Below are 72089 nucleotides of genomic sequence, written 5' to 3' on the forward strand. Positions count from 1 at the left end.
GGCCAGTAAGCTTAACATGCATCACAGGAAAATTAATGGAAGGAATTATTAAGAATAAGATTGAGCAACACATGGCAAGGACAGGAGTTATTCTGAACAGTCAGCATGGGTTCAGAAGAGGGAGGTCATGTTTTACTAACATGTTGGAATTCTATGAGGTTGCAACAACATCATACGATCAAAGTGGAGCTTATGATATTATTTATCTGGACTTTCAGAAAGCATTTGATAAAGTGCCACATGAGAGGTTGGGCATCAAGTTAAAAGAAGTGGGAGTTCAGGGTGATGTTTTTAGATGGGTGCAGAATTGGCTCAGACACAGGAAGCAGAGGGTGATGGTGCGAGGAACCGCTTCAGAACTGGCCGCTGTTAAGAGTGGTGTTCCACAGGGGTCAGTGCTAGGGCCGTTGCTATTTTTAATATATATAAATGATTTAGATAGGAATATAAGTAACAAGCTGGTTAAGTTTGCACATGATACCAAGATAGGTGGATTAGCAGATAATTTGGAATCCGTTATATCATTACAGAAGGACTTGGATAGCATACAGGCTTGGGCAGATTTGTGGCAGATGAAATTTAATGTCAGTAAAAGTATTACACATAGGAAGTAAAAATATTAGGTTTGAATACACAATGGGCGTTTGGAAAATCAAGAGCACACCTTATGAGGAGGATTTAGGAGTCATAGTGGACTCAAAGCTATCAACTTTGCAACAGTGTTCAGAAGCCATTAAGAAGGCTAACAGAATGTTAGGTTATACACTCACCTAAAGGATTATTAGGAACACCATACTAATACGGTTTGACCCGCTTTCGCCTTCATAACTGCCTTAATTATACGTGGCATTGATTCAACAAGGTGCTGAAAGCATTCTTTAGAAATGTTGGCCCATATTGATAGGATAGCATCTTGCAGTTGATGGAGATTTGTGGGATGCACATCCAGGGCATGAAGCTCCCATTCCACCACATCCCAAAGATGCTCTATTGGGTTGAGATCTGGTGACTGTGGGGGCCATTTTAGTACAGTGAACTCATTGTCATGTTCAAGAAACCAATTTGAAATGATTCGAGCTTTGTGACATGGTGCATTATCCTGCTGGAAGTAGCCATCAGAGGATGGGTACATGGTGGTCATGAAGGGATGGACATGGTCAGAAACAATGCTCAGGTAGCCCGTGGCATTTAAACGATGCCCAATTGGCACTAAGGGGCCTAAAGTGTGCCAAGAAAACATCCCCCACACCACCACCACCAGCCTGCACAGTGGTAACAAGGCATGATGGATCCATGTTCTCATTCTGTTTACGCCAAATTCTGACTCTACCATTTGAATGTCTCAACAGAAATCGAGACTCATCAGACCAGGCAACATTTTTCCAGTCTTCAACTGTCCAATTTTGGTGAGCTCGTGCAAATTGTAGCCTCTTTTTCCTATTTGTAGTGGAGATGAGAGGTACCCGGTGGGGTCTTCTGCTGTTGTAGCCCATCCGCCTCAAGGTTGTGTGTGTTGTGGCTTCACAAATGCTTTGCTGCATACCTCGGTTGTAACGAGTGGTTATTTCAGTCAAAGTTGCTCTTCTATCAGCTTGAATCAGTCGGCCCATTCTCCTCTGACCTCTAGCATCAACAAGGCATTTTCGCCCACAGGACTGCCGCATACTGGATGTTTTTCCCTTTTCACACCATTCTTTGTAAACCCTAGAAATGGTTGTGCGTGAAAATCCCAGTAACTGAGCAGATTGTGAAATACTCAGACCGGCCCGTCTGGCACCAACAACCATGGCACGCTCAAAATTGCTTAAATCACCTTTCTTTCCCATTCTGACATTCAGTTTGGAGTTCAGGAGATTGCCTTGACCAGGACCACACCCCTAAATGCATTGAAGCAACTGCCATGTGATTGGTTGATTAGATAATTGCATTCATGAAAAATTGAACAGGTGTTCCTAATAATCCTTTAGGTGAGTGTATAGCACGACCTCTGGAGTACAAGTCCAAGGAGGTTATGCTCAACCTTTATAATGCACTGGTGAGGCCTCATCTTGAGTACTGTGTGCAGTTTTGGTCTCCAAGCTACAAAAAGGACATAGCAGCATTAGAAAAGGTCCAGAGAAAAGCGACTAGGCTGATTCCAGGTCTACAGGGGTTGAATTATGAGGAAAGATTAAAAGACCTGAGCCTTTACAGTTTAAGCAAAAGAAGATTAAAAGGTGACATGATTGAAGCTTTTAAAATTAGGAAGGGAATTAGTACAGTGAATCGAGACTTGTATTTTAAAATGAGTTCATCAAGAACATGGGGACACAGTTGGAAACTTGTTAAGGGTAAATTTCGCAAAAACATTAGGAAGTTTTTCTTTACACAAAGAACGATAGACACTTGGAATAAGCTACCAAGTAGTGTGGTAGACAGTAAGACGTTAGGGACTTTCAAAACTCAACTTGATGTTTTCTTGGAGGAAACAAGTGGATAGGACTGGCGAGCTTTGTTGGGCTGAATGGTCTGTTCTCGTCTAGATTGTTCTAATGTTCTTTATTTGAAAACAAACAGAGTCAGATCGGGCGCATATTCACAACCGATCTGACGCTGTTCGTTTTTAAATAATATTGCATTAGTGCGATGATGTTTTCACATATATTGTGTCTTTCATTCATCTTGCGGTTTGTACTCAGTGACCGCGTGTTTTTTTCCCCGATCTTGCCAGTTCGCACATGTTGCTGTATGGTGGTGTTTCTTTTGTACTCCAGGACATGTAGAGAACGGAATAGTACAGAGCAGTAAGTTCAGCGCTATATGCAATCAGTCAGAAAGACAGGCAGATAAGGCACTAGATATATAAATAAACAGGGAAGGCACTGTATAATAGATATATAAAAAAACAGCTAAGGGGATAGATATATAGATAGATAGAAAGGAAAGGCACTATATGATAGGCAGAAAGGGAATATCCTATATAATAATAAAATTACTGTTATTACTATATAGATAGACAGGGAGTTCAGGCAGGCAGAACAGCGAAGGTTAAAAAAAAAAAAAATCTCTCCAGCGTGGAAATGAACTCAGGTCTCTTGAGAAACAGCAAGTTTGCTGCGCTCAAAGTGACAAAAGCTTACCAGTACACCATGGAAGCTGTTGTAACATTCTGGAATCTTTTATGAAAGTGTTTATTTGATCTTTGGCCTTCAGGCTTCACACATTTTATAGTTTATGCCTACATTTTGTAACATTTATTACTAAAATATGAAAAAGTTTCTGTTTTAACATTGTGTTTATACAGATTACTGTAGAAATGGAACACACATGAAATGCGTGTGTTCTAAATAACAATCTATTATTTCCACTGTAAAACTCCACTTCACTCCCAGATAATCGAGGCATGAACTGGGAGAATTTTGTGCACGTTCTAAGTCAGTGAGGGGATGGAATAGCCGGCTGCTTGCAGTTTGTTTTTATCGGCACATTTACAGGACAAAGGAGGCTGTCGGAGAGGTGAGAACGGTTTTAAGAAGCGATTTAAGGTGGGACGGATCTTCGAGTTTTTTCGTAGACTCTGGTAATTCTAGTGTTAAAAGGAAGACACAGTCATTCATACAGAAAGTTGTCCCTAACACTTCCACGTGTATTTTCCCTGAAGCCATGTATGTGATGTTAACTAATGATTTGAAAATAATAATACCATTTCTGTAAGATGCACAAGTAAACATTAATAATATTAAATATATTGTAGAATGACTGAAACATTTCTGAAACTATTATCTATTAGTTCTACATTTAATGATGTGATAGTTAATAACAATGATTAGATAGCAACAGAGAAGGAAATTAAAAAAAAAGAAAACTACAGGAAGCATGATCCTGAAAAAAAAATATCTGAAGAGGTATTACAGGAATACAAATTTTGTCAACCTAGACAAACCAGCTTCCTCCTGGGTATTCTACATTTACACTATCCAAGTCATTATTAATTATGAAACCAATGAGCTCTGAAATTGTTGAAGTTGATGCAGCAGCTACTGTGAAGCCAAAGGCAAATTCCATAACATTGTTGGGAAATTTCAACAATGGTGCACTTAGCAAACCTGTGATTACAAGATAGAAAAATAATAATAATAATAATAATAATAATAATAGATTTTATTTATAACGCACTTTTCATTGATAAGATCTCAAAGTGCTACAACAAAAGCAATAACCACAAAATTTAAAAGTTTAAAAGACTAGATTAAATCAACAATCACAGCAATTATATGCTTTCCTAAATAAAAAGTCTTCAAATTTGCTTTAAAATGTCCAGGTTTTGTGTATTTCTCAGTTCAACAGGGAGCTGATTCCAGAGCTGTGGGGCAGCAGAGCAAAAAGCTCGACCCCCCATAGTACGGAGCTTAGTAAGGGGAGTATGAAGCTGCATGCTGCCAGATGATCTGAGGATCCGATTGGAAGTTTTTAAGTGAATCAAATCCTGAAGGTAAGAAGGTGCCTGGCCGTAGATACATCTGTGGGTCAGTAGAAGAATTTTGTATTCAATCCGAAGGAAACAGGGAGCCAATGAAGTGATTTGAGGATGGGAGTAATATGTTCAATTTCCTTACTCTTAGTAGGATTCTTGCAGCACTATTTTGGATATATTGAAGCTTTTGTATGTCCTTGGTATGAATTCCCGCAAAAAGTCCATTGCAGTAGTCCAGCCTTGAGGAGATAAAGGCATGGACAAGTTTCTCTGCATCTGGGATGGTTAATAGGGGCGAAGTTTGGAAATTTTTCGTAGATGGTAAAATGATGCCTTACACACATGTTTTATGTGGTCACTGAAGGTCAACTGTGGATCAAACCGAACCCCAGATTAGTGACTGCAGAAGAAAGAGTAATGACCTGGCTGTCAAAAGTGAACTGGAGTATTGGAAAAGAACGAATCTGGTGGGGGGTGCCAACAAGGAGTCCCTCAGTTTTATTGCTATTCAGCTGTAGAAAATTGCTGTTCATCCAAGCCTTTATCTCCTCCAGGCATGTAGTAAGGCGTAATGTGGCCTCTGAAGGGTTTGGGGCAGTTTTAATGTAAAGCTGCGTGTCGTCGGCATAACAATGAAAAGACAGTCCGTGTTTGGCAATGACATGCCCAAGAGGTAACATATAAATAGTGAAAAGAATAGGACCAAGAACTGACTTCGGGACCCACATAAAACAGTTGACAATCTGGAGGAGCAATCTCCCAACGAGACCTGTTCAGTCCTGCCAGACAGGTAAGACTGGAACCACCGTAATGCAGTTCCCGAGAGTCCAGCTGTGTGATGAAGACGATCCAGGAGGATGGAATGATCAACTGTATCGAAGGCCGCTGACAAGTCCAGAAGAATAAGCAGGGATGGTGAGCCTGCATCAGCTGCCATCAGTAAATCATTTGTCACCCTGAGCAGTGCTGTTTCCGTGCTGTGGGTTGAACGAAAGCCTGACTGGAACTTTTCAAACAGGTTATTACATGTAAGATGACTCTGGAGTTGAAGGGCAACTGTCTTTTCTATAATCTTTGACAAAAACGTCAGGTTTGAGATGGGCCTGTAGTTTGCAAGAACCTCAGGATCTAATGAGGACTTCTTCAGCAGTGGGCGAATGACAGCTGCTTTGAGAGATGGTGGCATATGGCCTGTTTGTAGCGAGAGATTGACTAACTTTGTAATAGTTGGACTGACAATGGGGATAAATGACTTAAGCAGAACTGTCGGAATAGGATCCAATGTGCAGGATGATGGTTTCATTCCTTGCACAATTCCACCAATGTAGCTGCTGGAAACCTCCGTGAAATGTGTGAAAGATGACACATTCCCAGCTGATGGATTTGAAGCAGGCATAGGCGAACATGTGGTCCAGGCATTAAGGAGCGAATGTTATAGATTTTGATCTAAAGAAGTCAATAAAGCTGTTACAATGCTCCTTAGTAACTGGCGTTGAGAAAGATGGCTGCTGTGGTTCCATAAGTTGATTTATAGTAGCAAACAACTGCTTTGAGTTTCCTGTATTTTTATTTATCTGATTTGAATAAAATTGGCCTTGCGCATCTTTTAGGGACTTGGAATAGGCCTTTGATGGTCACGAAATGCAAGCTTATGGACAGTGAGTCCAGTCTTCCTATAGTTGCGCTCCAAAGCACGCCCTGCCCTCTTGATTTGGCGTAGCTCTGGTGTATACCAGGGAGCAGAGCGTACAAACATAACTTCACGTGTCCTGATAGGGGCATGGAGGTCAAACACACTGCTCAATGTTGTATTATAATGATCAACTAGCTCATCCACCGTTGTAACCGCTGGACAGGGAATTTGTTTGAGGTCTGCAGCCATAGAGGTTAAGTCAATTTGTTTCCAATTCCGGAAAGATATTTGGCGTTTAGGTCTTGTGACAGGCAGTAAAAATGTGAAGGCCATAGAGACCACCTTGTGGTCAGACACACCCAGATCATAGACTTCTAAGCTTTTCAAAAGAGCTGAGTCAGTGATGACAAGATCTAGCGTGTGCCCCCTGGTGTGTGTTGGGGCCTTTACATGCTGCTGGAGACCTAGACAATCGAGCACATTCAGAAATTCTGTTGAAAGATGGCAAGAAGGATTGTCCACATGAATATTAACATCACCAACAATGACAATGTTAGCTGACAATGAACAGAGTGATGTAAGTAAATCTTGAATTTCCGAAGAAATGAGGAGTGTGATTTGGGAGGGCGATATATAAGCAGCACTGTCATTGAAAGGGGGGGTTTGCATTTAAAGGCTAAGCATTCCATGGAGGAAAAATCAGGTAGTGGAAGAGGAGAAAGTTGCAGATCAGCCCGATGGATAACAGCCAAACCTCCTCCCCGCCCAGAGCCACGGGCTTTCTCCAGGTAACAATATCCCTGGGGACAGGCTTCATTAAGCACTGAATAATCATCAGGTTTGTGCCAAGTTTCAACCAGGCACATAAAATCCAGCTTTTTGTCCAGAATATGATCACAAATAAGGAGGGATTTATTAGTGAGAGATTGAGTATTAAATAGTTCCATTGTAGCGGAGGGCAGTTCTTTAGATGCGAGTCTCTTTAAACTCCTCAAGACACTGTGATCCACTCCGTGATTTCCATTTCGCCCAGCACTAGAGGCTCTCAGAGGAAGGAGGGGCGGGTAGCTGCTACATAGTCCAGATGCGCCAGTGCTCAGATGACGTCCCGCTGGTGCGCGATGTACAGCCGACGACCAGACGGAGGGAATCGAAGCGGCATCACGCTGGCGGTAGAAAAACTTTCTGCGGGAACTTCTATGGATGTAGCGAGGCCGACGTAGAAGTCCGAGCTTTTCAATGGTTCGAAGACAAGGCGGAGGTAGCCACCGATTGAAGCTCAGCAACTGAGAGATAGAGTATTTTAAAATGCTCCCAGACGTCATTTCACAGCTCCAGCAATGGCTATCCAGCTGATATTTGCCGTCTTGGCCCAAACCGTTTGTGTGGCAAGGTAGTAAGGTTAACCAGCCTTCAACACCAAACACAGCCGCGATTTAAAGCAATTTTAAGACAAACACTAACTCAGCAATACCAACAAACACCACTAAATCAGAGGCAGAGAAGCGGCGAACAAACAACGCCTGCGTCCTCTCTGTTTCTCTGTTTAGTTCTTAAGGCCCAGCAGATAACGAGATAACGAGAAGAGGTTAATGTCTATAGCTGCAGGTGAAAGCTACTGTTGCACTTTACATAACTGATCTTTTCCTAAATAAGGAGTGGCATTGCACATGCACTTTGCCAGCATGCCTATGTCAATCAAACACAGGAAGCTCTGCTTTACTTTACGCTGTAGAAAGATAAGTAAATAAATATAGGTAAACAACATTCAATGTGACATTTATATAAGTAACATACAAATGTTTTTCATATTAAGACCATCAAGAAACATAATTCGCAAACAGAACTTTGCACGATACCTTGGCGAGCACTGTAGGCCCTGCTGTTTTATTGAAGGCCATGTGTGGGGCAGATTCAATGGCAGGATGACGCCCAACCTGTTGTTCCATCCAAACAGTGCCATCTTCGCCTTTACGCCGGGTGCAGCTTCATTGTTCTTATGTGTGACTGCATGTTTCTTGCAGGGAGAGCTTCTGTTCTCTTTCTCCAATGTAGAACCGTCATCCTCATCTGAGTTTACCTCTGGTTTGGGACGTCTTTATTTGAAAGGAGCAGTGTCAGATCAGAGGAATGTGAACGTGACTGAGAGAATAAAACTGAATACAAAAAAAAAAAACACTAACCTTTATAAGTACCATAAATTTACACTGGCTGTTACAGACTCAAATCAAATCTATATTTTATACTATAATAGTAACAAAAAGAGCATCTCACTACTCAAAACATAAATGTAGAAAGGACCCAAAATTGAACCTGTAACCTCTTGATTATGAATCGGCAGTTCTTACTGCTGCACCAGCCAAGCGGTCATGTCAGTGTCGCACCCTAACCTGATTTCTTTTTCTTCAGTTATATTCTTGAATAAAAGTGCACTTGTTTTGTTACACTTCTACCTTGTGTTTATTTGATATTTGAACTTCTGTCTTCACACATTGTATACTTCATGTCAAACTTTTGTCATTAGTTCTATAACATGAAAAATGTTTCTGTTTTAGCTATGTGTTCAACATTTCTTGCCTAACATTTCCTGTCATCCTACATTTACCCAGGTTGTTGTAGACACGGAACACACATGAAATGCATGTTTCAAATAACGATATATTATTTACCCTATACAACTCCAGGCACTTCACATCAGATAAACAGACTTGATCTGGGAGAACTTTTTGCCCAAGGTGAAAGGCTAAGTACTTTCAAATCTAGACTTGATGTTTTTTTAGAAGAATTAAGTGGATAGGACTGGCAAGCTTTGTTGAGCTAAATGCCTGTTCTCATCTAGATTGTTTTAATGAAAACAGGGTGAACATAAACAGTGTTGGCCCCATAACATCACAATGGCTGATCCACTTTGTCAGGCAGGGTAAAAGGGCACAGAACATCACTCAGAGGCAATGGCCCATATTAACACCTGAAAACGAGTGGAACCTGAGAGCCGACCTGGACCGGAAGTAGGGTGCACCAGGTCCACCCAGTACAAGTCAGTTGCATCAGTTTCGCTGGAATATCCACTAAATGATTTCAAAAGCTTGCTGCAACTACTGGTTCCAGGAAAAAAGTGATCTAAAGAATTGGCAGAGGAGGCCCAGCAAAGGAATGTCTTGCTTTAGCTTTTAGCAAATGATGCAAAATGGGGAGAGCAAAGATCCTTGGGCCAGCTGTAGGAAATGGTAGGGAGACACTTCAGGGTCAAATAGTTGAAACATCAAGAAAGGGCCACACAGAGCTGATGTCCCTGTATCCAGCCCATCAACAAAGGTGAAAGTGTCCGGCGGCAGCATCATGCAGGCAATGAATACCTGTACTTCTGTCTAGTTGATTTCCTACATAATGTTTATTATTATGTGAATTTCCCCTTGGGATTAATATAGTATCTATCTATCTATCTATCTATCTATCTATCTATCTACCTAAACTTATGTTTTTTTATTTTTAATTAATTATCAGTGTTAAGACAAGTAAAGCTTTCTGCTATCTGAGCAGAAAATGTTAACAATTAAATAAAATAAAACCATATACAGTCCTGAATAACCAGCATTTCCTACACTGGCAAGAATGGGTGTTTTCCTTATATTCAGTATGAAGAACTACTAAAATTTCCCCTACGATTTCCAAAACATTGTGTTGACAGTTAAATAAATGGTGTAAAACTATATAGTAAGCATTTTCACAAATATAACTTTTCAATTCAATGCAAATAAAATTCAAAAATGTCTTCTACTATTTCTAAAAAATTAAGCCATAGTTACACTGGATATGTTATCTTAAACACTTTATATTATAGTCTAGAGGTATGTAGACAGAATTTAACAATGTATATCCTTTCATAATATCCTTTCACCATTCTCATCCCCTTTCCCCCACAGTGTAGATGAAGACAACACACAGAGATAAATACAAATACAGACTTGTTAGCTGTCAACACTGATAGGGAATATCTGCCATTTGCTGTACTGGACTGCCAAACAAGTTGGGGGCACTGTTTGCTCTACTGATCTGGCAAATAGCTGAGATCATCCTGGCTTCGTTGTTATGAATGTAAATTAGCCTGTCCAAAAACAGCGTAATGTAATTTAATCTGTGCCAATTTTCTTGGGAGTAAGGAGACCTTAAATTTAAATACAAATTATCTGTTTAAAAAGTGCCTGAATTCTATTAAATAAAAAAGACAAACATACCTTGCATTTACCAAAGTGCTGTCAATTATTTATTATGGATTTCTATGTAGCTAGCTCACCTAGAGCTACCCATTTTCATTTGATCTTTCTTAACCTCAGAAAAAGTTAAGAAGAAACATGAACACCTACAGTATGTAACATTAGTTAACTTGTCTACAAATTTGGTTTAAAAAATTCTGTTTTAAAGCTGTGTAGTAATCATGTTTAAATTCTTATTAGGTATGGCACAATGTTAGTGAAAAATAACGGTTTGTCCAACTATTTTTCTCAATTGTTATTAATTTTAGGATTAAAAGTAGTTTAATTCACTTTAGAATACTAAAACTCACTGAAACTATGCTGCTAACCTGAGGTGGCCCAAAGACTTTTTATGACAATTTCAGTATGTGATTCCTTTTTATGTCATTTGCCTATAATTTAATATACTAAGGAAAATTCAGTCACCTTTGCATCCATTCTCTTAAGTCAATTTTCCAGTCTAGCCAAAAATCTCAGTACTGTCAAAAAACAAACTCTAGATGGGACATCAGCACATCATAAAACACACTCATACTCATTTGTGCTCCTTAAATTTAGACTCGCCAGTTAAGTTCATTGGAATGAGGTAGACACCCAGGTAACACATGACAGCCGGATATCGAACCCATATCCCTCAAGCTATGAGCAAGTATGAATTAAAATATTAAGATTTTTCCATGAACAGTCACTCAGAGCAGATAACCTTGAGAGATGTTATTTGTGTATGTCCATAGATGACTGTGGAGTCCAATCTTTGAGCCTCAAATCAGTATGCATTCCTTGTTGAACAAGTTATTATGTGGCAACTAGAAAAGTACAAATAAAAACAATTTGGTGTGCTGCATATTAAATCTATTTCTAGTGTTTACTAAATGTAATGTCTATAGGATCTAAAATTTCAGTTTTTTTGTATATATGTATGTCTTTTTTTGCAGCAAACAACATTCTATTGTAACTCTTGCTTGAAAAAAAACCTTGATACAGTCAATGTAAGTTGTGCCTTAACATTTTAAGTAACTCTGCCCTGAGTCAATTCCTGCTATCTAGACTCACACTTACAAAAATAATGTTTCTTGTCTGAAAAAGATTGACACTGTATTTTTTCCTGTAAGAGAACCAATTGCAAGTGCAGGTAAAGAGGGCTAAGGGATTACTTTTGGGCTTTAGCTAAACACACGCATGGATGCTTTTGATTTATTTTCAAAGTAAAAAAAATCAAAAGTGTTATGTACCAATCATTTTTTGTAGAGGTGGGTTCAGCAGTCATTGAATGCATTTCTGAGTCCTCAACAAGAGAGTAAATTGTTCTGGTGTTAGGGAGGGATGAGTAGATGTTGCTATGGCATTATGTAGAAAGCATATGTAGTATATTGAGGATACTCTATTGCAAAATGTTTTGGGATGAAGCACTATTGTTAAAATGCTCTTGTGAAACCCTCTTTAATACTAAAGCTTGTCTGAAAGATCAGACTGAATTGTATACCAAACTTGCATAACATTTGATAATAGACATATTTAGACTAGTGTTGCATTCTTATTTCCTCATGTGAAGGTTGGACCTTTAAATAACTGTTAATAAGAGCAGAGGGTGGCAAGAGTTAGTGCTGCCGCCTTGTGATAAAGTGTCCTGGGTTTGATTCCCAGAGGACTTTGAAAATTAAGTCGTTAAAACTGAAGCCAGAAAGCATTTCCTTACACAAAAAAACTCCATAACAAACTACAAAGACATACTTTGACAACCTTTAAGAAGAATCTGGATGAAATATTGGGACAGCTTAGCTCTTAGCTAAAGAAACAGGCTTGATGGAACAAAATGGTCTCCCCTTGTTGGTCAAATTTCTTATGTTCTTATGCTAACTTGGCTAAGATAAATTAAAAATCACTTCACTTTAACCAGAAAGTCACAAAATAAGAAGGTTTCACCTTAAATAAACATCAATTATGGTGTTTATATCAATACTAGCTGTGTAAGCCTGTGCTGTAAAAAGCGGAGTCTCCTAGAAATAACTGAATTTGTCAGAAAAAAAACTGAGATGCAGAGTTTTGTTTTACAGACAGGCTCATCCCCCCTTCTCTGTCAGCGACTAAGCGAGTTTCTCTCTTTGGATGTTTTGTTTTGCCGATGTGCTCCCCCCATTCCCCGCTTTCTTTCAGGTTCATGCTGTAGCCTTGTCCTTTTTTCATCTCCTCACTCGTTAACTTGGGGCCACCTTGCTGGCTCTTTGAGTTTCATGCTGTAGCCTTGTGCTTCCGGGCCACATCGCACTTCCGGGCCAGACAGACAGACACACACTTCCATGCGTAGACATTTATATATAAGATATATTTTTGATAACAAACTAAGGAAGGGTGCTTGAATCGATAACAATGAATATGATCTGCCATAGGCACAGATCAGTCTATGCACTTTGAGTAATAAGAAAAGCACTATATAAATGTAAAGAATTATTATTAACTAATGCTAGATTCAAATAGACACTCAGGTTATAGTGTTAACTAGCAAAATACCCGCACTTCGCAGCGGAGAAGTAGTGTGTTAAAGAAGCAATGAAAAAGAAAAGGAAACATTTTGAAAATAATGTAACATGATTGTCAATGTAATTGTTTTGTCACTGTTGTGAGTGATGAGTGTTGTTATATATATATATATATATATATATTTACACACACATACATATACATACACACATACATACATACACACACATATATACACACAAATACATATATATATATACATACACACACACATATATAAACATATATATACATATACATACATATCTACATATATACACACACAGCTATTTCAGTATCAGTGTAATACGCTGCTTGTTAAAATGGATAACTCCGCCTTACGTGCAAGTCTGCGTGGATATTATGAACTATCGATTTGTTCAAGTTCTATTTAAATTTTAAATAGAAGGAATTTTTATTTAGTCGACAGAAATATCTTTGGTAGGAATGGTAAAAACAGACAGGAATATTATTCCTGAATAAATCAACTCAAACCTTAAACAACTTATAATATTTTGCTCTCCATAAAAATATATCCTGTCTAAATTATACAAGTTAGAAATAAAGTAAACATTAAAAGAACAAACATTCAAATTTCTTTACTCTTATGTAATTTTATATAAAAATAAACTTAGATTTTAAATATCCCAAAAGATTTTGCTCTCCATAAAAATATATCCTGTCAAAATTATACAAATTCAAATATGAACATGCTGCATAACAAAACCTGGAAATATAAATAAAATGTGTTCCTTTCAGCAATAACAAATCAAATCATTCAGTTGTCTTTGCTCATATGTCATTTTAGAGCTGGACGCCTGGCATCTTTTTTTGGCAACAAGTTCGTTTCTGTTTGGTGTGAGGTTCTGTGTTGTGGAGATTCTCAGGATGGATTGCAGGTGCTCATCAGTGAGGCGACTCCTGTGTGCTGTTTTGTTAGTCTTTATCACTGAGAAGAGCTTCTCACACAGATATGTGCTACCAAACATGCACAAGGTTCGAGCCGCATGTAGACGGACTTTTTTTGTTCTTCAAAGTCACCAAAGCGCCGTGCAAACTCAGTGCGCCAGTTTATCAGCAAAGTGCGATTTGGGAACACCGTAGTGACGACTTGGTTTAACATTACTTGGCAACAGGGAAAGTGGGGCAAATTGCACTGGTGCATTTGTGTCTCCCATAAAAGCAGCTTCACTTGAAATCACTTTGTGATTGTGCACGGGTTAAACGTCCGCTGAAGTGTCAGATTCTTATTTAATTATTCTGCTTTCTGTATCTTCTGCATTGCATTCAGGTTACCCTGATGTTTTGTCTCATAGTGCCGGCTTAGCTTAAATTCTGTAATTACAGCCACATTAGCTCCACAAATGAGACACACGGGTTCAGTAAACATATACTCAGCCTCCCATCGGTTTTAAAGGCTCTATTTTCAGAATCAACTTTTCTCTCAGCATCGTGTGAGCTAGCTTCGCAATAACTTGCAGCATCATAAGCTAGACTTGATTAACGCGTAAGCGCAAGGCAGCTGAAGCGCTGCATTATGGGATCTGTAGTTTATTGTGTTACCAGCGCTTCATATACCCGGGCCATTAATAACAATAATACAGTATATAAAATGATCTCGCGGGCCGGATATAATTACACGCCGGGCGGATGTGGCCCGTGGCCCTTGAGTTTGACAAATATGGACTAAATAGAACTTGAAAAGATATATTTTTTGAAATGTGATCGCAAATTCAGATAGAGTTGACGCACTACAGCCTGCATCCTCCCTCGCTCTTACTTTTTACCGCTCATCTAATGAATACACTGAGTATGGCTTTACCAAAACAATCATTGATGGCTAATAAAGTATCCATTATTCGAGTATGTAGATCGGGATATATATATATACATATATATATATACCCGCGTATCGCAGCGGAGAAGTAGTGTGTTAAAAAAGCTAGAAAAGAAAAGGGAACATTTTAAAAATAACGTAACATGACTGTCAATATACAGTATTTGTTTTGTGAGTGTTACTGAGTGTTGCTGTCATCAAGGATTTGATTATCATTATTTCTTTCAATCAGGTTCGTATTTGTAGGATGTGTTGTGTTCAAGTTACATTCCGTGTTTGTCAATCGCTGTAAAGATGACAGGTTTCTTTCATCGATTCGCTTTCTTACTGCATCAATAAACAGCTCGTCTTCTTCTTTATCTGAGACCTGACACACTGCATGCACGGGTTTTTTTACACTGTCTTCCTTTAGCGGGACATTGACTTTTTCCACCGTGTGCTTTGTTTCCGCAGTAGCTGGATTTATGAATATGCTTATCAGACGCTTCATATTTTTGCTGCCTTTTCAATTGTGTAATTCGGTTTTGTTCAGCCTTTGGAACTGTTGCCTTTTATCTGTGCACTGCGTCAGTTCACGTGTACATGCATCGAAGGTTCCCAGCTGTGCTGGTGCCATCTCGTGCTATGTCCGTGGCTGTATTTAATGTTACCTTAGTCCTGGCACTTAAAACTTTCTCTCGCAGTTTCGCTGACCATCTCATCTTCCTCTCCATAAACACAGTCCTTCACCCGTGAATATTTAGTGGGAGTTTGCTATTGGATTGCCGCTGACGGACGGCATTATATGGGCAGGCACTAAATTACAAACGCCAGCGGCAGCCTGTCTATGAACTTAATTTAAAGTGTAGGTTTACATCGTGCTTTGTTTCCGAAGTAGCAGAACTCATGAACATGGTTGTATATGTCACTCGCTCGCTTCTTATTGTTTCGCTGCCTTCTTAATTATATAATGCATGTTTTCTTCAGCGCTTTTTGGAGGTCTTCCTGGTTTTCTATGTACTGCGTGATTACGGGGAGGCGTGATGATGTCACACGAAACTCCGCCCCACGGCGTTCAAGCTCATCTCCATTACAGTAAATGGAGAAAACAGCTTCCAGTTATGACCATTATGCGTAGAATTTCGATATAAAACCTGCCCAACTTTTGTAAGGAAGCTGTAAGGAATGAACCTGCCAAATTTCAGCCTTCCACCCACACGGGAAGTTGGAGAATTAGTGATGAGTGAGTGAGTGAGTGAGTGAGTGAGTGAGGGCTTTGCCTTTTATTAGTATAGATAAGTTTACGTCTACTGTTATGTTGTAGTAATAAAATGCTGTCACACGCGTGCACATGGGGGACAGTTAGATAATTGTAATTTCCCACTGGAATGCCAGAGGACGCTGTTGACTGATGACCTTTCTCTTCCACTCTCTTCAGACTAGAAGACTGATGACTATGACATCTCTGACGTCACTTCAGTGTCCTTCTGCCTGGATCTGCCTCTTGCTGCCAGGAGCCAATAATACTGGAAGTTCCACCATCTTGAGCAGTCTATTTTGAGACTCGTGTCTTTGACGTTTTTCTTTAGCTTTTTAACCTGCATTTTCAATACAATATATGGAGTTGGCCTTTGGGTGCCCCAAAGAATTATAATCAATTATAAATGTATGTTTCTTTATTTTAGTGCCGTCTAATTTGCCACTTACTGGAGCTCTATAAAATATAAACTGACATACAATGCAGTAGAAGTCACACGATTTCATAATTATTATTCAGTTATTTAAGTTTTTATATATGATTTTTGCATCTAAATTAATGGCCAGTTTTTGAATTACTAGCACAGCAAAATACCTGTTTATTAAAATGGGCATAATGGTGCATTGCTATGTCCGTCTGTTTCGATTGCATCATGGATTTACGATCCTCTTTTCAGCAGATACGCTAGCCCTTATGTCCTTCTTTCTTTGTGTGCATTGTTGCCTTTGTTCATTGGACATGCTGCCCTTCCATCTAATTTCTTTGTGCTTCTTGTTTCCTTTATTCACTGGACATTGCTGCCTTCTTGTGGACTTTTTATTGTTTTATAAATATAGAGACGTGGCTAATTATTTATCCATTATTAAAAATAACACTTTATAGATTTATGCTGTAGGAAAAAGAATACAGTTTTTGGGAAATAATGTCCTTGATTGTTGATTTACATGTAAATTAATTTATAGACCATTCCCTAGTGTAAAGCTTTCTCAAATTTACATATGAGATTTTCAAATATTCTTTTTATTCTTATGGAAAAAACAATTGTGCATTGTTTTTGTCTTTCAAGCATCATCTTTCTGGACCTTATTTATCATAAGATGGTTGCCTTAGTTCTGTGGTATATGTACCCTTTCTTTTTGTTTTGGGGCATTGGAATTCTGCTGTAATTTTTATTAGATTTTGTGTGTCACTGCTGTTGGACTGAGTTACAAAGGCTGCACTACACCATTGTGTTTCCACCCAATATTTTTGCCTGTGCCTCCGTGGCTATATGTCTCCTATCCTCTCTGATCTACAAGAATGCCTAGTATGTAGTTTGGTGCCCAAATTCCCACTACATGTGGTGTTACACAGATACCTGTTGTATGCTTTCTGTACCACATAATGTTATTGGATTAAATTATGACTCTCCCAAAAAGAAGATGAAGATGTGCTCTGTACAAAAGAAGTTTGTCACAAAGTCTGGTATGTCAGAATAGAATTGAATTATACTTCGTGAATAGTAAATCTAAGATCAAACCTGTGATTCTGACAAGCAGGCATTTATTAGTACACAGTGAATCATTAAAAACATAAATGTTGAGAAAATTCTTCATGAAATTTCAATTTAATAATTTTATTAAAAATCTTCTTCATGCAAGTTGTTGTCTACAATATATAGTTTGTGTAAGAATTACTGAGTGGATTGTGTTTCACAGTTTCCATCAAATGTAATCCATGTTTTGCTTTTAATAAATATGATTAAGGTATATCCTGAAGTGGGCTTGTGCTCTCAGGCTATTTACTACTATAACCTAAAACTAATTGAAATTGTTTCAGTCTATCTTGGAGAAAAAGAGTATTTATTGCAAAATACATGCGATTTTACTGCTACTGCTTCAGTTCGATTTTTGCAATAGCCTGAAAGTGATACTTTGAATATATGTATTAAATATACCATTATTTGTTATTATAATGGTTTTTACCAAGTGTAAGATAACAGTTTATTTATCATTGCACAGACACTGACCTTTTGAAATCTTAATCAGCAGAAAATGATATATATTACCATATAACATAAAATATTTATTTTCGCTTGTACAAAAATTGCCCTTTTGAAATTGTCGGGCCAGTCTTTGACAATTGTCTACTCTATCTGACAAAGATGAAGCGCAGATCAAAAAATCTGACTAAAAATGGTACTTGTGCATGATTTCTTTATATATTTATTCACAAAAGCTAAACCATAATGTAAAAAAAAATTAAAGTTAAGAATCCCTTCTTCACTCAAGAATTTATATTTATACATGTTCTGGTAATGAGAATTTCTATCCAGTCACCTAGATAACCTGAATTGCTTACAGATTGTCTGTTCTGAGAGTACTGGATACACCTCTAATGACTGACTGAAGTTTGACTGGTGAATAAAGGTCAAGGTATACTTAGTTTGAGCTGTGTTATTTCAATATAATTGTGAGCATTTGCATTACTCCAAGTAAATATTGTTTGGGTAAGATACAGTTATACATTGAAATGCAGTTATATTATCAAAATGATTAATTAGGGTTTTCATAATTAGAATGACAGTTTTACATATGTTGTGTGACTGTTTTTTAAGTATGGTACATCAGACTTCACAATGTAATTGTCTGCTAAATCGTTCACAGTATCACAAATGTAGTCAGTTCTGTTTATGTAGTTTGATAGGTGCAAGTATGTGTGCTTCTGCATGCAATTATTTATTTTGTACAGTGGGCAAACCTAAGGATTTAACTGGTTTTGAAAGCATTGTGATAGTGTGAACCAGATGGGCTGGCATGAATGTATCAGCAGCAACCACAATGCTGGCGTTGTCAAGCCACAGGTGTTTAGAAAATGGAGTGCCACCTAATAAGCATCCAGTCAACAATGGCCTTAAGACCAGAAACAGACAACAGAGGGAGAGAAATGGATAGGCTGCAATGAGTTAGTTAAAAGAAGAGTAAACCAGTGGTGCCAATTAAAGGAATATCAGAGTGCACAGTTCATACCTAGTAAAAGATAGGATATGACAGCCAAAATTAGATTTTTTGTATGAAAAATCAAGGCATTGTTGAAAAAGTTTGAATGGCACAAGACATTGCAAAATCAATGAAGTTTTGTTTTTTGGCAGCAGTGTACCCATCTGTAAATTGCCTTTTCCAGCAACTTTGGGTTAAGATTAAACAAGAAATTCAGAGGACACATCCATCAGAAGCTTACTTGGAGCAATTATGTGAAATATTTGAGTTGAGTAATAAATTCAGGCTATTTCAAGAGTAAGTGGGACACCAACTATAGAAAATAAGTAATCAGTCTAGATCAGGGGTCTCCAGTCTTTTTTCCCCTGAGAGCTACTTTTACAAAATGAAAATGGCCAAGAGCTGCTGATGTTTTCTAACGTTTATTCTCATAGCTTATTTTAACCCAAACAAACAGAATAAGCTTGTTTTGCCTGAACATTTACAAAATGTTGGTGTCCACAACTCACATTTTGCATTAAAACATCACAAACAATATTTAGTTCAAGTGCATTTTGTATGTCTGTATGCATTTTCAAGTGTATCTCACACTATTGATTTAAAACATTAATGCTGTCAAAACAAAAAAATGCAATTACAAATACACAGATACAGCATTACTTATTCATTTGTCATTTTGTTACATGTCACTGTTTCACTTCTCAAGAGTATTCACATGTCCAATTGCACATGTGATGTGTTTTTTAGTTAGTGAGATGACTGGCGCTGCATGGAGTCAACAAGAGAGGTGTATAGTGGAGTGTAGCCACTTAGGTTCACTCTTATGGAATTATTTAAATGTTCATCTGTCAGTCTTGATCTGATCTTTGATTTCATGACATTCATGTCAGAAAATGCAGACTCACAGAGGTATGTAGACCCGAACAAAGCAGACATTTTCAGAGCTGCTTGGTGAAGATTCTTATAGTTATCTGGCTCTACTAAGCTCCAGAAATGCTGAGAACACTGTTTAACTGCACATTATTTTGAAGGTTTACTAATATATAATATACAGTGGAACCTCGGTTTACCAGTAACTTGGTTTACGAGTGTTTTGCAAGACGAGCAAAAATTTTTCATAAATTTTGACTTGATAAACGAGCGATGTCTTGCAATACGAGTAGTATGGATACACTTTGTCTGCTGAGCATCATGTGATCACAACTGAGCTGATGGTTCTTCTCTCTCTCTCTCCTTATCTCGCTCGCTCGCCCAGCGTGTCTCTCTCTCTCTCCTTATCTCGCTTGCTCGCCCAGCGCGTCTCTCTCTCTCTTCTTATCTCGCTCGCTCGCCCAGCGCGTCTCTCTCTCTCTCTCCTTATGTCGCTCGCCCAGCGCGTCTCTCTCTCTCTCTCTCCTTATCTCGCACGCTCGCTCGCCCGTCTCTCTCTCTCTGGCAATCGTCTCCTATTCTCCGTCTGAGTCTGTGTGCCTCACTCATATAGTCAACATCCGTACGAGCGTATACTGTTTATTACAGCATTGTGACTGTGTGTGTGCGCTGTGAAGTGCGAGTCCCCATCTTGCTCCCCAAAACACGAAGCTGAGTCTCAGTACTTTAACACCAGCTTTATTCAGCTTGAAACAGCAACAGCACTGTTATTTATTGTAGTGGGATCTTTATAATGTTCCTTGCATGACCCATTGATGACAGGCGCTTATAGCATGTCTGCGATCTTTTTGGATGCGCTTATACGGCAAACTGCTACAGCGCTGGGAGACTGCGATTGCTTTGGGACGCTCTTCTGCGTTGGGTGGAATCCAACATGAGTTTAGAAACTCACACCAGCCATGATTCTTTTTAAAGGTAAAGTGCAGGTTAATTTGTATTATGTATTTTACTTTATATTTTGTATCAATCATTTTTATATGAATACTTTTGGGTTGTGGAACGAATCATCTGAGTTTCCATTAATTCTTATGGGGAAATTCGCTTTGATATACGAGTGCTTTGGATTGCGAGCACGTTTCCGGAACGAATTATGCTCGCAAACTGAGGTTCCACTCTATAAAAATCCAATGTCTGTCTACCTCTATGTCTGTCCGGTTTTCATGAGAGAACTGCTCAACGAATTTAGATCGGGTTTATTTCTATAATTTGCTTGAAGATTATGGTTGATTTTGCGACTTCTCTCATTTCGCTATGTATCATAGTTCGCTTGCAGTACCAAATCCGAGAAACATGTGGTGGGCCGAGGGGAGGGGCCTTCCTCACTCACTCACCAGCTTTTGGGGCGTGTTCCTTAACTCCACTTAGCTAGCGAACAAGAGCATAATTGAATCCAACTTTGTTTGATGTTTAAAATAAAGTGTTACTTGAATTTGAGTCCAGATATTCTCTTAAGTGTATGCCACATTGAAATGATAGATTGCAATTCAGATTGTGGATCGTAATTTTGTGTTTAAAGGATTGTGACATGATTTTTTGGAAAGATCACCCACCCCTTATTTGACTAATCAAGTTTTCAAATTTATGTAGGATGCATTAACTTTTTGGCAAGCTACTTGGAAAGAGGTTGAGAGCTACTGGTAGCTCGCGAGCGACATGTTGGAGACCCCTGGTCTAGATAGTGTCTATTAAAATATCTTGCAGAAATAAAAATGAATAAATAAGTAAATTAGCTGTGGGATAAACGTATACATACTGCATATTAATGAATAATGATAAAATGAGGCCCTATTATTTTTAAAACGGGCGATAGAAATGAATGATAGGTTCACTCAAAAAAATGTATTCAGGTGTGATTTCTTCTGCTGACAAAACATCTCCAGATTCCTGGAATGTGGATAACAGTGTGGGGCTCAATTCCTTGCCTTGTCATTGAGTGTGTGTACTTTACGCATTCACACTTTTTATTAAAAAGGTTTTTTCTGGCTTCTCTAATTCTACTGACACATCTCAAAAATGTGCAGAGTAGATTGATTGATATCTCTAAATTGGACCTGTGTGCTCCAGGCAGGTTTGGTTCCTACCTTGTGTCCAGTGCTACTGTGATAGTCCCCAGCACCTCACAACACTAATTTGATTAAATTGGCTTTTAACTGACAAGTTTTGTGTTAGCTGCCTAGTGCTGCATGGCGGTCTATATCAACGTATTTTCAAAGCTTGCTGGCTAAATCTACGTGGAAGCAGGTAATACAATACTTAATACTGAATAGTGCACTTGGAAGTATTCTGTTCCAGCAGTTGTTCCATTTAGTCTTCTTGTTTGTACTATAGGTGTATCAGCTGCTCTGAATTGCTCCACTTATTTATTAAAAGAATTAACAACAATGTGCACAATATAATTTTCAAAATGTCATTACTGAATTGGGAAAAGTATTAATTACTTTTTTAATGGAAAGTGATCTTAGAAACATCATAGAAGCAATTTTAGAATAACTACAAGTTTAAAATTATGGTAAAAGTACAAAATAGGGTGACTAATTAGGAAAAAAGTTAGATATACTCTAAAATAAGATCACAAGATTATAACAAAATAATGTCAAAAATGTAAAGGAATGATTCTTCACCCATCTTATTAAACTATGCAAACTGAGAAGATTTATGAATATTCCTCAAGTTTATTAATTTACTAGCAGAATACCCGCGCTTCGCAGCGGAGAAGTAGTGTGTTAAAGAAGTTATGAAAAAGAAAAGCAAACATTTTAAAAATAACGTAAGATGATTGTTAATATAATTGTTTTGTCATTGATATGAGTGTTGTTGTCATATCTATCTATTTATGTATATATATATATATATATTTATATATATCTGTATATATATATATATATATAGCAAAATACCTGCGATTGGCAGCGGAGAAGTAAAAAGAAAAGGAAACATTTTAATAATAACGTAACATGATTGACAATGTAATTGTTTTGTCATTGTCATGAGTGTTGCTGGCATATATATATATATATACACACAGACACATATATAAACATATATATATACATCTATACACATATATATATACACAGTTATATATATATATATATATACATATACACACATACATATATATATACACATACTGTATATATACACACACACATATATACATACTGTATATACACATATACATATCTACATATATACTGTATATACACATATATATACAAATCTACATATATATATCCACATATATATATATTAGGGGTGGGACTCGATTAAAAAAATTAATCCAATTAATTAGAGGCTGTGTAAGAATTAATCTTGATTAATCGTATGTAATCACACACGTAAATTTGCCCCAAATCGCAAATGTTTTTTTTAATTTAAAAGGGTTTTAGTGGGCGACAGAATCAAATAATAGACATGGACATGAATATTGTAAACTGAAGCTGTTTTAATTTCTGAAAAAAAGCCTTTAAACTGCATTTGAATTCAAAACAGAAACAAAAATATCATCCCTGGTTAAAATTGGGCAGACTTAAAAATAAAGTGGTAGTTTAAGTACTTTAAGTACATTTTCAGAATAGTATTGTCTTTAAATAATAATAACCAAAATTTCAACATAAAGTGCAGTTTTCTTCTTAAAAAATAAGTCAGAAACATAAAAGGTAATTTGACCAACTTAATCTTTAAACTCTGAGTAACATTAGCCAAAATTATTTTGTACATTAGGCTAAAACAGTGTGATCATTGAACATTTTGTAATTAGATGTATTTAGAATTACTAACGGTCACGAAGTCCAATGATCCCCAGTAAGAGCCACAAAGTCCGCTTTCTGTAATGCATCTAATTTTGCTTGCTTTTCAGTGTGCACAAAACCATGCTTTTATCAAGGCTTCGCTCGGGTAGTCGAAATGATCAGTCGTAGGAACGCGCTTTATTCCGACTCTAACATTTTTGTAGCTGTGATGTGTGCATCAGTGTAATGGATGTACCAGGAAATCATGCATTGACAAAAGTTCCCGTTTGCTTGGAATTGAAAGTGTGATTAAATCGTTATTTTTAACGCAGCTATGGAGTACATGCATCGAAGCTTCTCAGCTGTGCTTGTGCTAATAAAGGGAAAATTTTAAAAATAGCGTAACATGATTCTGCGTTAACCTAATATTTTTCATACGTCCCAAACCAAGGAGATCTGAAGGTAAAATGAATCGGTAGCAGTACATACTCAGTGCATCCCCTCTCGGGAATCGAACCTCGAATGTCGGCGTTAGAGGCTTAAGACTCTACAATTAGCCACAGCGTGTGGCTTGTCTATGCTAGAGTATGTATGTAGATCGGGTATATATATACATTTATATATATACCCGTATCGCAGTGGAGAAGTAGAAGTTATGAAAAGAAAAGGGAACATTTTAAAAATAACGTAACATGATTGTCAATATACAGTAATTGTTTTGTGAGTGTTATTGAATGTTGCTGTCATCAAGGATTTGATTATCATTATTTCTTTCAATCAGGCTTGTATTTGTATGTGTTGTGTTCAAGTTACATTCCGTGTTTGTCAATCGTTGTAAAGATAAGAGGTTTCATTCATCGATTAGTTTCTTACTGCATCAATAAACAGCTCGTCTTCCTCTTTATCTGAGATGTGACAAACTGCATGCACGGGTTTTTTACACTGTCTTCCTTTAGCGGGACATTCACTTTTTCCACCGTGTGCTTTGTTTCCGCAGTAGCTGCACTTATGAATATGATTGTATGTATCAGACGCTTCATATTTTTTTGCTGCCTTCTCAATTGTGTAATTCGGTTTTGTTCAGCACTCTTTGGAACTGTTGCTTTTTGTCTGTGCACTGCGTCAGTTCACGTGAGCCGCTTGGTGTTCTTGCATCGAAGGTTCCCAGCTGTGCTGGTGCCATCTCGTGTAATGTCAGCTAAGACCCGGCACTTAAAAGTTTCTCTCGCAGTTTCAATGAGTTTGTGCCAAACACCACCCTGACCATCTCATCTTCCTCTGCATAAGCACAGTCCTTCACACGTGAATATTTACCGGCAGTGTTTGTATTGGATTGCCGCTGATGGACGGCCTTATATGGGCAGTCACTAAATTACAAGCGCTAGTGGCAGCCTGTCTATGAACTTAATTTAATATAAACTTACGGTTCACGCCGTGCTTTGTTTCCGCAGTAGCTGTACTTATGAATATGCTTGTATGCATCATTTGCTTCATAATGTTTTTCTGCCTTCTCAATTGTGAAATGGCGTTTTGTGCTCATCGCTGTTTGGAGTTCTTCCTTGTTCTCTACGTACTTACGTAGGAGGCGTGATGATGTCACACTAAACTCCCCCCCACGGCCATCTCCAACTCAACTCCATTACATTATATGTAGAAAAATAGGTTCCAGTTATGACCCTTACGCATAGAATTTCGAAATGAAACCTGCCCAACTTTTGTAAGTAAGCTGTATGGAACAAGCCTGCCAAATTTCAGCCTTCTACCTACACGGGAAGTTGGAGAATTAGTGATGAGTCAGTCAGTCAGTGAGGGCTTTGCCTTTTATTAGTATAGATCTATATCTATATATATATATATATATATATATATATATATATATATATATATAGCAAAATACCCGGAATATATAAAGTCAAAACCTGAATATATAAAGTCAGCGTCAAAATTTATAAAGTCATTCCTGAATATATAAAGTGAAAGTCAAAATCTATTGATTGAAAAGACCCTGAACTGAACTAAGTTAACAAAAACGTATTCAGAAAAATAAATTAAAAAAACACTGTTCGGTTAATGTTTTGAAAATGATGCATGTGCCGTGCCCAGGATTGGTTCCTGCCTTGCGCCCAATGTTGGCTGGGATTGGCTCCAGCAGACCCCCGTGACCCTGTGGTCGGATTCAACGGGTTGGGAAATGGATGGATATTCCAGTGCTGACTTTATATATTCCAATGCTGAGTTTACATATTCAGGTTTTGACTTTATATATTCCAGCACTGACTTTATATATTCAAGTTTTGACTTTATATATTCAGAAACAAGTTTTGACTTTATATATACCGACGCTGACTTTATATATTCAAGTTTTGACTTTATTTATCCCGACAGCGACTTTATATAATCAAGTTTTGACTTTATATATTCGGGAATGACTTTATATATACAAGTTTTGACTTTAAATAGTTAAATTTAGTCATCATTGCATAACTTTTTCTTTACCATAGAAATTTAAAGACTAAATTCAACTTCCATTCCTAACAAAGATATTTCTGGCGACTAAATAAAACCTACTCATATCCAAATTCGAGCTATTGAGCTGTCGCCTACCTGCCTGAATAAGTCACCCTCGCTTTGCTCTTACTTTTTTACCGTTCATTTAATCATGGCTAGTGGCGGAAAAATTATAAAATGGAAGGAGGATTACACTGAGTATGGCTTTACCAAAACAATTATTGATGGCGAATCGATTATTCATAAAGCTTCAATTGGTGATTTGTTTTTTTGTGTTAACCTCATATTTTTTCATACTTCTTCTCAAACCCGGGGGTGCGAGGGTAAAATGAATCGGGAAGCGCTGATCAATGTAATCGGTGTACCAGGAAATCATGCATTGACAGAAATTCCCCTTTGTTTGTAATGCAAAGTGTGATTAAATGCGTGATTTTTTAACGTGTTATGGATTACATGCATCGAAGCTTCTCAGCTGTGCCTGTGCTAAGAAAAGGAAACATTTTAAAAATAACGTAACACGATTCTCAATGTAACCTTTTGTAAGTAGTGCCTGGAGGATTCAGTGTGGAGAAACAGTAGAGACAGCGTGTGTATTAACTTGTGGATTTTTCTGTGAGTATTTGGTGGCAGTGTCACAAAGTCGCTTCCGTAACACTGTGTTAGCTGCGGAGCTCAGCTCAAAGCGAAATGAGGTGAATGGGAGGGGAGATGAAGACGTGACTCCCCACCCGCCTTAACTGTCAATCCCCACAAACACAGTCTCGGAATTTGCATAAGCACAGCCCTTCACGTGCAATTTTAACTTAGTTACAAAGTGATCAAAACTCTCGTTTATATCCTGCATCCTCTCATTAAACTTGTATCCCGCATTACCCGTGGGCATGACAAACGCCAGCGGCAGCCTGTCTATGAACTTAATTTAAACTTTAGGTTTACACCATGCTTTGTTTCCGAAGTAGCAGCACTCATGAATATGGTTGTATATGTCACTCGCTCGCTTCTTATTGTTTCGCTGCCTTCTCAATTATATAATGCATGTTTTCTTCAGCGCTTTTTGGAGCTCTTCCTGGTTTTCTACGTACTGCGTTGACAGTCAGTTCACGTGATTACGTGGGAGGCGTGATGATGTCACACGAAACTCCATCCCCCACGGCTTTCGAGCTCAACTCCATTACAGTATATGGAGAAAAATAGCTTCCAGTTATGACCATTACGCATAGATTTTCGAAATGAAACCTGCCCAACTTTTGTAAGGAAGCTGTAAGGAATGAGCCTGCCAAATTTCAGCCTTCTACCTACACGGGAACTTGGAGAATTAGTGATGAGTGAGTGAGTGAGTCAGTCAGTCAGTCAGTCAGTCAGTCAGTCAGTCAGTCAGTCAGTCAGTGAGGGCTTTGCCTTTTATTAGTATAGATGTACAGGGTGGGCCATTTATATGGATACACCTTAATAAATTGGGAATGGTTGGTGATATTAACTTCCTGTTTGTGGCACATTAGTATATGTGAGGGGGGAAACTTTTCAAGATGGGTGGTGACCATGGTGGCCATTTTGAAGTCGGCCATTTTGGATCCAACTTTTGTTTTTTCATAGGAAGAGGGTCATGTGACACATCAAACTTATTGGGAATTACACAAGAAAAACAATGGTGTGCTTGGTTTTAACGTAACTTTATTCTTTCATGAGTTATTTACAAGTTTCTCTTTGTTTACAGCCATTGACATGTCGCAGAGGTTAACACGTGAGGAGCGGATAGAAATTGTGTTGATGTCTGGTGAACGCAGTAACCGGGTCATTGCAGCAGATTTCAATACAAGACACCCTACGAGACCACCCATCTCCCATGCTACAGTTAGCAAACTGCTTGCTAAGTTTCAGTGGTTCAGTGTTGGATTTGCCAAAATGTGGACGAATGAAAACTGTCACTAATGAAGAAACATCAGTGGCTGTCCTAGCTTCATTTAGCAAGAGCCCACAGCGTAGCACTTGCCGCATGTCACTGGAGAGTGGCATTAGTCGACATCCCTTCGGCGGATATTAGCTACTCACAAATGGCACCCTTACAAACTCCAGCTACTGCAGCATCTCAATGAGGATGACCCAGATCGGCGCACTGAATTTGCAGAATGGGCAAAACAAAAACTGGAACAGGACCCTCAGTTTACGCAGATTTTGTTCAGTGATGAGGCAAACTTTTATGTAAATGGTGAAGTTAACAAACAAAACCACCGCTATTGGTCTGACACAAACCACATTGGATAGATCCCTCCAAGACTGTTGGAACAAAAAAATTGATGGTATGGTGTGGTATATGGGGTACAAAGATAGTGGAGCCATTCTTCATCAATGGAAACCTCAAGGCCACTGGATATGCGACATTGCTACATGATGATGTGTTTCCCTCTTTATGCACTGAAGCTGGCACGTTCCATGAGTTTTTCCAGCAAGATGGTGCACCACCACATTATTGGTGTCAGGTCCGAGCATTCCTAGATGAACAGTTTCCTGGAAAGTGGGTTGGTCATCGTGGGCCAGTTGAATGGCCCCCAAGGTCTCCCGATCTGACCCCCTTAGACTTTTATCTTTGGGGTCATCTGAAGGCAATTGTCTATGCTGTGAAGATACGAGATGTGCAGCACCTGAAACTACGGATACTGGAAGCCTGTGCTAGCATTTCTCCTGCGGTGTTGCTATCAGTGTGTGAAGAGTGGGAGAAGTGGGTTGCATTGACAATCCAACACAATGGGCAGCACATTGAACACATTTTATAAGTGGTCAGAAACTTGTAAATAACTCATGAAAGAATAAAGTTACGTTAAAACCAAGCACACCATTGTTTTTCTTGTGAAATTCCCAATAAGTTTGATGTATCACATGACCCTCTTCCTATTGAAAAAACAAAAGTTGGATCCAAAATGGCCGACTTCAAAATGGTCACTATGGTCACCACCCATCTTGAAAAGTTTCCCCCCTCACATATACTAATGTGCCACAAGCAGGAAGTTAATATGACCAACCATTCCCATTTTATTAAGGTGTATCCATATAAATGGCCCACCCTGTATATTTATATATATATATACATATCTACATATGTATATATATTAGGGGTGGGACTCGATTAAAAAAATTAATCTAATTAATTAGAGGCGTTGTAATTAATTAATCTTGATTAATCGTATGTAATCGCACAAGAAAATTTGCCCCAAAGCGCAAATGTTTTTTTTAATTTAAAAGGGTTTTAGAGGGCGACAGAATCAAATAATAGACATGGACATGAATATTGTAAGCTCAAGTTCTTTTAATTTCTGAAAAAAAAATGCATTTAAACTGCATTTCAATTCAAAACAGAAACAAAAATATCATCCCTGGCTAAAATTAGGCAGACTTACTTAAAATACCACTTTATTGTTATTTATTACTTTAAGTACATTTTCAGAATGGTATTGTGTTTAAATAATAATAACAAAAATTTCAACATAAAGTGCAGGTTTTCTTCTTAAAAAAAATAAGGCAGAAACATAAAAGGTAATTTGATCAGCTTCACCTTTAAACTCTGAGTAACCTTAGCCAAAATTACTTTGTACATTAGGCTAAAACAGTGTGATCATTGAACATTTTGTAATTAGATGTAATTAAAATTACTGACGGTTACGGAAGTCCAATGATCCCCAGTAAGAGCCACATAGTCCGCTTTCTGTAATGCATCTAATTTTGCTTGCTTTTCAGTGTCATAAAGCTGTTGAATTTTACTTGAAATAGTCTTTCGGCACGGCAGTTGCAAAGTTGGATCACCTGACGCTAACTGTAGCACATTTTCTAACCCCCTATCTTCCACCACTGTTAGTGGTCTACAGTCCAAAGCAATCCATTTTGCGAGAGAATTTGTAAGTTTGACAGATGTTGACTTACTAATGTTGGTCCTGAAGCCAGTCATTTCATCAGGTTTGGGCTGCCGACACCTTTTATTGGTACTCAAACTCGTACTGCTAGTGCAAACAGCATACAAAGTTTCTGTGCTCGCTGTAACATGTTTTGCATTTAGATGGTACCGTAAGGTTGAAGTGCGTCGGTGGTATGCAGACTCCCTTTTGCACAGTTTGCACAAAACCACGCTTTTTTCAAGGCTTCCGTCGGGTAGTCTTTTGAAATGAAATTTGCCTCCGATCAGTCCTAGCAACGCGCTTTCTTCCGAGTCTTACATTTTTGTAGCTCTGATGTGTGCATCAATGTAATCGATGTACCAGGAAACATGCATTGACAAAAGTTCCCCTTTGCTTGGAATGCAAAGTGTGATTAAATGCGTTATTTTTTTAACGCGTTATGGAGTACATGCATCGAAGCTTCTCAGCTGTGCTTGTGCTAAGAAAAGGAAACATTTTAAAAATAACGTAACATGATTGTCAATGTAATAGTTTTGTGACCGTAATGAGTGTTGCTGTCATCAAGGATTTGATTATCATTATTTCTTTCAATCAGGTTCGTATTTGAAGGATGTGTTGTGTTCAAGTTATATTCCGTGTTTGTCAACCATTGTAAAGATAACAGGTTTCATTCATCGAAGTGTTCACCACCCAAATCAGAACTCGTGAATGTAAGATGTTCAACAGGCATTCCTGGTATTAAGTTGTGGATTTGCCTGCGAATATTTAGCGGTAGCGTGTGTATGAACTTAATTTAATCTTTTCCAGTCCTGCAAAGTCAGTTGATGTGAGCCTCTCGGAGTACATGCATCGAAGCTTCTCAGCTAAGCTCGTGCTATCTCGTGATGTCCACGGCTTTATTTAATGTTAGCTAAGACCCGGAACTTAAAAGTTTCTTGCTACAGCAATTTTAACTCCGTTACAAAGTGATCCAAAGTCTTGTTTATACCTCGTGTCTTCTCATTAAACTTGTATCTCGCGAATACCGTATTCGTCGTAGGCATGACAAATGGCAGCGGGAGCATGTCTATAAACTTCATTTAAACTTACGGTTCACACCAAGCTTTGTTTCCGCAGTAGCTGCACTTATGAATATGCTTGTATGCATCACTCACTTCATAATGTTTTGCTGCCTTCTCAATTGTGAAATGCATTTTTTGTTCAGCGCTCTTTGGAGCTCTTCCTTGTTCTCTACGTACTTACGTAGGAGGCGTGATGATGTGACACGCAAATCCGCCTCCCACGGCCATCGACCTGCAGTCTATTACAGTATATGGATGAAAATAGGTTCCAGTTATGACCATTACGCATAGAATTTCGAAATGAAATCTGCCCAACTTTAGTAAGTAAGCTGTAAGGAATGAGCCTGCCAAATTTAAGCCTTCTACCTACACAGGAAGTTGGAGAATTAGTGATGAGTGAGTGAGTGAGTGAGTGAGTGAATGAGTGAGTGAGTCAGTAAGGGCTTTGCCTTTTATTAGTATAGATTCCATATTTTAAGAAATGAAATACTTTATTTTATTAAAATTCTATTTGTAATTACATAATATAAAAATGCTCATCTCATTTTGAAATGCACAAGTAGATTCTTTTGTCATTGGCAAAAATGGATGTAATGCTTGATAACACAACCATGGAAGATGTAATGAAATGCGTAGCTCTGCGAACACTTGATGAAAAAAAAGGTTAACTTCTTTATTTATATAGCACCTTATCATACATTTACATGCAACTCAAGGTGCTTTCCACATAATCCTCAACAAAAACAATAAAGTTATTCCACAGTTACTTGGATATTATCATTAATTACTATTATGACAATTTCTAATAAATGTAGGTATGGTAAATGGAAAATCATACCTAGCATTGTTAAACTTTAAATACTAAAGTATGAAACAAACTTTCACTCATATCAGAAACAGGGTCGTATTGTTTTCTAATTAAAAGCTTTAGGTATAACAATGGCAAGAGAACAACCAAATCTATTTTACTTACCTGAAGAAGGTGCCTGAGTTGCCACGAAAGCTTGTATATTGTAATTTGTTTAATTAGCCAATAAAATTTGTCATTTTGCTTGACTTCTCATTGCATCCATAATGGCTAACACGGTGCAACACCCTAATTCTATATATCTAAAAATAAATACATATACAGTTCATATCAACATTTGTGTACATGGCAATACATTAAGTAGAGACAGTTGATGTTATTAAATTTGATGAGAATCTGCAAAAGCAAATGAAACAGTTCATAGCAGTTTCAGTTGATTTATGGTGTAAATGGAGTTCTCGATTCCTGAATGTGATTAGTTAACCAACTGACTCGGAGGGGAGGAAAACAAAAAACTCTTAAAATTTGTGTAGTAAGAGAAAAATGAACTTCTGGAAGACAGGAGTGAGCAAATCAAATATTTAAGTCTGATGGTAATCAGTTTCTGCATCGTAGAAGTCAGAATAACCTAGGCTGTCTGGTTGCCCACCCTCCACTGGGCAAAAAGTTGAAAAAGCTAGTGATGGATGTCAAAAATCAAGGCACTGAATCTAAATAAAAAGTCTGATGGAACTCCAAATATATTACCTCAGGAAAGATAAAATCCATCTTGAAACAGCCTCCATTAATCTGTGCCTTTTTTGTTTAATGTATCCTATTTTAACATGGAGAAAGTATCCAGGAGTTAAATAAAGTGAACAAGACTGAGGTAACTTGTGTAATGCATATGGCTGAAGAAAAATTTATAAAGATTGCTCTGAAAGGAATAATATTTAATGTTTAAATTAAAATGACTTTTAGAATAGAAATACAATCAGTTACCTAGCATTAGGCAGGTGTGATGTGTGTTGCACATCATACACAAACACGTAGAGGCTAAGGTATGCAAGTATTTTAGGAGATTAAACTGCTAAATGTAGCATATTGTTTGTGCAGTAAGTATCTTGTTTAATAGCCCTTTCAGGAAACCACACACTATTCAAGTAATTACATTGAATACAACACAAATCAAATTTCAAATGGACTAAAATCAGTGGTTTCAATGTTTGACAATCAATGGATATTGGTGACTTTAGTATATGACATTTCAATGTTTTAATCAAATTACTTACTCCCTCATAACACTTCCTCATACACATCATTTATGTTGTCTGCATCACATATGCAAGTGAGGGAGAAGCAAACTGCAAGTGATTTGTGTCACAAATTTTACTATTCTGAGGGTTGTAATACACAGCTGTGAAGTACTGCTTTCATATTTGCCTGTCAGATAAGTTTTTTGATTGGAAATGTGACCTGTTAAGTTATGTCTATTTAATTCATTTTGTCCTTTACAGATTTGTCTTTTCAGGTTACGGATTATGTGTTAGGGTTTTGAAATATGGAGAATTCATTTTTATATCCATTTATTTTTTTTACACTTTGTTTTACTTCATCTGGCACAAATACCAAGATAAATTGTCCAATATTGTGGATACTCTCTCAAAGCTTTTTTGCAAGTGTTTTATTAAGAATTTTGGTTACAAACCATTGGGCTCTGATTTTTAACTCTGACCTTTGTTTTGCGATTTGGCTTTGACTCTGAATTGTCAGGTTTTATGGTCAACACTGTGAAGGTGCGTTTTGGTTCCACACTCCCACTTCCGTTTTGAGAGCCTTTTGAACCTGACACTGTCTATAACGTAACCGGATGATCCAGGCAGATGAGGAGAAAACACAAACATAGCAAGGGTTAGGTGCATAAGGTGTTAAGTGCTTTGATTAAAAACAATGAAAACAAACCAAAGAATCAGTGTTCAGAGTGCAGTGCTTCAAACAGTCAATAAATAAGTAATCCCATAAAAAGAGGGTGTTCAGTGGTGGTTAAAACTTAATCAAGTAAATATTCCTTTAAAAACGATGCTAAAAACATGGCAGAAAACTGTCCTTAAAAACCATGAGCCAGGGTGCACTCCTTAAAAGTTGACATCTCCTTGACTTAACCATAATGGGTCCTTGTAGCCAAGGAGGTGCCTAATCTGCAGTTCAACCAGCCTTCCACACTGCTTCTAGGCTCAAGCTCCTAGTAGCAGTAGGGCACCAAATCAAGCCTCTGACTCCCTCTGCCTGGCTCACCCTCCCGTGGTCCATAGCACCACCCACAGGATGCCTCTCTGAGCCCCTCACTTCCATGCATCTGCACTGCCTCTCTTCAGCCACTCCAGCTCTCAGGCTAGTTAGCTGGAGTTGCCATCAGACCCCTAGCGCCAGTCATACCCTCTCCTAGGGACTTTCCTCCCAGCTGCCTTCCTTCTCCACCTCTCATCCACTGATTTGCACTGAATCCATCCGCCTCCTGCCTTCCCTCTCTCCATCTTTTAACCTTGTTTCATTTTGTTTTTGTTTCTCTCAATCTCCCTCTTTCTTCAATCGGCCTCTTTCCTCTAGCCTAGCACTCGCTAGACTTGTTTAAAACTTGTGAAACATTTTAAACAAGGGAGGTGGCACAGCTGTGGCTATCAGCAGGTCCCGGCGCCAGTTAGGGTCGTGAACAATCCTGATCGTATTCACTGAGTGCAGGGCAGTCTGCTCCTGCATCGCACACGGGAACCGCTATCGCAACGCTACCATGCCTCCACATAAAGACAAAAAGCGACAATTATTTATTTAAAATTCACTCACCAGAGTAGACCTCACTTTACCGTAAAAACTCCCTCATTGTTAATGTCTTTATTTTTCTTCTCGTACAAAATCAATAAAACAATTATCATAGGGTGCATCAAACTGCATTGTGGTACATCTTTGGCTTAAGTTTCTGTTCTGTTGTAAATTGATGGGAAGTTAGTTAGCACTAGAATCCCTGAATCCTACGAAACATGTCGTAATGCCGGACCACCTTAAATTCCCTCCCAACTCTTCATCAATGTTTTTGTTTTGCAAATGTGTTGATCAGCGCAAGCAGCCTGCTATCCCATCCCCCACCAACATGGTTGAAGTTCTCCCAGCTCGAATCTCTTTATCTGGGTGTGAGGTGCCTGGAGTTGTAGAGGGTAAATAATATATCGTTATTTGGAATACAAACATTTCACATGTGTTTCGTGTCTACAACGATCTGGGTAAATGTAGAATGACAGGAAATGTGAGGCAAGAAATGCTGAACACATACCTAAAACAGAAACATTTTCCAAGTTTAGTCTTCTAATTGCTTTATCATGCAAGTGCTTTAAGTTCTAATGTAAATACAACCTTTCACATATGTTTTGTTGTGGTTTAGCTTAGTTTTGTTGTTTTACCAAAGTATGAAAATAGAAAACCTCAAACTGCCGATTTCATTGCAGTACATAAATATTTGAATTGCATTTTTATACATTCATTCCTCAGGCCTTAATAATAAAAAGCAGGAATAAAATATGTCACACAAACAGTAACTCCAGCACATAAATTCCTATACTATGTGTATGTGATGGTTATTATAAACTGACTATACTTCATACAAAAAAGTCTTTTTTAACAATAAAAGTATTTATGCCACACTTCTTTTGAACTGTTGCCATTGAAGAGCATGAAAAATCTGCTTCAGAACATGAATGAAAATAAAACAAATGTACATATGTGCCTAACAATGTTTAACTGCTGAAACACTGCCACTGTGGAAGAAAAAAAAGAAAAGCAAATCCTGAAAACAGGAATTTGTAGACTTGTATTACTTTATTTAATGCCTATGTGTTTTAATATTTTACACTTAGCTAAACAACTGCACTAAGTCATTAAACCTGCTAATATGCAGTTCACATGAATGATACAATATGGAAAAGTCAATACCTTCCATTTTAATGTTAAAACAATCCAGCACCGCTTAAATACTAATCTTCCTGAAGTCTCCAAAAAACTGAATTTAACTGTAGCAGGGCTTAGATTTGCCTGTGGGCTAGGATTTACTGCTGCTAACTGTCAGGATGCTTAAAAGTGATGGAGAAATGACTGACAGTAATGCTGCGACAAGGGAGCTGTAGTTTGGGGTATAGTTTAAGTGTTTTTTTCCGGTTTTAACTTCATCTTCCTCAATGTGGTTTGGTATTTCTTTTTATTCATATCTACCACTCAGAAACAAAAATAATAAGCATATAGTTACACTAAAAGAAAAAATATTATTTTAATTTGTTCAGAATGCTAGATTGTGGCACTAAGAATCTAATTTGGTTTCCCTTTCCCATAGACATTTTGCAAGCTAGAGAAATGAACAAATGTCAATATCTGGGTGAATATTTCTATTGCTCCTAGATTAAAATAAATTGTTCTTCCATGTTTATAAGGTGTAAATTCTGACTTTGAAGTTCAAGGGCAATTTTTCAATTAAAACCTTAAGGGATGAGTGCAAATATGCTTACATTCCATCTGACACATCACATATCAACACTACAATTTGTTAGAGGAGACATTAATTTCCTTATATTGTTGATCTGAAATGCCAGAATCCATACATTTTTTAATTATTTTTCATTCCTGTGAAAACTGGCTACTGTCAAAGTCAGATCACAAAGCCAGTTCAGGTTGTGAAGAATACTTTTATTGACACGTACATGGAGCCACTCAGTACATGGAAAAAGATGACTGATTTACAGATGCTGGCAACTTGTCTTAAATACAATTGTCAATTACAGAAGTATGTGATTACTTCCACTTCTCATGTCTTTTCCAGTTCCTGATAAACAGGGCCCATGTAGTCAGGTTTCTGTTACACAAGGTTATACTGTTTTTTTATCTGTACTTGTCCTTGTGCAAAAGTAGCAGCAGGACTAGGTCACAGCTCAAGAGGTTTTAATTAAAATGTTTTCTAAGAGTGCTAAAGGCAAACCTAACAATTAACAAGGACAGAAATCATTCAGTATAATCAATATATAATCAATTAGTGAAAATCATATTTATCATCCATCATCCAACCCGCTATATCCTAACTACAGGGTCACGGGGGGACTGCTGAGCAGAAAAACCCTGGGCAGGCAGCCAGCCCACCACAGGGCACCCACACTAGGAACAATTTAGAATTGCCAATGCACCTAACCTGCATGTCTTTGGACTGTGGGAGGAAACCCACGCAGACACGGGGAGAACATGCAAACCCCACGCAGGGAGGACCCGGGAAGTGAACCCAGGTCTCCTAACTGAGAGGCAGCAGCGCTACCCACTGTGCCACACCTTCATATTTATCAGTAATAATTAATTCTAACACTGTCTTAAGGAGTCAGGCAACATGCTGTCAGGTTTGGGTTTAGTTTTTCAGATAAAGGGATTGCCAAACTAGGAAAAGGGTAATGTGCCTAAGCTAAAGTCAGTATAGAACAATGATATTTACCTTCAGACACTTGTAATACAAAAGTCAATTTGGTTAAAATATTTTGTAAAATAAACATTCAAAAATAGTGTAATGTTGCAGAGAGTTGATATCCCCTTGCCAGTATGGAGAATCAGCCCCCGAACACAGACAGACAGACAGACACCAAATGTCACGCACGTTTAATCTTCCTTTGTGTTTACAGCACCACACAATGTACAAATCAGCTGTATCGTTGTTCACAGTCCTTTCTTTCCTTCACTCTCTCTAAGTACTTCTGCCGCCTCTACTCCTCTCCTCACAAGCTCTGTCTTCTTCCTCCAGACTCCGGCTCGACCAATGGAGTGAGGCGGCCCCTTTCATAATGCCCCGGATGTGCTCCAGGTGCTTCTTGACTATCTTCCGGTGGCACTTCCTGGTGAGGCGGTAGTACCGCATGAGCATCCAGGTACACTTTGGGTGTGCCTGGAATTTCTTCTGGGAGCACTTCCAAGTGTGGCGGAAGTGCTGTAGTCCAGGGCTTCACAATTCTCCAGGCACCCCCTGGCGGTGGCTACACACCCCAACAGGATTGAGCTTTTAAGCTCTGGTCTGGTGGCCCCAATGCAGACCAGGGCGGAATGCCCTGTCATGGTCCAGGGGAGGTATTGTCCCTCTCTTGGTCCTTCTAGGCATACCGGCTGGGCAGAATCCCCAGCAGTCCTCCACATCAGTTATTCTGATTGAAAGGAATTAATATTTCATCTTCTGAACCCAATCACTTTGGGTAGACCAGAGTACCCAAGGAAAACCATTACAGACACAAGAAGAAGGTCAGTAAACCTTAGTTTGTACTCAGACTCAAGAACCTAAAGATGTATAGTGACAGTTCCTCCTGTATTTCTCTATTAGTCTTTATGTACAGTGTAATTATTACCACTTTACACAAGCAATAAAATCTCAACAGTTTATTGGGAAGATTTTTTTAAAAGATGAAAGAATCATTTTAATTGTGGCATGTTATGTGATGCCATTAGCAACCACTGATAAAAATAATCTAATGTGTTAATTAATTTGAAAATGAATTCCTTTGAATTCTAAGATTTAATATTCACCCCAGGAAAAACATTTGAAATAGGAAAGAAGAAGAAGAAAAAAAAAACAGAATCAATTGATGATTGTGCACCATTTTCCAACCTGTGGGCTGTGGCTGACCCCAGACAAAACTCTGGCAAAGCTTACAGTCTCACCCGATTCGCATTGATCCTGGAAGACCTCTCGAACCCCCACTCTGGCAGATGTGCTTCGTTCACCAAGGTGGGAAAAGCATTGATAAACATGCTTGATTCATCTGACGCGCTGACGGTGTGGGGAACACACGGGAACCCTACACACCTCCTCCACAGTCGCACTTGATTCACCAAGGGTACAATCCCATTCCCTCCACTCAGATGATCATGCTAAATTCAAGGAGAGAGACCCCGTGGGGGTCACTAATAATAATAATAATGCATTTTATTTATATAGCACCTTTCCCATTTTCACTAACACACTAGAATATGAAAAACTGGGTCATGACACCACAAAGGCTGGGAAACACTGTGATAGAGACAGTGATCACAACTAAAGATTCAAAATGCTTCCAGACTTATTTTTTCCTTTGCTATCTGACTTGATTGAAGAATGAATGTAATAATTAAGTCAAACACTAAGACAAAAAGCTTCTTTCCTGTCTTTCAGTGTATACTTCATTAAAAAAGATAATAATCCAATTTATTTTTAGAATATAGCAAAACCAAAGAGAATAACTCCAGCTCAAACATGTAAGACTTTGTTAATATAGCATAATTCTGTGGATCATGAATTCAGTTATTGATTAGGCAAATAATAATAGGGGTTTTTATTTAAAAAATAAAAACGGCAATTAACACAAAAGTTGCTTTTAAAAAAATATATACAGAAGATTACAGATCAAAGATTAAAAATTTTCAGATTTTTTTTTTTTTTCTTAGCTTAATTTTTTCTAATCAGAATCAGATAAGTATGCATTGGAGAACAAGAGATAAAAAAAATCTTAATCCTTCTGTAAGAAAATTAGATCTGAGGTTGATAAGGATGAGAAGCCTAGCTTCTCATTTACATCATGAGTGTATTCACTTTTTTCTCAAGAAACATAACATAATTCCAAGTAAAATTAATAATTCAAATATCAAACAAACTTCATTTTATAAAGTACTTTATACATTGTGAACTTAAGGCACTTTACAAGTACAGATACATTGTAAAACCAAAAATACAGCATGATAATTGTCATCATTCTGAAACTTGTGCTTTCAATTTGCAATTAGGAATGTTTAACATAAAAAAAGTTGTTAAAGTTCTTTAATTTTGATGATACATAACCATATTTTTCAGTCTATTTGGGTACAATTTCTACAACAATATTGTTGACAGCTTTATGCATTCAGATTGTTAAGCTTTTCAGTAATAGTACAATTTATTCATACTGTTCTTTATCTGTAATTAGAAGTTTATGTAGTAGAAATATAAGCACAAAAATAAATATTTTATGGTAAAAACAAGAATATATCATAGTTTTAATTCCACCATCTGTCTTTCCTTCTGTCTGCCTGTCAGGCTTTTTATGTCATTTGCCAGCAGTGTACAGATTTGAAATTTGGCACACTGTTAGGTAGTTGAGTAAAGTTATCTTTAACACCCAAGTTTAAAGAAATCATACAATGCATGGTGCATATTATTTTTTGTGTCTCTTTTGGAATACAACACAGGAACTAACATGATTAAAATAATCAATGCAATGAACTGTTTAAAATCAAATAGAATTACACAACACCAATGGTTACAAAATTAAAATGGAACAGAATGACTCTGATAGCACAGCCAGAGAATGGGACAGGAGACAGAAACCATAAAAAAGTATCTTTACATAGAGTCAGAAACTCAAAGGAGTATCCTCAATAATGAAGAGAGGAGAAAACACTACAATAAGTTTACATATATGTTTAGTAACATCATTTGGCAATTGTACTGATGTAACATCTTATATTTTTCTAAACTTGTCAAGTCACATTTTGTATTTGTGTATTTTTTAAATTTCAGTCTTACACATTTAACTTTCTTGCTGTTATATAAGCTTGGGAGAAATGTGTATCTTATTTGCTCTTTCCACGTCAGAAGAGTTGCTAAGCAATATGTGGATTCTCTTGTTTTCTTGTTAGTAGTAGTAAATAATCAATAGGTCTTTTAATCTGTTCTTTTGTAAATTTTCAGGAATACAAACTAAGATGTTTGACACACAAGAACATGTAGGACCATGCAGAAGGATGCATTTTCTGCTCAGCATTAACTTATTGATGGAGACCACAATCTTCTCCTCCTGAATATTTTGTTATGAGCTTGAAATCGCATCAGCATTTTTGAATCATCCTGATCCATGGGCAGAAAGGCAGTTCCAGCACTGTGCTTCACAGTGGAAATGACACTATTGTTGGGGCAGTGTTGGGTTATTTCCACCCAGAAAACATTCTTCCAAACAACCTGCACTATGATCATAGTGATGGCATAATATAAACGGTGTTTCTCTTTTTAGCTACCTTTCCAAGTACACTATTTTATTAGGTAATGCTTTTTATCAACTGCCATTTGTATTAGAAGCAGTAGGAATGATCTAGATATCCTTGGATATGGTCATTAGAGATCATGAGATCCATTCCCTTAAGAGTTTTGTGTTGCTCTGTGAGATCATTTTGAAGGCCATGCACATCTACATACAGTTGCTGCAATCATACATTTTCATTATTTGAAGATTATTATTCCTCAGTAGACTGATAAATTACATAAAATCTTGCTGTTGTTTTTTAATCATCACCAGACTGATAGATTCACATTCCTCCAGAGATTTTCTGAAGTATTTTAATATTGTAAGACTGAATTCAGCAGCCTTTTAACCTTATGCAACAGTGGGCTTCATAAACATGGTACTGTTTGAATGATTAGCTTAGTTTCCAGTTATTTTATGATCTGGTTGTATGTACATGATTAATATAATGAGCTAAAGAACTGGGTGGTTCAGTTACATTTGTGCATGTGTTTATACTTATGATCCTTCCTTTCTTTTTATTTCATGGATCAGTTCCTCTAAACAACACACAGTGTTTCTGGATATACACCCTTAGTACTGGACAATGGCTAAAGTTTCACTCAGCTGCACAAAGTAAATATGCAAAAAAGGGTTGGGTGAATAGTTTTCACTTATTTTAAATGGTAATAAAAACCAGACAGGTTGCGCTACACTGCAGTTATTTGTGACACAGAGGACTTTCAAGCTTTTTGCTATTTTATTAGAAGATGACGAAGTTCACTTAACAATAATCAAATCAAAAAATATTTTTAAAAGAGTGTTTCAGTGTTATCCCCAACCTTTTAAAAGTAAGCTCAATATGCTGTATGTAAAAAATATTGGGTATTAGGAAAACAATTGTTCCACAATACAAACCCATAATACAATTATTTATATTTACCATACATTTCACATTTGGAGTCCAGGCAGGCTCACGATTTGCTCAGGGAAATACTGTGAGTTGCATGCTGAGATTAGTGGCAGCAGTTGCTGTGCAGATGCCTACGCTCATTGTACTGTAAGATAGCAATCAGATTTGTTATATAAAATCTGTTTAAATTAAAAATACATATTAAAGTCTGCAATTTGGTTATTGCCTTTGGGCACTTTAAAATATTCCAGTGTAGCTGTCATTCTCACTTTAAGTTAATAAAACCAGATAATTTACTTTGCAAATTCAGAGTATTTAATATTAATCAAATATGCTGGTCTTGTTTATTTTTTTATAGCATGCCATTAGTTGTAATATCAATTTACAAACAACATTCTCTGATAGCCATTGTTCATTTTTGACTGTGAATGCAGTAGAATGGAACTTTGTAGTCCAGGCAGTGGATTTTAGGCAGTTCTCCTTTACCAGTGTTTGAATTCTCTAGGTTGATTTGGATTGTTTCTATAGTGCAAGACTTTCCTATACAGATGCAAGTTTGCAGATTTTTATTTTAAATATGTAGTGTGCTTTGTAGGAACACTTGTTGTTTATAAAAAGGGCAGAATCACACTTTGCACACTAGTTTCAGATATATATTTTAGTCTGTAATGCAGTTGAGTGGTTAACTAAAGTAGTTGTCTGTCACTCCACCATTTACCCAGTGTTTATTTTGATAAAAATATAATATACTAATATAAAATAAACAAGATGGTAAATATATTTCTTATTAGCTGAAAAAGAGAGAATAGCAATGTGTATGTTAACATATAGGTGCCAAGGTGGTGCAGTGGTAGTGCTGGTGCCTTGCAGTAGAGAGACCAGGGTTTGCATCCGGGGTCCTCCCTTCATGGAGACTGCATGTTCTCCCAGGGCCTATGTGGGTTTCCTCCAGGTTCTCTAGTTTCCTCCCACAGTTAAAAGGCATGCAGGGCAGGTGAATTGCCAACGCTAAACTAACCCCAGTGTGTGTTTGGTGTGTGGGTGAGTTTGCGTTTGCCCTGTTTATGCTGGCTGGGATAGGCTCACAACCAAACCCAAACCCAATGAGATGGATTAAGCAGGTTGTAAAATTAAATTAAATGTTGGCACATTTTGTGCATCACGTTTAGTTCCATATTCAAAGAGAGAGTAAAGGTAAAAGAAAATAGTTAATAGAAAGCCTATGAATTTTTTGTTTAAGTGTCCATATTTTTATTATTAACAGTGTAACAATTTATCACTGATCCAAATATGCTTACATAGTTACATTGTATCTGTACTTCCATCCATTTTCCAACCCGCTGAATCCAAACACAGGGTCACGGGGGTCTGCTGGAGCCAATCCCAGGGCACAAGGCAGGAATCCAATCCCAGGCAGTGTGTCAACCCACCGCAGGACACACACTAGGGCCAATTTAGAATCGCCAATCCACCTAACCTGCATGTTTTTGGACTATGGGAGGAAACCGGAGCACCCAGAGGAAACCCAAGCAGACACGGGGAGAACATGCAAACTCCACACAGGGAGGACCTGGGAAGCGAAACCAGGTCTCCTAACTGTGAGGCAGCAGCGCTACCACTGCGCCACCCTATCTGTACATTTAAAATGTAATTAAAAGATCAGGGTATGTAACTACAGCTATGTAAAAGATATTGTAGGTTTTGCATAATTTTAATGGAGAATTACAGTGATAATTGCATACAGATGTGCTTGAAAGTTTGTGAACCCTTTAGAATGTTCTATATTTCTGCATAAATATGACCTAAAACATCATCAGATTTTCACTCAAGTCCTAAAAGTAGACAAAGAGAAACCAGTTAAACAAATGAGACAAAAATATTATACTTGGTCATTTATTTATTAAGGAAAATGATTGAATATTACATATTTGTGAGTGGCAAAAGTATGTGAACCTTTGCTTTCAGTATCTGGTGTGACTCCCCTTTGCAGCAATAACTGCAACTAAATGTTTCCGGTAACTTTTGATCATTCCTGCACACCGGCTTGGAGGAATTTTAGCCCATTCCTCCGTACAGAACAGCTTCAACTCTGGGATGTTGGTGGGTTTCCTCACATTAACTGCTCGCTTCAGGTCCTTTCACAACATTTTGATTGGATTCAACTCAGGACTTTGACTTGGCCATTCCAAAACATAACTTTATTCTTCTTAAACCATTCTTTGGTAGTACGACTTGTGTGCATAGGGTCGTTGTCTTGCTGCATGACCCACCTTCTCTTGAGATTCAATTCATGAACAGATGTCCTGACATTTTCCTTTAGAATTCTCTGATATAATTCAGAATTCATTGTTCCATCGATGAAGGCAAACCATCCTGGCCCTGATTCAGCAAAACAAGCCCAAACCATGTTTCACAGATGGGATAAGGTTCTTATGCTGGAATGCAGTGTTTTCCTTTCTCCAAACATAACACTTTTCATTTAAACCAAAAAGTTCTATTTTGGTTTAATCTGTCCACAAAACATTCTTCCAATAGCCTTCTGGTTTGTCCACGTGATCTTTAGCAAACTGCAGACGAGCAGCAATTTTTTTTTGGAGAGCAGTGGCTTTCTCCTTGCAACACTGCCATGCATACCATTGTTGTTCAGTGTTCTCCTGATGGTGGACTCATGAACATGAACATTAGCCAATGTGAGAGAGGCCTTAAGTTGCTTAGAAGTTACCCTGGGGTCTTTTGTGACCTCGCCGACTATTACACGCCTTGCTCTTGGAGTGATCTTGCCATGTTGGTCGACCACTCCTGGGGTGGGTAACAATGGTCTTGAATTTCCTCCATGTGTACACAATCTGTCTGACTGTGGATTGGTGGAGTCCAAACTCTTTAGAGGTGGTTTTGTAACCTTTTCCAGCCTGTGGAGCATCAACAACTCTTTTTCTGAGGTCCTCAGAAACCTCCTTTGTTCTTGCCATGATACACTTCCACAAACGTGTTGTGAAGAGCAGACTTTGATAGATCCCTGTTCTTTAAATAACACAGGGTGCCCACTCACACCTGATTGTCATCCTATTGATTGAAAACACCTGACTCTAATTTCACCTTCAAACTACCTGCTTATCCTAGAGGTTCACATACTTTTACCACTCACAAATATAAATATTCGATCATTTTCCTCAATAAATAAATGACCAAGTATAATATTTTTGTCTAATTTGTTTAACTGGTTTCTCTTTATCTACTTTTAGGACTTGAGTGAAAATCTGATGATGTTTTAGGTCATATTTATGCAGAATTAAAGAAAATTCTAAAGGGTCACAAACTTTCAAGCACAACTGTAGGTTACTGAATATATTTAAAAAATCTACTTTAAAAGTTTAAAACACTTTTGTAGAATGGTTAACATTTTTGCCTCACGGATCCAGTGTCCTGAGTGGGAATTCTGTCAGGAGATATGTGTGTGAAATTTGTACATTCTACCCATGTCTCCCTATGTCTTCTTCATGGGTTTTCCACCCTAATCTCAAGGACATGTAGGTTGGGTTACATGGCCATAGGCGAGGGAGTGAGTGCTTTTGTGTTTATCAGTGGGCTGGTTCCCCACTCTGGGATGCTTCCTGCCTTGCACACAATGATGTTTGGAATGGCTCTGTATCTCTGTGATCCTGAATTTGATGATGCAAGTTTGACAATGTTATGTTAGGGATGGGTATAATAATAGTACAAAAAATCCAACAGCAAATAGTGTAATACAAATGCGAGGTGTGATCAAAAAATATGGTGAATGTTTTAAAAAAGAAACGTTTATTGCAGTAAAAGATTTACAACTACTAGTCACCCTTAAAATATTCTCCTCCACTTCGAATGCACTTATCCCAACACTCCTGCCACTTTGTGAAGCAGTTCTAGAAGTTTTCTTTCGAGAGTGTCTTTAATTGGGCTCTAATGGCTGCCTGGATGTCCTCAATGGATTGAAATCGTACGCCTTTCATGGTCTTTTTCAAGTTAGGGAACAGTCAGAAGTCGCACGGTGCTAGATCTGGTGAATAAGATGGATGCGGACACACCGTAATGTTTTTATTCAACAAAAATTGTCGAACTAGAATGAAGAATGAAACCATTTCAACATTTTCCTCGGATATTGATGTTGATTTTCTCGTCTCAACCGAGTCAGATCCATTATGAAATCAATCAAACCATTTGTAAACAGTCTTAATTGTTTTTGCCGTGTCACCATAAACCGATTTTAACATCTGATGAGTTTCCTGAGCTTTTTGCAATTTGAAACAAAATTTCATGTTAATGCGTTGCTAGATATCCATTATTAACGACAAATTTGAAAAACACACTTCACAAACGACTGACAGTATCAAACTTGTCACAAACTAGGCTCTAGGATGGACATTTCAGAACTTGCATTGAATTGTTTTGCGTCGCTCTTAGATGGTGCTCTGCATCAACATTTACCGTATTTTTTTATCAGACCTCGTACAAGAATGTGACAAATGCTTATTTTAGTAAAACATGCCAAGGAAGCACCCCTCTAGATACTGTATCACGTTTTTAAATAATAAAGTACTTGGAAGAGATTATGCCAGCAGAATCAGTGACCATGATATAATTACAGTAATCCCTCGCTATATCGCGCTTTGACTTTCGCGGTTTCACTCTATCGCGGATTTTAAATGTAAGCACATCTAAACATATATCACAGATTTTTCGCTGGTTCGCCGCTTTCTGCGGACAATGGGTCTTTTAATTTAGGTTACATGCTTCCTCAGTTTGATTGCCCAGTTGATTTCATACAAGGGACGCTATTGGCGGATGGCTTAGAAGCTACCCAATCAGAGCATGTATTGCATATTAACTAAAACTCCTCAATGCTATAAGATATGCTTCCCGTGCTGTGCTTGTTTGCTTCTCTCTATCTTTCTCGCGCTCTCTGCCTGACGGAGGGGGTGTGAGCAGAGGGGCTGTTTGCACAGAGGACACGGACGCTCCTCTACAAAATGCCGCTTTATCGCGGTGCTTCTGTATACTTAAAAGCATGTATTGATTTTTGATTGTTTGCTTTTTTGCGCGCTCTCTCTGACATTCTCTGCTCCTGACGCGCTCCTTTATGACGGCGCTCCTTTGAAGATAAGATATGTTTGCTTTCTTTTAATTGTGAGAAAGAACTGTCATCTCTGTCTTGTCATGGAGCACAGTTTAAACGTTTGACTAAAGGGTGTTATTTCATGTCTAGAGGGCTCTAATAATGTTAACAGGGTGGGAGAGTTTATAAGGGCTTAAAATATATAAAAATAACCATACAAACATATGGTTTCTACTTCGTGGATTTTCACCTATCGCGGGGGGGTCTGGAACGCAACCCCCACGATCGAGGAGGGATTACTGTATTTCTAATAATTTTTTTACGATGGAGAAGTATATTAAGGACTACAAGAAATCACTAGCCATCTGATTTCTGATTTTCTCACTTCTTGAGATGCCATTAATAAAGCACACAATATGAACAAGACAAAACCTTAAAAGACCATTGGAATGCTGGAATGGCCATCATTTATCACAACTTCTCAATATTACAGAGTAATTACAGAATAATTATGGACACAATGTAAAGTGTTACCAAAAGTAACACCTACCTACATGGGAAGTTGGAGAATTAGTGGCGTTGGAAAGTTTAATATGGCGGCCGACAGTGGCGTCATACCACTGAAATAAGTATGTACATCAGTTTCGGTTAGCACAGGGAAGCTGCCTACCAAATTTCGTGAAGATGGGGCCATAAATAAGAAAGTTCATCATGGCGAACATTGTCGACCGTTATGACCGTTACGCGTAGAATTTCGAAATGAAACCTGCTTAACTTTTGTAAGTAAGCTGTAAGGAATAAGCCTGTCAAATTTCAGCCTTTTACCTACCCGGGAAGTTGGAGAATTAGTGATCAGTCAGTCAGTCAGTCAGTTAGTGAGGGCTTTGCCTTTTATTAGTATAGATAATAATTTTTATCATAGTAGCATCAGACACAAGGCAAGAGCCAGGAGGGTCAGTCCACCATAGGATCCCTCAACAGGTACACAAAGACAAATTTGTATCTCTTATTAATAGGCATGTTGGAGTTGAACCAGAGTACCCACAGAAACACCAGGAGAATGTTTAGACTCCATACAAAGAATGAGCAGGTGTGGGATTCAAACACAGTATGAAGGATCCATGAAGCACCATTGTTAACCCCAGCAACACGGTGCCTTCCTGCGTGTCACATACTAAAATTAAGTATGTATGCTCACTTACAAGAAGACAAAGCGTAACTGACCCGTAAGTCTTAGTTGTGGTCAGATGAAAATTACAGTTGAGAATGTAAATAGTAATAAAATAATAATTGATACATTTTTGTTTGGAATATCGTATATTCACAGTAAATTATTTAAAAAAACACCTTATTTAGTATCTCTTATGAAAACAAAAATTGGCTCTGGTTTCATGACCCTTTTAAATTTTAAGCCGGTTTGATATATTTCATTTTAGAGGTTCAAATGATATACAGTGACATAAGAATTATGGTTCCATGTGAATTCAATTTGATGAAGCTTCACCCTCTGCAACTGATTCTTGAGCCCTACACCCTTAGCTTACAAAAAAGCCAAATTTTACATGTGTAGATGAAAAGCATAAAGTCTATATACTCTTTGTTGTTATACATATTGATACCTATATCTATCTATCTATACATACAGTATATATATATATATACTGTATATATATATATATATATACTGTATATATATATATATATATAAGAGAACAGGGGCTTTCTTTCTGCCATAGAGAGACCCAGACAGTTGCTCCACCCAAGAACAAAAGGGAGACCCAGAAAAGGAAAAGACAGAATCTTTAAACAGTGTGGAGAAGGGCCTCCCTCTACAAGAGCGGAGAGAAGCACCGACCTCGGCTGAGCACAAGAGGCAGCGGAACTTTCCGTCCTGCTTCCACATCCACAAGGCACACGGGTGAAGAGGGGCGTGGCGTTGTTACGAGTGCTTTAACCTGGGCCACAGCTGGAGGTACTGTCCATTTAAGAGGACGGTAGAGGCCATGAGACCACATTGGTGCAGCGCCTTCCCATCCCTTTCTTGGTTTGTCTTTTCAGGGCAGAGCCTTGAACCAGATCACGTTGACTCTTCATCATGGAAAAGAACAGCCCTCGCGTGACAGGCTGCTTCGCCCCATAAGGCTTAGCTGAAGGAGGGTCAATGTGGTGGACGACCGGGGCCCTTATTTGTATATTCTGGAGGAAAAATAAATTTGTGTGTTGAACCTGTGTCCTGCCAGTCTGTGTTTTGTTGGGGCTGCTGTACATACCCCATGCTTTAATATATATATATATATATATATATATATATATATATATATATATATATATATATATAGTGGCAGACGGCCAGGGATCCTGCCCCACTGGGAGGCCTGGAAGATGGATGGACTGGGACAGGGGCAATATCTTTCCCTGGGTGCAAGAGGGCAGCCCCACTGGATTCCATCAGGGCCATGGAAATGGAGCTGGGGAGCTCAACCCTGTGGGGACCCTTGACCACCACCAGGGGGCACCTGGACGATACTAGAGCCCTGGAGGACAGTACTTTCACCACACCAGGAAGTGTTGCCGGAAGACCATCACTGAGCACCTGGAGCACATCCGGGGCAGGGTAAAAGGAGCTGCCTCACTCCATTCGAGGAGCTGGAGTCGGGAGGAGGAAGATGGAGCTTGTGAGAGAGGAGTGGAGGAGGCAGAAGAGAGGAAAGGAAAGTTTAGTGTGGGGTTTTGTGTACTGTCGTTGTGTTGTATGCAGCATTTTAAGGTAAATATACCGTGTGTTGTGGACATCTGGAGTCGTGTCTGTCTGTGGCCGGGCTATCTCTTAATATATATATATATATATATATATATATATATATATATATAGTGACAGATGGCTGGGGTCCATGCCTGGCTGAGACGCCCCTTCACCACATCTGCCAGGGGGACAAGGGAGGGAAGCCCAGTATCTCCCCCGGACGCTAGATGGCAGCATCCCTGGGTTGCAGCGGTCCTTCAGATTCCCTCAGGCCTTCATGGGGATTGGAGTTCTGTGCAGCTCTGTGGGGTTCCGTAGGCGCCACCAGGGGGTGCTGCAACAGGAGCGGCTGGCCCCTTTTGGGCACTGGTTTCGCCTTACCCGGAAGTGCAAGCAGATGTCGGCAATCAACCACCTGGAGCACTTCCGGGTGCCTGATAAAAGGGGGCCAGCAACCACTACTCAGTGGCCAGAGTCGGGACAAGGAGGACGAAGCTGCTGAGGAGGAGGAGTGGTGGTGGTGGAAGAGAAGAGAGGATAGTGCTTTTGTGTTTATTTGTGCTTGGGACTGTGTTGTGGCTGGAGGGATTACGGGAAAGATTATTGCAAACAGGCAATAATAAAGCACTCTGACAGTCTTTCTCTTCTCTTTTTCCATCACTGGCCACTGCTTCCTCCACACCTCCTCACAAGCTTCATCCTCCTTCCTCCAGACTCTGGCTCACTGGCTCACTTCTTTTATGGAGTACTCAGAAGTATTTCCGTTGTCCCAAAGACCTGGCCCAGAAGCACTTCTGGGTGAGTAGGGCTCCTAAGTTCCCACAGCACCCCCTGACAGCACAAACAGAACCCAACTGGGCAGAGTCAAAGATCTCCATTTCCCATGATGTCCTGTTGGAATTTGGTGTACCACTGCAACCCGATGGGCTTTCATCTAGCATTCTGGGAGGGCGGTGCCCTAAAGAATCATCCTTCTCCCCATTCATCCACCTCATGGGCATCCCAGCTTTGTAAAGATGCCAGCCATCCCTTACAATGTATATTCTATTTAGAAAAAGGAACACAGTAAAAGAGAGGTACATAAAAGTAAAATGAAAAGATTTGCTGAAAACTGTTCCAATTCACATTTAACCCTGTGTTCAGTGACTTACAAAATCAAAATATTCTCATCATGTTAATACAGAGTGAATTACAACAAAAGTCATCTTAGAACAGATCCAAAATAACATAACCTCTCATTATACAGTATTTAGTAAGTGTGATAAAAGAGTTGTACATTACTTTGAGAGACTTTAAATAATCTTACTTTACCCAATTACACAAGCTTTCTCCTTGGAGATGGAAATGAGAGGGAAAGTGTACAGCATAGTAATTGGTGCTTGACAAAGCACAACTCTCCCTTTGAAGTTAACCTTGTATGATATACTATTGATTTTCTAAGGTAAGTCAGAGTTACTATAATATAAAACTTCTGCAACAGTAATTATTGCAGTATAGAAGAGGAGGCTCCCAATTTACTGCATCTTTCCACTGTTCTTTAAGCTTAATAGAGCATTAGACATGTTACAGTATGTCTTAAAAATAAGTGATCCTAAGAAGACTTTCATTCAGAAGCCTTGCTTGAAGAAAACAACATTTTACCCAGTCTCGTCATTTTTTTTTGCTCTCTGCAGTCTATAGAAATATCAATGTAAGTTTTAAATGTGTGTAAAATGAGAACACTAGTTGTTTATAGCAGTAGGATGTGCTGTTAATCACTCTTAATTTATGAGAAATATTTTAGGTAAATCAGAAAGAGAATACAAACAAATAAGTGGGACCCTTTTCTTTAGCATTTGATTTGAGTCACTTAATATGCCTTTTATTTTAAAATGTTAGACATGTACCCAAGTTTCTCTTGTCTTATTTTTAAAAAATGCTTCACTATATCAAAGGTTTTTTGATTTTTTTTTAATGCAAAGATACTTGGGCAGTGATGTAAAATGGTCTTAGTTTAAATTCTTGCCATTTAACTGTCTTTGTGGGTGTTAACACTTTTGACCATTTTTTCCTGTCTGTTTTCTTTAGGTACTCTGGTTCATCCAACATCCAAGACATGTGTATGTTAAGTTGATTGTCACATCTCCTCAGTGTTACCACAATAGTTTAGTAATTGGATGAATGGATATTTGTTGCACATGTTTTTATCATGTATTGGTGGACTGACTAGCACTGTTGTCACACAAATTCAGGAGACTGGATTAAAGTGCAGACTGGTCACTATTTCAACATGTTCTACATATTCTCATGGCATCAGAATGGATTTGTCCCCCAGATACCCTGGTTTTCATCTCACAATCTAAAAGCAGGCACATGAGGCTCATTGGAGATGCTAACATGATCCAGCTTTGATGAGTGTGCCTTTCAGGGTTAGTTACTATCTTGTGCATGATGCCACAGAGGTTGGTGTCTGTCCATATGGATTTAAAAGTGAGTACCCAGCACAGGAAACAATTAAATTACATTCAAATTAGTTGCCCACTGTTTCTAGCTATTTTAGGTTTTACAGAGTGAAAAAGGTACATATCATTATCGGGAGCTTAGTACAAAGACTAAGTTTTGGGGGGACTGAAACTTTTTCTTTATTTCTTATTTTACTTTTTCTTTTTAGAATACTCTCACACTTTTAACAAATTGAGACTTATGAGGGATGGTCGGGAACCTTGCCTGGCCAGGACGTCCTCTGCCTCGGAGAAGAGGGGAAGACAGCATGCACAGGGCATTGTCTCCCCCAGATCACTTGATGGCAGCACCTTTGGTTGCAGCAGTACCCCAGATTCACACAGGGCATCATGGGAACTGTTGCACTCCTTGGGATGGTGAGCCCTATTTTGTTCAACCATAGCCTTACCCGGAAGTGTTCCAGGGCCAAATCTGTGGAACACCAGAAGTACACCCAAGTTTTGTATAAAAGGAGCTGCCTGCCAAAACTCCACGAGCCAGAGTTGGGAGGAGAAAGCTTGCCACAAGGAGTGTAGGAGGCAGAGAGATAGAGAGATGAAGAAGACAGAGTATTGTTGTGCTTCTGTACTATCTGCTTTGAAACTGTGTTTCAGTTGTTTGAAACACTTATCAATAAGAGTTTCCCACAAATAAAGTCCTCTTGTTTACTGCAGTTGTTTCCGAGCCTGTGATGTGTCGGGTGTTTGTCACAGACTACAATTGCCCAATTAAATATGACTACAGCTGCTGAGCTTCATTCACTTTTATGCTTTAACACCTCAGCTATCTCAATGTGAGCAAATTTTTCTTTATTTAAAAAAGTATGACTTTCTCTGTTTGTGTAATATTTATTATTTCTTCTCTGCAACATTCAGGCTACCTTACAATACAGTTTATTTTTGTATAGTCCAAAATCACACAGGAAGTGCCGCAATGGGCTTTAACAGGCCCTGCCTCTTGACAGCCCCCCAGCCTTGACTCTCTGAGAAGACAAGGAAAAACTCCCAAAAAAACCTTGTAGGAAAATGGAAGAAACCTGGGAAAGGCAGTTCAAAGAGAGACCCCTTTCCAGGTAGGTTGGGCGTGCAGTGGGTGTCAAAAGAAGGGGGTCAATACAACACAATACACAGAACAAAACAAATCCTTAATACAGCATAATAATAAAAATTTTAGAAGTACGAGCAGAATTTAACAGTAGATGATATCACATAATAGATTTGGATATTTTTAGAGTCCTGGAGACCTCATCCATCAAGCTGCCTCCCCATTTGGCCATACCACGGCTGAAACGTTGCTCCGATGAAAGGACCCTCTTTCCCATGATTCCTGTGATCCTCCATCAGGGATGACTTTACCATAGGCAGGCAAACAACTTGGCAGGTGGGCCGTGGCACCAATTGCCACATTTGGGTACCGAGAAAGAAACAGAATAGGTGAGGGTTAGTATTCAAATATAATTATCATGTTACTTATGTTTTAGTGCTAATGACTAACAACAGAGATGCAGTATGTACAGTTAATCAGCAGCTCTAGTCAGGATATGCTAAACTGAAGTAGTGAGTCTTCAGCCGGGATTTAAAGGCTGAGACTGAAGGGGCATCTCTTATGGAAGCAGGAAGACCATTCCACAGTTTAGGGGCCCTGTAACTAAAAGCTCGACCTCCCACTGTTATTTTATTAATTCTTGGAATCCTAAGCAGACCGGCATCTTGAGATCTTAATGTGCTCAGGTTTGTAAGTCATGATAAGTTCAGACAAGTAAGCGGACCTTGGCCATTTAATGCTTTATATGTTAAAAGGAGGATTTTGAAATCTGCCCTAAACTTAACTGGGAGCCAGTGTAAGATTTAAGAACTGGAGTTATGTGTTCATATTTTCTTGTTCTTGTAATAATTCTTGCAGCGCATTTTGGATTAACTGGAGGCTGTATAAGAACAGTTTGAACAGCCAGTGAACACCGCATTGCAGTAGTCAATCCTACTAGAGATAAATGCATGAATTAATTTCTCACAATCCTGTTTATTTAGAAAGCGCCTTAATTTCCTAACATTTTTAAGATGGAAAAACATGTTTTCGACAACTTTGTAATATGTGCTTTAAATGACATGCTAGAGTCAAAGATAACTCCTAGATTGCGGGCTGATTCAGTAAAATTAATTGGGATTCCAACTGAGTTAAATGACAACAAAATATTGCTGTGATCAGCGTCATTCCCTCCAACAATTAACATCTCTGTTTTATCTGTATTTAAAGACAAGTAGTTCTCATTCATCCATTCCTTTAATTCACTAACACAACTAATTAAAGACAACATCGGAGAAACTTCATTTGATTTAAATGAAAGGTATAACTGGGTGTCATCTGCATACGAGTGAAAATTAACATTATGTTTCCTAATGAGAGATCCCAGTGGAAGCATGTAAAGTGAAAACAGTAAAGGTCCCAGTACTGAGCCCTGGGACACCATATTGAACTTCTGTGTATAATGATGGAGTACTGTCAGCACATTTCTGTACATATTGGAATCGATTTGATAAATAAGAACTGAACCAAGCGAGCACGGGCCTGTAAGCCCAACATCGTTTTCTAGCCTGTGCAGTAAAATAGAATGGTCAATGGTGTCAAATGCTGCACTTAAGTCCAACAACATAATTACAGTGGAGTTTCCTTCATCAGAGGATATCAGAATGTCATTTACAACCCGTGTTAGTGCAGTTTCTGTACTATGACCAGTGCGAAAGCCAGACTGGAATTTCTCAAATAAATTGTAATGCGTAAGGTGTGACTGAAGCTGACTGGCGACTACTTTTCTAGTATTTTAGAGAGAAATGGTAAATTTGAAATAGGCCTATAATTATTTAGTATGTGTGGGTCTAGGTCTGACTTTTTAAGTAAAGGTTTAATGACTGACACTTTTAGTGCATCAGGTACGGAGCCATGCAGTAATGAACTATTGATAACGGATAGAATAGGTGCTGCAAGAACATCCATTGCACTTTTTACTAGTTTTGTTGGCACTGGATCTAGGGAACAAGTAGTGGGCTTCATTTTAGTAATTAAAGTTAAGACTTCCTGGTGAGTTACAGGATTAAAATTACTAAAGTGCTGAATGCAATGTGCGGCAGGGTCTGTTAAGCTAGTATTTGGTTTGTACTGTGATGCTGAGATCTGGGATCTTATATTTTTAATTTTCTCATTGAAGAAGTTCATAAAGTCTGTACTGCTAATATCTGTTGGTATTTTGCACTGTTGATCTGAATTGCCATTTGTTAATTTAGCCACTGTTCTAAACAGTACCTGAGGATTTTTATTATTGCTATCTATTAATGTAGAATAGTATTCTGAGCGAACTTTAAAGAGGGCTTTTTTATATTTTTTAACACTTTCTGTCCATGCAATTTGAAGTCTTACCTTCAAGACTTCCTTATAATGCACCTCATCACGAAAGCTAAATGGAAAAAACACTTTTAACACTGCAAAAAACACTACAAGTATAGTCTTACGGTTGACTAATTCACCCGCTGTGCCTAAGGAAAGGTTTTGAAGTCTTATTTGGTCATGTGAATTTCTAAACCCTTGTTATTAGTTCTCCTAGATTTTATCTGTGTTTTGAGGTTAAACAAAATACTAACAATGAAGAAGTGCCTCACACTTACCACTAGTACTTTGTGCTTGTACTTTACCGTTCCAAAAACTGTTATGTGTATAAATAAATAATTTAATGTTTCTGGTAATTTAATTATTAATAGGTAATAAATTGTGCAATCACCTCAAAAGACCAATCAGCCAGTTTGTGGTCTTTATAAACCATTACAATCTATCATATCTTCAGTCTGCAAAAGGAGAAAAACCCATGTAGGCTTGATGTGTAGCTTGATATCCACAACTTTTAAACTTGTTTTACAATATGTAGTATGCACGTATGTAATAAACAACTAGATGATACATACAAACCCATTATGTCTTCATGCTAGCTTATTGTCTTTTGAAGACTACTCAAGGCACGGCATATCGAACAGCCTCTAATTAATGCATCACTATATGTTTTATTTGAACTGTGCAATATTGTGATCCAAGGAACATAATTAATTGAGTTCAGGTCTCCCATTGTCAAAGGAACACTTAAAGCATTAGTCACCCTAGGCACTCATTCTACCATAAACAGTATTTCTATTTTCAACAAACACATTATAATAAAAATTTCCTACCTTGCTCACCATGTCACAGAAATAAACGCAGTAAAATTTGGTTCAAAATTGCATTACACATGTCTGTGAATATTATCATATGGTATGTTTGGAGCCATCAGTGTCTGAGAACTGAGGATAAAAAATCCCCAAAGTAAATTATTATCAAAAGTAAATTCATAAAATTAATCTGTTTTATTCTTGTTTCTTCTTCCTCATTTCCATTCTTCCATTATCTCCTAAAATTTAACTCACTATTGATTACATGGTGGAAGTGCTGTATTGAGTAGAGCAGTAGTGTTGCTGCTTCCTTTTAGTAAGGAGACCAGGGTTCATGTCCTGGGTCCTCCCTGCACGGTGTTTGCATGCTCTTCCAGTGCTCCAGTTTCTACCCACAGTCCAAAGACATGCAGATTAAATCATATTGGCGACATTAAATTGGCCCTAGGGTGGGTGTGATGTGTGTGAGTGAGTTAGCTCTGCAATGAGCTGGTGCCCTGCCTGGAGAATGTTCCTGCCTTGTGCCATTTGCTTGCTGGGATAGGGTACAGAATATAGTACAGTATACCCTGACTAGTGCTGCTAATAGTTGTGCATTTGTACAGAAATAGAAGTAATACAATGTTTAAAACCATTATTAATCCTACTCCTCCAGTTCTTCTTGGTATCTGCTCTACTGTCAGGCTGCTCTCCTCCATATTGAAAAGTTATCTCAGATAAAGGAGCTTTTGATGGAAAGATTGGATGGCCAGCACAGAATCCACTACAAGAAACCCAGGAGCGGGTAGGAACCAGTTGCCTGAGGTCTCCAGGACTGTGACTTTGTTTTTATTTTTTTTCTTTTACAATTTGAAGATCCTCTGTTGTCAACTGGCCAGTTTATCAATTAATTAATGGACAGATATTGTTGGTTCCAACTTTTTAAAATCAGTTTCTACCATGTTCTCTGTGTGTTTTAACACATTTAGTGTATATGTCTACCAGTTCTGAATTTAATAATTAGTATAGTCTTACTTGTATTTTAACTGAGAATTGTTCACAGCACTCTGGACCTGTATTCAGTGAAGAGCATTATACAAACAACATGTTGTATTGTATTGTACAGTAATTGATTACAGGATACTCATTTATATATGGGCAGCCAGTGGCGGTTTTTGATATGGGCGACATGGGCCATTGCCCAGGGCGGCATCGTGGTGGGGGCGGCATCTGCAAAAAAAAAATTGGGGTGCCAGAGGGGGTGTTCACCCAGGGCACCAAACAGGCTAGGACCGCCCCTGTGGGCAGCACAGTAGTGTAGTGAGTAGAGTTGCTGCTTCATGGGTCTATCATTATGGGTTCAAATCCTGCACCTGTTTCTGAATGTTCTTTGCGTGCCTTTGTGGGTTTTTCTCCAAGTGCGACTGTTTTTCTTCCACATCTTTACAGACATATGATTTAGGTTGAATGATAACTCTGATTTGTTGCCAGTTTGAGTATGTTCAAGAGTGGGCCATGACATGGACTTTGCCCCCTGTGTAGGCAGTACCTTGTGCCCAGGGCTGCTGGCATAGGCTCCATCTCCCTGCAACACTGCATTGGGTTAAGCAGATTTAAAAATGTTATTTTTTGTTAGTTGTTTATACATTCTTCATGTTGGGTTACATGATAAATTATATCAGGCATTTTAACAGGGTTTGCTGCTTTTCAACTATAACTACTTTGTGAATAGGCTAACTAGTGAACGTTCTGCCCTCTGGGCCCAAATGAAGACAAGAATTCTACATAGTGCAACTATCTAGCATACATGTTCATAATGAGCACTCGCTAAAAAGTCAGAATTTATACCCTGGGAGATCCTTATATTTACTGTATAACTGCCTCACCCAAATGTATCTCTACTTATATAATACTGTTGTCAATATTCCACTTTCCATGTACTGTAGGTTTTCAGACATTTAAACTGTTTTTTTATTTATATTTAAAATATGTTGCTTATATTAATGTGAAACCCAAATAAAGACATATTTCAAGTGGCTACTACTGTAGTGTTTATAACCCTCATGCAAAACAGAAGCAAGGAGAGGGTGAAAAACATATGGCAGCAATTAAAAACCAGGCACGCATACTCAAAACTTTGGGCAAACTCCAAAATGTAAAGTAAATAAGCATAGGTGAAAAAAAAAAATTTAAAATATATCCAGCTTTTGAAAATGCAAAAGGCAAAATGTTCAAGACCACTCTGAAGACATGCACCTCTTTTATGCCCCTCTCCCCATCCTACTATGTGACTTTCACACAGTTAGTGCTGCCTACAAATTGAAGGAAGAGTGCAGGGAAACATTTTATAAAGAAAAAGTCTAGGGCCAGAACCTGGACCTCTACCTGACACTCTGTTTTTGAATGTCTTTCTTCTGGCTCCCGGGATATCTTGTACTCAGTTTTTTCATTATGGCATCAGCATAATAGGAACTGAGCAAAATTGATGGTTATGACGAAAAGAGAGCTTATGGCATCTGTGTCGAAAAATTTGACATTTTATTAGTTCCTTGCCAGAGCATTTCACTGCATCAGCACTTTCCAATAACTGTATTTCTTAAAGTGTGTGACTCTTCATAATTCTCAAGGCTGGAAAACACTGTCATTGGGAGAAAATAGAAGTAAATGTATCTGTGTCACTGACAGGATAATCACCAAAGGACAAGTAGGAGTCAAATGTCAATTTACTAATGTTGTATAAGAAAATGACAGTCAAGCTTATTTCAATTTCATGAATGAATGAACTAATATATATGTCATTAATAAATCTCAGAAGAAACATAATGGCATAAAAGAGCTAAAGTATTAACAGAGATATGCCAGATACCAACAAACATTAGAGATTATTTTCAAGTTTAAATTATTAACCCCGCTGTCTCACAGCTCCAAATACTAGCACAGCCACTGCATCTACTTATTGTGTGAGATTTTCTGTGGAAATTTTAGTTTTTCTTTCATATCATAAGGAAATGTGGGCTAGGTTGACTTACTCTAAAATCACCTCATATGAGTGTCAGTGGTTACATGAGAGTGCCCTTTAATGGGTATGCTCCTACTCTTCATATTTAGATTCTCAAAAGTTTGCATCACACATTACTTTATCCTTTCAGTAGTTCATGTTCATATTTTATGAGTTTTCAGCATGGCAGGACACGCTGACTTGCACAGTCTGATAGTACCCAATGAAATTAACTTGAATGTTTTTTATTATTTTGAAAACCAGAAATAAATGCAAGAAGATGTCACACTGGGCCAGGATGTGAATATTATTCAGATTGACAACACAAAATTGGAAATTTGTAACTTATTATGAAAATGTATACCAAACTAATTTTTCCCATACGAAATAATGGGAAAATGATTAATCCGTTCCCATGAAAAAATATCCTATTGTTATTGGCATATTATACATCGATGGGGTTGTATAAAATAATTTAAACACTGCTTAATACTAAAATACATAAATACAAAAGCAATTAGATGAAATGAATGAAAATTTAACCTCACTTTACTTTTTAATAACGTCTTTGTTTTTCACAATCGTAGATACCATCGTTATCAGAAAACGGTATGCAACACCCATGTCCCGGATACGCATGCCACCTTCATACTTTTCAACAATTCAATTCAATTCAAATTTACGTGAAAAAACACAAAATCACGTTGTGACGATGCGGGTTTGCTGTATGCTTCAATCAGTTGTCGGGGAGCCCTTGAACCCTACACCTTCGGTAATGTTACCGATGGGCTTTGCAGTGAGGCACAACAAAGCATGGGGATGGTGAAAAAGTGCAAAGTGCTTTTTTTAAAACAACCAACAAAACAAGGTGTTCAAATTAAAGTGCAGTGTCCAAAGTTCCAATAAATAATCCATAAAATCAGAAGTGAAACGGAAGTTAAAAACAATAGAAAAAAGTCTTCTTAAAAACAACAAGGTTAAATTACAGCAGGACGTATTCTTTAAAAAAAAAAAAAAACAAAAAGCCCAGTGCCTTTTTACCTGGCAGCCCCCCTGCTTCCCAACAGGGGAGTCGCCCTACTTGCAGCTGACCTTCAATCTGCCTACTTCAGCTGTTCAGTTCACCTCTCCGATCCCTGGCTCCGGTAGGCTCCACCTGACAGCGACTTGGGATCCACATCGACCAGGGCGCCTACGCTGGGGAATACACTCGCCCAAGTCCATACGCGGAGAGTCACCCTCCTCAGTGGGAGTGACCACTACTACTATTCCCCAGGTGTTGGCCCAACACCCAGGCTCCCTGTTCAGCTGCAACACTCTCCTTCACACACACACACTCTCACACTCTCTCTTTCTCTCTTACTCTCTCTCTCTCTCTGTCAACCTCCCGTCCATTCTTTCTTTTTCCTCCCCTTCTAGCCGACTCACACTTCTATTTATCAAGATAAGCAGTCCCAGGAAAAATCACGAATGCGGATAGTCTCTCACCTGTGCACTTAGGTGAGAAACGCCAACATCGCAAATTGCCCCAACAAACGCTTCAGCCACACAACCACCATACCCCTTCACCAAGCTGCGAGCGCGGTGATTATTTATTTTAAAACTGGCCTTTGACAGGAGCTGTGGACCCGCTATACCACACACGTGAAAATTCACAGAGAGTTATAGCGCGGGTTGTTCACTGAATGCTAGCAACTGAGGCACTGACGCTCGTGGAAGGTCATGGCTTTGTCTCAAGAGAGGTAAACAAGTGTAGCAAACAAAGGTCGTATACCAAGCAAAAAATTTCCCGTCCAAACAGGACGTATATCAAGTTGGACTTATTCCAAAGCGGACGTATACCAAGGTGCCAATGTTTATAAAAAAATACTTTTTAAAAACCACACTTATATTAAGTTAAAAAGTGTACTAAAAAGTAAAAAACAAGTCCCTCATACAGATGGAGCCACGTCAAATAGCTGCGGCCGTGTGAATGGCGTGCGAATGGCGTACGGCTGCCCTATGCACGCCGTGATCCCCCCCTCCCTCTACGCATAGAAGGCGTGTCAAGATTTCACAGTAAACACGCCCATTCATGCCCTATTTATTCATTTACCTGGTTCCACCACTAGATGACGGTCTGAGGTGTGAATGCGCAGCTCCGCTTTGCTCTTCGGTGTGTGTGTGTTTTTTTAGGTTACTAGGGGTGCATTCTTAAATTCAGTCTGTCTAAATCTTTATAAACGCCAAGTTGGAAAATCATGTTTGAGAAAATGACAACAACAATTAAAATCTTGATCATTTGCGTCCGTGCTATTTCGTGCTTAAGTGACCCAAAATATTTTTCTTAGTTTTCTTAGAACTTCATTAAAAGACAAACTTAGGAGGAGTGGAATGTGAGAAATCTCAACGGAGAATGTACTGACTTCTCCTTATTACTGACTGTTAGATGGTGCTAAAATGTTTTTTTTCGTCCTGCTGGCGCGCAAATGTGTTTGTGTTAAAGCCAGCTCAGACAAACCTGACGAATGCGGGCGCGCACAAGACACACACACACACACGGTGGCACTTTGGCAGTTAGTGCTTCAACGTTAAACGAAGCCCCGTAAACTTGATCCTGAACAGCAGACTGACTTTAACAATAATAGTTGATTGTTTTTATATTTATGTTTTTGTATATACTGTATTTTTAAATGTTCAAATGAACGTTTCAGAGTATATAATTTGTTGTGTCATCTGTTTACAGTGTTGGCTGATTTTGTGATTGAGACCCATGGGTTACATTGAACTGGAGTGGGACAAACGGCAAAGCCAAATTGTCCAAGAATTTAAAAGAGAATGTGCACGAGACTGTCATGCAGAGATTTCCGGATCTGACAGCGCACCACTGGTTCGAGTCGGCTATTCCATCCCCAAACGACTTAAAGCGTGCACAAACTTCTCCCAGCTCATGCCTTGATTGATTATCTGGGAGTGAAGTGGAGTTTTAGAGTGGAAAGAATAGATCATTATTTGGAATACACGCATTTCACGTGTGTTCCGTTTCTACAGTAATCCGTGAAAACACAACTTAACTGGGTCGGGAACACTTAATATAAAGCATTTAATGTGCTACATTACTTAATGACGGGGTTTGAGAAAATCTAGTAAATTAAACATTCATTTTAAGATTTAGTTTAGTTTGCGACATTCTACTGACAAAATAAACTATTAGAATAAAGTGGAAAATGTCGACTTTAATCTCGACATAATTGGCGACAATAAAGTGGAAATGTCGAGAATAAAGTCAACATGTCGACTTTAATCTCGACATTTAGATTTTTTTTTTCTTCACTGTGTCCATATTTTTTTCACCGTGGCCCTAATACGCTTCCGTAATGTACACTGGCTCTTACAGACTGACTGAAATCAAATTTATGTTTTTATTCTAAAATAGTTAAGTACATGCAATATTAGCGTCAGATCGGGTTTGAATACACGCTGTTACAGAAGGAGTCAGCTTATTCAGTGCAGCACTTTCAACGCACAGTACATGCAATATTATTTGAAAGCGAACAGCGTCAGATCGGGCATATTCAAACCCGATCTGACGCTATTCGTTTTCAAATAATATTGCATTAGTGCGATGATGTTTTTACATATATTGTCTCTTTCATTCATCTTGCGGTTTGTAATCAGTGACCGCGTGTTTTTTCCCCGAACTTGCCAGTTCGCACATGTTGCTGTATGGTGCTGTTTCTTTTATACTCCAGGACATGCAGGGGACAGAATAGTACAGAGCAGTGAGTTTAGCGCTATATGCAATCAGGCAGAAAGACAGACAGGCAGAGAAGGCACTAGATATATAAATAAACAGGGAAGGCACTGTATAATAGATATATAAAAAACAGCTAAGGGGATAGATATATAGATAGGTAGGAAGGAAAGGCACTATATGATAGGCAGACAGGGAAGCTCCTATATAATAATGCAATATTGTTTGAAAACGAATATGTAAATGCATGATAATTGTAAAGGTTAGCTTTTTTTTTTAAATTCAGTTCCATTCTCTCAGTCGCGTTCACGACCCACCCCCCCAAATCTGACAATGCTGTTTTCACATAAAAGCGCTATAACTCAAATGTGATTTATTTGGAGCGCTATAGCTCGAATGTGATTTATTTGGAGACGCTATACTCGAATGTTATTTATATAGGGAAGAAAGTACAATGTCAGGTGCTAATGTAATAGGAACCATAGCACAGAGAGATGTGTACACTGCAACAAGTACACATGTCGTGAATGTAGGAAGGGTGTGTGGGAATTGTTAATATTTGAATGTGATGATTTTATATAGCACGGATCGGAAATCAGCAGTTCTTAGCATTGCACCACGCAAGCTGTCGTATCAACCGCCTACTGTAACTTGCTTTATTTTTTCTTCACTTATAGTCTAGAATAAAAATATTTTACTAACTAGTTTTATTAATTCATTATTTAATAATAAATAGCATAATCATCATGGGTTGTGTATTGAGTGATTTAACTAATCTGTTTTATTAATCGGTTTGTTGTTGTTTTTTTTACCACGTCATCTATTTATGAAACTATGTTGACAATACAAGAACTGCCTATACAGTATATTAAAGATACGGTATAGGGCTTCCTGACACTGCAGTTAACTGAAGCATTCAATGCTCCATCTGGCGGGATTATACAGCATTGCAACCATCTTTTAGAAAGCGCATGGGGCGTTTATGGGGCGGGGCATCGTTAACTGCGTCATCGCGGGGGATCACATTCCGTGCACGGATCGTGCATGGTCCTGTCATGGTCCTGTCATGGACCTGTCATGCTCCAGGCGGCTGTTTGACGTGGCTCCCACTGTACATCACTCTCCAAATAAAAGGTGGGCGCTTTTGCTAAGATTTTAAGAAGTGTTGTTTAAATGTTGATTGATGAAAAGCGCCCACAGTGACGAGTGATGTATGAGAAACTTGTTTTTTACTTTTTAACTTAATATAAGCGTGGTTTTTAAAACGTATATATATATATATATATATATATATATATATATATATATATATATATATATATATATGTATATATATATATATGTATATATATAATTTTCAACTTTTTAGTCTTGGGTTTGTTTTAGTATAATTTTGCAATCAATATTTTAACACCTCCTTTAATATTTCTATCCGTTACAAATCTTGAACTATTCTTCATTTGAAAATGTCATTTCTTAATTAACATGGATTCATTGATCAATTAGTGAAACTGATTATTGATTCATGTATTGTCATCGGAAGTGAGTACTGTAAGTGTGCAATTTCAAATCATTTGGACAATAGGAAGTGGGTTAATTATCGATTACAAGGTTTGTACCAGACAATAAACAGGTGAAGTTAAAAAAAGCATGGTAATAAAAATACACAAATAACAAATATTGAATCTAGTCCCTTAACAATTACATTACAAGCATGTTTATTAAAGCTTGAAATGGACAGCAATAGTGACATATGGGGAAAAGTAACAAGTATATATATATACTTTGCACTTCATAAAAACTGAAATTGGCAAAATGACAGATGGTATAATTACTACATGTCATGACCATTGCTTATGTTCCTTCAGATATACAGTGATCCCTCTCTATATTGCGCTTCGACTTTCGCGGCTTCACTCCATCGTGAATTTTAAATGTAAGCATATCTAAATATATATCACGGATCATGGATTTTTCGTGGTTCGCGGATTTCTGCGGACAATGGGTCTTTTAATTTATGGTACATGTTTCCTCAGTTTGTTTGCCCAGTTGATTTCATACAAGGGACGCAATTGGCGGATGGCTTAGAAGCTACCCAATCAGAGCATGTATTACGTATTAACTAAAACTCCTCAATGATATACGATATGCTTCCCGCGTGGTGCTAGGTTGTTTGCTTTTCTGTCTCTCTTACTCTTTCTGCCTGACGGAGGGGGTGTGAGCAGAGGGGCTGTTTGCCTAGAGGATACAGACGCTCCTCTAAAAAATGCTGCTTAATCACGGTGCTTCGGCATACTTAAAAGCACAAAAGCACGTATTGATTTTTTGATTGTTTGCTTTTCTTAGCAAGCGCTCTCTCTCTTTCTCTGAAATTCTCTGCTGCTGACCCGCACACTCCTTTGAAGAGAAGATATATTTGCATTCTTTTAATTGTGAGAAAGAACTGTCATCTCTGTCTTGTCATGGAGCACAGTTTAAACTTTTGATTAAAGGGTGTTATTTCATGTCTAGAGGGCTCTAATAATGTTAACAGTGTGGGAGAGTTTATAAGGGCTTAAAATATATAAAAATAACCATACAAACATATGCTTTCTACTTCGCGGATTTTCATCTATCGCGGGGGGTTCTGGAACGCAACCCCCGCGATCGAGGAGGGATTACTGTAATGCAGATAGGTACTGTTACTATTAAAATATTTGACACAAAATATTTCTTGTTTAGTTAAACAATTATTTTCCAAACCTGTGACTAGTATGATTTGCTTTGGTATTTCTAAAAAGCCCACTACATGATTTTACCCACTTTCTCATGTTGACTCAAGAACGGATTTCTGCTACCTGAAATTTTTTCTTATTTTTTACACTGCCCTTTTACCCCTAGTCCATGTTTATAATTTAAGGGAAACTGTAAGTTTCTCACATACAAAAAAGTAGTTCTTTGAAGTAACAGTGAAGGGTATAATGTACTGTCTAATGTAATTCTTGAAATTAAAAAGTATAAAATTTTGATACAACTAACAATTGAATTGAAACAATTAAACTACAGTTTAATCATCCATTGATTTATTTTTTCCAGTGCATGGTTTTGAATTGTTGGGGATGATACTGACAATTATGGTCACAAACCAGTGACTAGTGCTGGTGGGGATATCAGTCCATCATGACACCCTTTGACACCCACACACAAATTCTGTATACCTGATCAATTTTTAGACTTGTTCTTGCATGAGATCCTGCATATTTGACCATTTGTGAGAAGTTTAGCATTTTTCAGATTTATTTTAATGTTACAGTGTACAGGTGTGAGTCTTTTATGACACATTAACATTAACTCCATAAACCCCAGGCATCTTTCTGTTACAAACAAGATACTTTCAAAGAGAGTGAGACTAACATTGTTTATGCAAAGAGGGAGTTATGTATATTTGCATACATAAAGACAAAATACAGAGGAAAAAACTTTGGTGCATTTCTTCCCAATATGAGAATTATACTTGTCACCTCTCCACATTTTTGGCTCTTGTGTAATTATTATTAACATGTTGTGCTAAGAGATTATTGCTTTACCCTGAGAGTCTATTCAATGCTGTGCCTTTCAGCTTGCATGACATTACTGCATCACCATGCTTGTATCTCCCATCAGGCCACAATACAACTTGAAGATGGTTTACACAGATCTTGTTACAGCTAATGATCTGATAAATGTTGGGTTTTGAAAAGTCTTCACATTACACACCACACCAAGCAAACAGGTATAAGAACATTACTTTAAAACAGACTCTGTGAAAAAGAAATTTCACTCCCATTATGCTTAATGTTGAACCAAGAAATAGGACCAGTTGGATGTCACCATGACTAGTATTGTTTGCCCCATGGCAACCTTTGTGACTTCTACTTTAGTATGTTAAAAAGTGACATTAGAGTATCCCTTGTCATAGAACATCAGTACCAAACAAGTATGTTACATGTGTAAAAGAACATTCCTTAAACCTAACAGTTATGTTGGGCTCTCAGCTGTAAAATGCATTACGTCTTGCGGAAGAGTCAAAGCAATCCATTCTCATATCTCAATACTTTTAGGGTGAAGTAATTTATTTAGGAAATATAAAACTGAAGACTAGGCAAACATATCTCAAAGTAATGAAAGTTATTGACTCCTACAAATATTGTCTTTTGTAACTCTTAATTAATTACCCAGCTTTGGTCTTGTTTTTTTTTTATCTCATTAGAGCAAAATTAATAAAAACTTCCATAGTACCAATATTCAAGATTAATTCAAATTCCCTCCCAGTGGTAACTATGCTCATTAGAATTATAGACATGTCTCAAATATTCATGTTCTTTCTAAAACCACAAAAAAATATATGAAATAAAAATTAGTAACACAGCTCCAACCTTACTTAGATTAAAAACACATTTGTTGGAAGAACTTTAGTCTGACTTCTGTCCTGGTCATAGTAGAAATTATGATTACACAATTGTTAGTTCAGTGATATTTAAGACAAGATGTCATATAGTTACTGCAGAGAGTAGACCACTATACTGAACAATGTCTTTATTTAGCATCCTTCTTCTAATTGTATACAATATTTGGAAGAATCTGATTAAAACTACTTCTCTTAAGAAAATTTGGAACAGTCTCTCATTAACTTCAGACATGTATTATTTTCACTTCATGTGTTGCCACTAAAGCACATCAACCATAGAGATAATATTACATATATAAACCCATTCTCTTACATTGATAATTGATTACCTCAATGACATTAAACAGAAAACATATACAACTCTAAAATTAGAAAGCCTAATTAATATAATGAATTGGTATTAAGGAGGGAGAGCAGCCAATCTTGGGATTGGGAAATGTCAGTTGACGTAGAAAAGCAACTTAGAATACCATCTCACATCATCCAGGCCTCACTGAGACCTCACATCCTTATCAGTCCAGAGGCCACAAAACAGCTCATCCTGATTGAACTTATAGTTCCATGGGAGGAGAGGATGAAGGATGCCCTGGAGAGAAAGAAGGCAAAATACCAGGAGCAGGTTGAGGGTTGTCATTGACAATGGTGGAGAAGAAGGTGTAATTTGGGTGCAGGGGGGTTGCAGGGCAATCCTTATTGAAGGCCTACGAAACTGTTGGCATCATCAGGGAAAGCAGGACAATAGCCACCAGGAATAACTTGGAGGTTGCAGAGAAAGCCTCCTGGTGGCTCTGGCTGAAGAGAGGAGAGCTGTGGCTGTAGTAAGCCACTTGGACACAAGTTGAGGCCTGATCAACCTTGGCTGGGTCGCCTGGGAGAGGATCTATGATAATTTGAAAGACCCAAAACGCCCAATGACGCCAGGTTCTATCACTGCTGATGTGTCCAAATACATGCATCAAACGATGTATCATGTAATTGAAAAACAAAAGAGAACAAATAAAATGATTGTGTAATTTTGTATCAAAATGGACAAATTTCATAGTCTTTATGTTAGCACTGAGATAATTTGCAAACAGAACCTCGTTTTACACTGGAAAGCAAGTGATACCCAATTCCTGGATGCCAGTTAATTTCCTTCAAATTGAACATTAAGAAAATGTAACTGCTTCTTGTGTGATTCCAGTTCAAATCAAAAGAATTTTGTTCCTACACATTTTTCCAATCTTCCACAATGGTTAGCCCTCCAGCCATGCTTGTCATTTTTATGATTTTAGAATATCACACCTGGGTAACAATCCAGGTACTTTTCTACCAAAGGCAGAACACCTGTATAGTATGAGGCCTCAAGTCCTCCTGCAGTACTGAAATACTCTGCTATGCTTTCAGTTCTTTTTTTAATAAGATTGCTGTTATTTAAATTTCAATGTTCATAATAATTAATATTTAATTTAAATAGTGCTATTCTCACTACTCAAAGCACTTAACATAGACAGTGGGGAACAACTTCAATCACAACCAATGTGTAGTACTGACCTGGATGATGCGACGGCAGCCATTATTGCACCACTACACTCACCACACATTAGCTATTAGTTGGCGAATGGGTGAGGAAGATAGCCAGAAACAGACTGGGGATGATTTGGGGGCCAGAATAGACAAGGCCATGATCAGCAGTTTAGCCGGGACATTGGGATAAACCCTGCTCTTTTTGAAAGATGCCTAGGGATCTTAAATTACCACTGACAGTCAGGACCTCGGTTTTACGTGACCTCCGAAGTAAAAAAAACTATATTTACAGTACAGTGTCCCCATCACTGCACTGGGACATTGGAATCCACACATGGCCCACAGGATAAGTGCTGGGCCAGAACATGCTTAGCTTCAGGTGGATGGTCTGTTCTAAACTGCAGGTGATATGGTTTTAGTGTATAATACTAAGTATAAGTGTATATAGTAAGTGTTATGAAGACCAAAAGAACCCTTTGTTAAGGTCTTGTTACATAAGAGTAAATGAGTAACAGTTTCATTTTTATCAGTACCTAAGTTAAAACGTTCTCGGTTTACTAACCATAGTTCTTTTGTGCTATCATCCATAAAGCCAGTCAAATCTCAAGTAGTTATAACTCACGTTCACTTTTGCATTTTTTCAGTTATTCAATGATCTTTACACATTTTCCCAAGTTTTTATGTTAAGTGTGCTATCTAAAATAAAGATGGATGCACATCACATCCTGTGTCTGAAATAAGTAGAATTTGCTTCTGCTATGTCAGCAGGATATAGTGAGGTAAGAGAGTTTAATAAAATTTGCTTGGTGTGCAATACCATTCAAAATGTATTCCTATGGTAAAAAGTCCACATTCTAACCAAACAACAAAGCAGAGCAAATGTTTGAAGCACTTTTCTCAAGTCCCTCATTTGGCGTCTGGCAGGGAAAAGATTTGCCCTGGCATCATTACTCCACAAGTATACAGTTTATTTATAAAAATAAATAAAAATATCAAATCCCCTGAATATTTCTATCATTTTGATTATGTCTGATTAAAAAATGTTTGGTTTACTTTATACAGAATGTCTGTTATGGGGATGCTTCACAGCTAAACCCTGGTCTCTGAGGAAGCTGCTCATTCTTCAATGATGAATTCATAAGTAAAAAAAATAACGTGAAGGACGAACTATTCATGAGGAATTTGTTAATAAAAAATATCCAATTTAATAATCAGCTCTCTAGTTGGTACCTCTGCAGCACAGGAAATAGAGAGAAGTGTTACTGGCATTCTCATAGGTTTATTATGTACACTATATGCTTGTTTATCTTTTACAAGAAAGAGTGGATGAGCTAGCAAAAAATAAATAAATAAATAAAACAGTATGTGCCTGCATTGGTCACAAGTGTTGATGTTTCACTTATGGCATATTAATATTGCTTAAATCCCCTTAAAATGAAGTGTGTATTACTTTAGGAAACAAACCAAACATATGTATAACATTAAACACAGAGAGAATTACTCATGACACAGGGGTGCCCTAATAAACTTACCCACTAAGGCCAAAATGAAATGTTATTTTACATTTCACATTCTGTATGGTCTACTCTAGTGTTATGTAGTTTTTTAATCACCAGAGAACATGTCTGACACTTGCACAGATTCTGCAATAAACCCTTTCAATGAAGCATGAGGCAATACAATACCTTAAAAGTAAACATGATATATGTCAATTGTCTTTTTTCTTGACAATGTAATCATCAGTCTATCAAGTCACACTTTCATTCCTTCTTATAAGGGAAAAGAGAGATGAGAGTGGCGCCATGATTCAATTTATGATTTAGCTGATGCATTGACTGGCACAAATATACACGTATTGAGAAAGTGGATCACCTAAAATTACAAGCTTTGTTTTCAACTCTGCTGGTTAATACTGTTCAAAAGAGACTAAAATCACATCAAGCACAAGTGCATTAGAAGGGCTTTGGGTAATCTAAATGTGTTTGCAAGAATATGCTGCTCTTCACTGAACTGTTTTAAAGCAACCCATAAGTCAAAACCTTTAACTTTAGTATTTTGTAAGTCACTATAAAGCAAGTACACAATTTTCCCACCTCAGATATTACTTTAACAAATACAATTTCATCAATATTACATAGCAAGTATTATTCTTTAAGTACTTTTCTTAAATTAGAGCACTGCAAAAATGTGTGGGTGTGTGTTGTGTTCACGACTGAACTTCTGGCCAACAACAGGTTGGCAAGTTTGACCATGTTGAAGGCAGACATGAGATCTAGCAAAATTAAGACAGATGAAACATTGGTAGCTGTAGCCTGCTGTCACATATTGACAGTGGTGAGCTCAGCCATCTGACTGGAATGTCCATTCTTGAAGCCTGACTGATAAGGGTCAAGCAGCCTATTCTGCAGAAGATATAGGAAGCAACAAGAGAACTTATTTTAAAAGTTGTGGATTGATTCAGTTTTATCAGATCTTACCATGTGTCGTGGCATGGAGAAATATCACATGTGCACCAGCCAAGCGCGGAGGTACTTCACGGACTAGTGGTGGGCCCTCTCCTCATATCTCTCTATACACCTCCTCACTAGGCCCTATCCTCAAGTCCAATGGTTTCCCTTATCAGTGCAATGCTGATGAATTCACAGTTGTACATATTGTTCCCTCCAGAGGACCACACTGCATTAACTAGTATCTCTACATGTCTCAATGATATTGCTTGCTGGATCAAGGATCAAGATAGCCTGTCTATTCAGCATACCAACTCTGTTTAGCTTGGCTCATTATGACTAACACCTGCCAAGTTTGTACACAACTTCGGGGTGGTGATTGAGGACCAACTGTCCTTTAAGGACCATGTTGCTACTGTCTCTCAGACTTGCAGATTCATAGTCATGTGTAGACTACTCAGACTCTCAGCTTGCAGGAGTTCCAATTCAAAAATGCCACAGCATATCTGATATTCAACCAGTCAAGGCATAACATGTCACTCTACTTTTCAGATCACTGCATTTGCTTCCTGTAACAGCACAAATTAAGTTTAAATTCTTGATGCTTGCATTCAAAGTAGTCAGTGGGTCAACACGTAAATATATGGAGACATTTGTGAGGTCCTATGCTCTTTCTCGACTACTTAGGTCTTCTGAAGAATCTCAATCCA

Source organism: Polypterus senegalus, chromosome 7, assembly GCF_016835505.1.
Source record: "Polypterus senegalus isolate Bchr_013 chromosome 7, ASM1683550v1, whole genome shotgun sequence".
In the NCBI taxonomy this organism is placed as follows: domain Eukaryota; kingdom Metazoa; phylum Chordata; class Cladistia; order Polypteriformes; family Polypteridae; genus Polypterus; species Polypterus senegalus.